Source organism: Myiozetetes cayanensis, unplaced genomic scaffold, assembly GCF_022539395.1.
Source record: "Myiozetetes cayanensis isolate MyiCay16 unplaced genomic scaffold, myiCay2020 scf32, whole genome shotgun sequence".
Classification (NCBI taxonomy): domain Eukaryota; kingdom Metazoa; phylum Chordata; class Aves; order Passeriformes; family Tyrannidae; genus Myiozetetes; species Myiozetetes cayanensis.
The window spans coordinates 1,128,458-1,193,962 of NW_026087544.1; the positions used below are offsets into that span (position 1 = coordinate 1,128,458).

A 65,505-nucleotide genomic window follows, 5' to 3' on the forward strand; every position below is an offset into this window, starting at 1 on the left:
TGACCAGAGTTTTGACATCTTTGGTTCCAGAACAGTTTCAGGAATTAACAAAGCATTAGCATATTCGGCATGACTAATCTGATCATTAGGAGGGGTTTGGGTTTTTTTTTAACCTTAAGGCTTATAATGGGAAACAGGACAGTAATAACCATCCCTGGAAAAACTACAGTTTGTTTTCATTAAGTTTGCCCAGTTTAACTACGTGGAACTACGTCAGATGGTATCTGAATTTTCACCACTGAAAATTAATAGTCCCACAGAAGTCAGAGCACAGGTCATGAACTTGGGCTAAGAGTTGCAAAAATTCAGTATATTCAGCATGTTGGAATTTCTACCACACTTAGGGGACATTGTGCCATTTCTTCTGGCTCATTAATCAGCTCTTTCTGGGCCCTGTGCTGATTAAATTATTAAATGCCCATGCTAAAAGCTCTGAGCACTCTGAAGTTAATTAGGTTTGCAGGTATGAATGATAATCACAGAGAATCACATTGAAACAACCAGTTCTGTCAGCAAATTGAGCCACAAAACAGCTGCTTTTTCCCTTTTGCTTCTGAAAACATCTGTTTAGGAGAAGTTATTTCTATTTTCTTTACTCTTCAGGACTCAAGGAATCAACAGAATCTTCTGTGAGCTGCTTCTTCACAAGGAACTCCTGGAAAATCTCCCTTCCCAAAACCATCCTTGGACCTTCTCTACCTGCCCTTTGTGTCCAGGACAATCATTTACAAATGGTATCGTATCATTTTTGGCCCTTATTCTCCAAATTCAGTCACCAGGATTTCTCAAATGAAGAGTATGCAGGGACAGGGCATTCACCTACCTTAAAATAACAGGATAAAGCAGTTGGAAGTACTCTCAGTGCCTGAGAGGGCTCCTGCCAGGCTTATTAATGAATTAATTAATTTATTTATCCCGAGGCTCCATCAGTTTCATCTAAGAGGCAGCAGATTTTAACCCTCCCAGCAGCTCTAAAGGATGAAGGCAAGTTAAGAACGTACCCATAACAGGAATGCGAGAATTCCTGGAGATTTTGCCACAGGGAAATGAGTTTCCTTTGGGGGTATTAAAGCTCTTGAACCAAATCAAAGGTAAAACTCTGCTGAAGGATTGTGCCTGTAAATAAAACCACGCAAAGCAGCACAACCCTTGCTGTGCACAGACTCCTCCAAAAATACAGTTTTATTGGGGTGAAATACAAGAAGACACTTTTATGTGGATATTAAAAAAAAAAAAAAATTAAAAATTAAAAGCTCTGTTCTGTAGCTGTTTGCAGTCACAGAGGCTCTGTCCTTGTGCTTGGCTGGAATTTCTCCTTTTCCTGCAATTTTCCACTGATGGACACTGATTCCTTGCCTGAAGCATTGCCCAGAGAACCACAGAGCCACGGCTCCAATCCCAGACACGCTCCAAACCACGGAGAACAACCAGAGACACACACAGCACTGGAAAACTCGGCTTTGAACCAGGGGAAGGAGATGCAGGAGGAAAAAGCCGTCCCGTGCCGCTTGTCGGAGGGACTGCTGATCCCGCTGGGCAGGCAGCAGGGAGGATGCATCCAGAGCAGCTCCAGGGAATGCTCTCACCTGATGCCAGCCACGGGCACCTGCTGCTGCTTGCGGATCTTGTTGAAGAGCTCCATGTACTGCACCATGGTGTCCCCGGGGCTGTACACGCTGTCGTGCTTGGCCCCGAACACCGACGGGATCCCGGGCGTGTGGCTCCCCATGAAGCTCTGCATGAACTCCATGAGCAGGTTCCAGCAGTCGTTGGCGATCACACAGGGGCAGTATTCCACCTGGGAACGCAGCCCACAGCCCTGGAGCTGGCGGAAGGGGCAGTGCCCTGCTCCCTGCCTGGCTGCGGGGCGTGCTTTCCATGAAAACATCCCAGAATGTTCATCACGTAACAAGGAGGGGTAACCCCATCCAACCCGGCCTTGCCCCAGGGACAGGGCCTCCCCACCCTCCCAGCCAAGAATTCCTTCCCAATCTCCCATCTCACCCTGCCTTCTGGCAGAGTGAAGCCATTCCTGCTTGTCCTGCCCCTCCAGGACCTTGTAAATAGCATCTCTCCATCTCCCCTGTCAGCTCCCTTCAGGCACTGGACGGCCACAATTCGGTCACCCCTAAACCTTCCTCCTCCGTCCTCCCACGTGGAATTTCCCTGCGTGTCCCTGTGCTGCCCACCCTTCCCAGAGGCCCCTCACCTCCACGGATATGCCCCTGGCGCTGGGCCCCATGGTGACGGTGCCCAGCTTCACCAGGAAGTCGCAGTACTGGTAGCGGGTGCCGCGGCTCTCGATCTTGTTGGCCTTGGCGTTCTGGAAGAAGCCCTTGAGCTTCACCATGAGGGTGTCAAAGTTGGCGTCGGCCACGAGGCAGGGCCCGTTCTCGAAGAGGGCGAAGCAGCTCAGGGGGTACTCGGAGTTGTGCATCACGTACAGCAGCTTCCCTGTCTGCCCTGGAACGACAGCGAGGGGATCTGGGCTGGGAAACCAGCACTCCTGCGCTTGCACCTGCCTGAAAGCAGCACCTGGCCCGCCCTGTGTGTCCCCCTTGGCGCTTTAATTCTGCATCCTCACACGGGCGTTATGTTATCCGGCCACTCAGGGAACAGATGGGGTTTCATTCCGAAGGTTTACAGCGAAAAATAAATTCTCTGCTGCCCCCCAAGTCCAGCCATCAGCCACACGCTGCTACTGTAGCCCCTAAAGCCTTGAACCACATCACCCAGAGAACAGATCACCCAGCGACAGCGCCTCTCAAACACCTCCAGGGAAGGCAGGGAGGGAGGAGGAAGGTAACGAGAAAGGAGGAAAAGGAAGGGAAGGAGAAAGGGAAGGGGGAAAGGGAAATGGGGGAAAAAGGCAAAAGGAGGAAGGAGGGGAAAAGAGTTGGAAAAATGGGGCAGAAAGGGGGGAAAAAAGAGGGGAACAGAAGGAGAGGAAGGAGAAGCAAAGAAGGGTAAGGCGGGGGTTCAGGAGCTGTGCGAAGCCCGGCGGAGCCCCCCGCCCGCCCCCGGGGCTGTGCCGGCGCTCACCCTGCGTGCCCATGGCCCCGGCAGTGTGGTAGGTCTCGCAGTCCACGCCGAACGTGCCCTGCTTGTCCGCGCCCAGCGCCTCCAGCCGCCGCGCCAGCAGCTCCACCGTCTGCTGCACGCTCTTGCCCTCGGCCACCGGCACCTGCGACACGCTGCGGGCACAGGGCTGGGGGTCACGGGCACTGCCCTCCCACCGCCGGGACCACCCGCCCTGCCGGGAGCCCCTCACCGGTGCCGGTCCCACCTCTCCCGGGAGTCCCCGCCGTGGCCCCGGGGCTGCCCCGTTCCCCCCGAGCCCCCCGCTCTCACCAGGTGACCCCCATGGTGCCGGAGCCGCCGGAACGGGCGGGGCGAGGAGGCAGCGGCCACCCCGGAACGGGCGGGGCGAGCCCCACGTGTCTGTTCCCTTTCCCTGCTCCCAGCCCGGTCCCGGTTTCCCGTCCCGGCCCCCCGCCATGCCCAAGGCCCGGCGGGCGCGGGGCTCCGGCCCTGCCCCGGCGCTGCCCTTGGCCGAGCAGATCCTGCAGGACGCGGCCCCGCGGGCCCGGGCGCGGGCGAAGCGGGAGGAGCAGGAGGATGGCGGGGACGAGTTCGTGGACGCGCGGCTGTCCCGGCGCATCCTGGAGCAGGCGCGGCGGCAGCAGGAGGAGCTGGAGGCCGAGCACGGCCCCGGGGCACCCGCAGCCCCCCGGCAGCGCAGCGCGGCCTTGGGTGAGACCCCCGAACCCCCGGGACCCCCTGGAACCCCCGAGGGTGCGCGGCCCCGGCTCAGCCCCCGGCGCTCCCCGCAGGGCCCGGCTCGGACTCGGAGGACGATGAGGAATGGCCCTCGCTGGAGAAGGCGGCGGCGGCGGCGGGACGGAGTGGGGAGTACGGCGGGGAGGTGGAGGTGGACCCCGAGGACGAGAAGGCCATCGAGATGTTCATGAACAAGAACCCGCCGCTGAGGTGAGGAACCGCCGGGGCAGGGGCTGCTTCCCTGCACGGCCCCCAGCTCACTCGTGCCCCATGCCAGCCACCAATTCACCCTGTCCCCTGTCAGGACCCCCCGGCCCCCTGCTCACCCTATCCCTGTCAGTCCCACACAGCCCCCGACTCACCCCCCGTCCCATGTGAGACCCCAACTCACCCTCATCCCATGTCAGACCCATATGGCCTCTGCATCGCCCCCTGCCAGCCCCCGACTCACCCCATCCCCTGTCAGCCCCTCCTGGCCCCACACTCACCCCATCTCATACTGGCCCCAGGCGCACGCTGGCTGACATCATCATGGAGAAGCTCACGGAGAAGAAGACCGAGGTGGAGACGGTGCTGTCGGAGCTCTCGGGCTGCCCCATGCCCCAGCTGGATCCCCGTGTCCTGGAGGTCTACAGGGGGGTCAGGGAGGTGAGGCCGGAGCAGCTGAACCCACAGCCACCCCCCTAAGGTGCTGAGGGAGGGGACAACTGCACAGCCCTGCTGTCAGTGCCCACAGCCATGGCCTGTATCCCTGTCTTTGAAGGTGCTGTCCAAATACAGGAGTGGGAAGCTCCCCAAGGCATTTAAAATCATTCCTGCCTTGTCCAACTGGGAGCAGATCCTCTACATCACCGAGCCAGAGGCGTGGACAGCTGCTGCCATGTACCAGGCCACCAGGTAAGGTCAGGGAGCCTCTGACTCATTCTGCTTTTCCTTTCCATAGCTGGAATCAGATTTACAGAACACCACCCTTTCCCTGTTTGGCCCCCTTTCCCCACCTCTCCCTCTGTGCTTTGGTGTTCCCAGGATATTTTCATCCAACCTGAAGGAGAGGATGGCCCAGAGGTTCTACAACCTGGTGCTGCTGCCGCGGGTCCGGGACGACATCGCCGAGTACAAGCGGCTCAATTTCCACCTGTACATGGCTCTGAAGAAGGCCCTGTTCAAGCCAGCAGCCTGGTTCAAGGGTAGGGGCTCCTGCAGGGGCTGATCTGGGGCTTGTCTGGGGACCTGGTGGGGGTTTGCCTGACTCTCCCCTCCGCAGGGATCCTCCTGCCCCTGTGTGAGTCGGGCACGTGCACGCTGCGGGAGGCCATCATCATCGGCAGCATCCTCACCAAGTGCTCCATCCCCGTCCTGCACTCCAGGTGAGGGGCTGGGGGAGTGGGTGGGGCAAAGCTTCTCCTTCAGGCACCCTGGGAAGCATCTTGGATCTATCCCTCAGCCTCTCCAGCCCCTCGGAGGTGGTGGGAGGTCACTCAGCTGTCTCCAGGGTTTAGAGTCGGGCTGCAGCCCGGCCCCCCGACCCTCTCCTTGGTTCCTGTGGCTCCTGCCTGGGCCCACCACCCACCTTGGTGCTCCCTCCTCCATCCCCGTGCCCCCAGCCCCACTGACCTCCTCTCCCTGTGCCCCCAGTGCAGCCATGCTCAAGCTGGCAGAGATGCAGTACAGCGGTGCCAACAGCATCTTCCTGCGCCTGCTCATCGACAAGAAGTACGCGCTGCCCTTCCGCGTGGTCGACGCCCTCGTGTTCCACTTCCTGGCCTTCCGCACGGACCAGCGGGTGCTGCCCGTGCTGTGGCACCAGAGCTTCCTGGCCTTCGCCCAGCGCTACAAGGAGGACCTGTCCTCGGAGCAGAAGGAGGCCCTGCTGGAGCTGCTCAAGTTCCACAGCCACCCACAGATCTCGCCCGAGATCCGCAGGGAGCTCATGAACTCCAGGACGCGGGACGTGGAGGGGCAGGAGCCCCTGGCCATGGAGTGAGCAGGGCCAGGGAGAAGCTGCGGCCTGACCTTCTCCCTGGGTGCTGCTGGGAGCCATCGTCCTGGATCCTGCTGCTCCGAGCGGTCACTGGGGACGGACTGTGCCCACAGGGCTGGACTGAGCTCCCTGTGCTGCTCCTCACAGGACAAGGCAGCCCCTGTCCCACCCAGGGTCCCGGTGCCACCGGCACTGAGAGAGTTTGGCTTGTTCCTGGACTGGAAAATAAAACCAGAGCCATGTTGGTCAGTCAGGGCTGGTTCTGCCCCTCTGCCACATCCCTGTGTGGTCCTGGACTGTCTGTCCCCACCTGACCCATCCCCTGTCCCTGTCCCCACCAGCCTCTGGAATGCTGGCCCCCTCCCTGCCCCAGGGATTTCCCCCCCACACTCCCAGGGTTTAGTTACCTCCTCTTGGCAAGGCTGTGAAGCCAAGGGGCCACTGTCCTCACCTGGCCATCGAGGCCTCACGCCCGACCTGCTCGTGGCACCTGCCCATGTGCCACCTTAGCTGGAAAACCCAGGGGAGACCTTCCCGCTGTGTCCCACGAGGCTGCACTTACCTGGGAACCTCTCAGTGGGGCTGGGGCTGCCCTGCCTGCCCTCTCCCCGTCTCCATCCTGGGAAACACAAGGCTGGAGCCCCTGAGGGATCCATCAAGGGACAGGGATCTGAGCTCTGCCCTGGCAATCACACAGGGAAACCCTCGAGCCTCTCAGTCTTCTTTAAAATACTTTATTGCAACATCACAGGGTTCTCTGGCTTTCCCAGCAGCGGGGTGAACACCAAACCAGTTTATTCTTAAATTAAAATTCATTTATATATAAAAAACATTTCCTTTTGCACAGCCAGGCTCTGTCCCAGCACTCCTGCTGGCAGGAGGCAGCAGCTCTGGGGCCCTTCTGGACAAGGCAGGCTCAGGGAGGAGCAGTAGCCCCCACCTTTTTCCACCTGATTTTTGTATCCAGTGGCATCCAAAAGGGAAGATTTCTACCTCCTTTTCCACATCTCCCATGGGAGGACAACAGCCATGGAGCCACATGTCCAGAGGTCCCCAGGCAGCAGCGTCTGCCTCCCATCCCTGCAGAGTCTCTGGCTTGCCCTGGTTAATACAATTCCACTCTGTAATGGTTCTCTCATAGAAAAGCAGCAGCATTTTTTTAAAAAACACTTTTTATAAAAAACTAACAGGATCCACAACAACAATACAAAAAACGCAGTAATTGCTTTTCCAACTCAAGTGCGCAGCAAGTGTTCCACCCTCCCAGGACACAGCTCGGATCCACGTGGATACACAAAACACAGCCCCCCCTCCTGAGTGTGATCCGAGATCCCTGCCCTGGGAAGGTGGAGATGCATCCCAGACTATAGCAGCACATTCAAAGGTATTCCTTAAATCCTAGTCTGATGCCTAAGCTACCAAAGGACCAACCAGCTTCCAAGTGAGAGTCTCCCATTGCCCAGGGAGACGGGGAAGGGGCGAAGGGGGAAGGCACTTTTTCGGGAGGAGAGGAGAGCAGCATCCAGGCCCCACAGCAAGGAATGCCACGTCTCCTCCCTCCCTATTTCCCAGCAGTTAATAAATTAAGCAGCTCTGTGGGCCAGCGAGATCCGAGGGGATGGCGCCCAAACCTGCCCCCTCCCAAGGCCAGGACCCTCCTGCTGTCCACACAGGGGGGGAGCACGTCCCCAAAAATCCCGAATCCAACAGCAATAACAAACAAGCCCCACAGTTCCCCTCCCAGCAGAAGCAGCCACACAACTCCCCCGGAGCTGCAGGAATCTGGCACGAAGCAATGGGGACTGAGGGGCAGCTGCTCCCTCCTGAAGGGAACCCTGCAGGTCCAGAGCCCCCCTGCCTGGGGGGAAATTGGGGAGTATCTCCCTCCTCCGGGACATGCAGGTCCCTCCCACGGCCCCACAGCCCCTGGCTGGGGGAGGAGTTGGGGGTTTGGTCCTGCAGGGCAGGTCGGGGCTCGCTGTCCATGATTTGTGGCCCACATGGGGCTGGAAGTCACCATCAGCACCCCCGAGAGCCAGGGAAACACCAACACAGAAACAACTCCAGCTTCTTTCAGAGTCCTGCTCCCCTCCCCAGCATTCTTGTGCCCTGACACCACAACACCGGTCGCTTCACCCCAAGCCACCTGCAGCGGCTGCCGAGCGGCTCCGAGCACAGATCCCGCTCCACATCCCAGCGGGCGGGAGGGATCCCTGGCAGGCAGTGGCGAGGTGGGAGGGATGCAGCGAGCTGGGGGTGCCCAGGGCGAGGGGCGGCTCTCGGGGCCGGGGGCTGGTCACAGGTTGACGTCGGTGACGTCCGTGGGGGTGCTGGTGGGCTGGCTGCCCCCGTACGCCGCCGCCTTGGCGCTGAGCTCCTGCTGCGACTGCGACGCCTGCTTCAGGCTCTCGGCTAGGGCTGCCTCGATCTGCTCCTGACAGGCCTTCAGGCAGTCCTGGGGAGAGGGAGACAGACAAGAGACTTCAGTTCTCTGCTCCTCGGAGGTGGGAGCCTTATGAATCACTCCGAGCCGGGAGCTGCATCTCTGACCCTCAGAGCATCCAAACACACAGGACAAAGGAGACAAAGGAGCTTTTCTCCACCGAGGGCAATCTGCAGCTTGTCTGTGCTTTGGGCCCCTCCCCAGGCAAAGCCCCACGTGCTGGTTGTCCTCTCCCCACCTCCCTGTTCGATCATATTCTCCAGGCAGAGACACTGTGCCCATCAGAGCTTCCAAAGCATCCACCCTCGTGCCCGGAAGCAGGGTGTGATTTGAGGATCATGGCAAGGGCAGAGCAGCTCTGCACAGGCTGGGATCGGCCTTTACAACCCAAACTTCCCAGACCCACAGTGGCCTGCAGCACACAGAGCCCATGGAGCCTCTCTGCCTCCCCAGGCCCTTCAGCCCAGCTCTCCCAGAGCTCGGGGTGGTCCTGCAGCAGAGCTGGGCACAGGAATCCTGCTGGTTAATCCATCATTAACAGCCCTGGCACTGCCTCGCTCTGGGGGTCTCTGAGGCAGGGAGCTCCCTGAGCCAAAAGCCACCCGTGTGTTCCCACACCACCACACCCCAGCCAAGCTGGGAGGACGCTCCTGTGGCCTCACAGCTTCTCACAAGGTTTCCTTCTCACAGGGTTTCCTGTGTCCCCCTGTGCAGCTCCCCAGGGACCCACCCCACTGCTGGGGGACACACCGGCCCCCCTCCCAGGAAGGCTCAGGGGGCTGCAAGCAGCACCTCCACTCGTCACAAACACAAACCCTGCCGTGTTTTTCCCCCCTACACGAGCTGTAACCAGAGGAGGAAACTCCCACTCGGATGCCGGAGCCCCCCGGATGCTCCGAGGCGTCAGCGCCGGGCACGGCCCAGCCCGGGGAGCTCGGGGGCAGTTCACACCTCAGGGATACTGTCACACCCCGAAATCTCTTACCAGGAATCCACCAGCGGTTCTTAGAAACCGACAGAGGATGTGGCGAGCGAAAATAGCAACGCCCAGCTCCCCTTCCCCGCTCCCCTTCCCCACTTCCCGTCAGCGCCGCCTCCTCGTGCCAGCGCTGCAGCCGAGCACCAGGGACAGGGCCACCATCCCTGGGCTCTGTCACCATGGCCAGTCCACCCCCAGGCTCTGTCACCACGGCCAGTCCACCCCCAGGCTCTCCATCCCCACTGCAAATCCAGCCCTGGGCTCTCCATCCCCACAGCCACCCAGCCCCGGGCTCTCCGTTGGCAATTTTGGCAGAGGTGCCCAAGCCAGCCTGGCCATGCACTGCCAGGCTCCTGCTGGCCATGGAGCCAGCCCTGCACCCCCAGCACTGCCCTGCTGGGCCTCGGCAGCTGCAGGAAGGGGGTCACCCTTCCAGCTGGAGCCAGAAGGGAAACTGAGTCACAGCCCGGGGACACCACAAGGCTCAGGGAGAAGCATCTGCGCCACAGGCACGGGAGGCCAAGGCCAGGAGCTCCATGGGGAGCCCTGCAATGCTGTGGACACATCCAGGATCCTCCAGGAGCTGCCATAATCCTGTGTGTTGGGGCACAGCAGATGCCCTGGGGAGGGAGGGTGGCAGAGCTGTGCTGGGCTCCATTTCGGCTCCCTCCCTGCTTCCCACCTGTTCCCCCCCAGCCCTGACCTGGACAGGTTGCAGCCCCTGCCCCGTGCCCGCAGCAGCAGCTTGTGAGCAGGTGGCTGCACTGATTCTCCTCCAAACAAAACAATTCCATCCGCACAAGCGGCTCGGGAGCCTCCCGCCCGCCCTCCTGCCCGGACAAAGGCTCGGGGCAGCCCCCAGCCCAGCCCAGCCCTGTCAGGGGACTGTAACCGAGCCCGCAGCGCCGGTGCCGGGCAGGAGGACAGATCAAAGGGGGCCCTGGCAGAGGGAAAGCTCCCCTTTGCTGCAGCAGGAGCGACCTGGGGAGCCCAACAGGATCCTCCTTCCCTTCTCCAAGGGCAGTGGAGGGGCTGGCAGATGCCCCCCTTCCCCCCCAGTCCTGGGCACCTGCAATCAGACACCGCAGAGGGGAGCAGATGCCGAGCCCGGAGTCTCCCTCTGCCCCTTCCCACCCTGTCAACCCGATCCTGCCAACACCTGCCCCTGCAGGGAACAGACGCTGCCCTTTGTGTGGCATTTCAAAGGCTCCCCAGCCCACCCTGCCATGCCCAGGCAGGAGCCACTGCGGCTGTGGGGCTGTTTTTGGGATGCTCCCTCTTCCCCTGGCTCTCCTCAAACCAGGGTCAGCACCATCATCAACAGCCCAATTGCAAAGCATCACAGAAGAGCTTGGGGTGGAAGGGTCCTCTGGAGTCCACCCAGTCCCACCCCCCTTCCAAGGCAGGGTCACCTGGAGCAGGTGACACAGGGACGTGTCCAGGTGGGTTTGGGATGTTTCCAGAGAGGGACACTCCCCACCTTCCCCGTCCCGGTGCTCTGCCACCCTCCATGGAAAAGCTCTTCCTCTCAGAAGGAGCAGCAGAAGAGGGAGGGTTCCCAGCAGCTCCAGCAGCTGTCCCCTGTGCCCACTCACCACGTCGGTGCCCGTGATCCCGGCCAGCAGCTCTGTCATGGCCTCGCCGCCGAAGCCGCTCACGGAGACGGTCAGCCCGTGGATGGCGGCTCCAATGCTGCCCGTGGCGATCATGGACGGGGGGTACATCACAAACGTGCAGTCTGCAGCAGCACAGGGACACAGGGGCAGAGAGAGGCCCTTAGCGAGGGTGCACGTGGTGTTTGGGATCGTGATTCCCCTGGAACACTCGAGAGGGGCTGACAGAGGGGGCTCTGCAGTTTAGGAGGGAGAAAGGGGGGCGAAGGAAAAGACAACAGGCAGAGCAACAGCTCCAGAAGCCCTGAGGTGAGGTGGCTCTAGAGACTGAGGGAGAGGCTGAGAAAGGCAGGGGAGAGCAGCCCGGGTGAGGCAGCACCCACCTGTGGCACACAGGGCGATGAAGGTCTGGGCGTGTTTCTTCACCAGCTCCACGTTGTCCACGGGCAGCGGGAGGCGGTGGAGGATGTGGGGCAGGAAATCGTTGGCTATCACTGAGACCAGGTCCCACTTCAGCTTCTCCAGGACCAGAAGCTCCCAGTGCTGCAGAGCGAGGACAGACAGGATGTTACGGAGCAGGGCGGGAGCACTCGAGAGCGACAGCTCAGCACAACCCCAGGGACAGGGAAGGGAAGAGGGACTGTCCCCACTGTGTCCCCAGTCTGTGGCACAATTCCAGCCCCGGACTGCTGCAGAGCTGGGAGCACAGCTCAGAAAGAGGAAGCAATAAATCTGGTTTCTCTTTTCCAGGGAGCAGTGGGATCAGCCACCGACACCCCTCTCTGTGCACGCTGCTGAACCATCCCACCGAGGGGAACCAGGGCAAGGAGCAGCAGGCACAGCATTCCCATATCCCTCCTCCACTCCCAAGAGGACAGGGTGATGTCCAGGCTCCCAGAACAGCTCAGCCCAGGGGATCCCTGTTACAGCAAAGGGAACAGAGCTCAGAGGACTGGAAATGCAGCAGTTGGGCAGAACCTCTCCTACTCTTCCCACCTCTTCTCCACCATGAGAGCCTTCAGTTCTGCTCAGCAGAGCAAGAGGCACTGAACAGCCACACCAACCCCCACCTCTGCCACCAGTGTACAGCCAAGGGCTCTTGGTGGTCCCCAGCGACTGCCAACGCCTCCATCCCAGCCAAGGGGCTCCCTCCAGGCACCCAGCAGGGACCTCTGTGGGACCTCCACGGGCCAGCAGAGCTGGCTGTGAGCTGGGGAGCAGATGGTGGGAAGGCTGGGTGCCCTGCAGGAGTTTGAGCTGGAGCTCTGGCTGCTCCAGGCACCTGCTGAGCCTCTCCTGGCTCTGCCAGCCCTGGGCATCAGCCCTGGCATGGACACACCGTGCAGGGCAGCCCCAGACCAGCCCTTGGCAGAGCCAGCACCCAGCCAAGGTGTCCACAGGGAACCTCAGCACAGAATTTGGGACCCCTGCACTCAATTCCCTGCCCTGCCATCAGTGCCAAGGTCTCACAGTGTGGCTGGAGCAGCAGCTGAGCCCAGCTCAGAGGCCACACACGTTCTGTCCTCCCTGGGCTGGGCAGCTTTGGTGTCACCTCTGGGTGTGACTGTGCCACTGACTCTCAGGAGAGGGAGCTGTGTCTTCCCAGGATCATTTTTCCCCTCCCATCCCAGCAGTAGCGCCACAGGCAGCCCACACCCCAAGACACAATGACCATCTCCAGCCCCAGAAGAAGTGAGATTTTTTTTTTTCTAAGGTCAGATCTTAATTTTCTCCTTTTTTTTTTTTGTAAACCCCCTCTCTCTCCTTACACAACAAACCAGCTTTGAGTTGCCTAAATGAGCAGCATTGCTCAACCTGCTCCAAAGCCCCTCCCTGAGGCCCAACGTGCTGGTTGCCACTTCACAGCCTGCACTTTTCCACCCAGGAAGCCATTCCTTGCCTCCACAGGCTCCCACCTCCCATATGGATGGCCAGCCTGCCAGGCCTGCTGGAGTTCTCAGCCAAATCCAGAGGATAAAAGCAAGAAGAAACCCTGCAAAGAGCTCCAGAGGATCACAGGTCACGGATTGCCTGGTTCGAGGTGGGACTGGGGCAAAGAGGAGAGATCAGGCTTGGGAAAAGAAGGAAACACAGGTATAGAATATCCTGAGTTGGAAGGGACCCACAAGGATCAAAGTAGGTGCTGGACACTGGTTAAATTGCAGCCACACAGGAAACAGCCCCCTCTGTGGAGTGGCAGAGCCTGTTCCTGCTGGGATGTTGTCCCAGGGAGAAGATCCAGATCCAGGTGCAGCTCAGCCACAAGGCCTCACCTGGGACAGGGACTGATCCGGGACAGCCTGTCCCTCTGCAAGGCACAACAGCAGCTCTTTTCCAGGCACAGGTTCATCACCATCATCTCAAACCCTGGCTGTTCCAAGAGGCTGATCCCAGGCCCCTCTGGCTCCAGGGATGGCAGATGAAGGTGCCCGGCGCCAAGGACTGTCACCAGCTCGCAGGATTTAGCTCGGGGAAGCCTCTCTCCTGCCAAACCACCCTGCTCCTCGCTCCTCTCCTGCTAACCCTAGGGACTCCCCGCCCTCAGATCCATGTCAGGATCTCTGAATCACTTTATCTGTGGAAGGAGCAGAACAAAAGCAGCGAGAGGCAGGACAGGCAGGTTCGCGGCAGCAGCGCCGCTGATGGAGCAAACATCCTCTTCCTGGCATTTTGTTCTGCACCTCAGTCAATCAGTCCCTGCCTGGGTAATGAAAGGGAGGAAGAAAGTGCAAAATGTCCCTTTGTTTCTCCAGCCTGCAGAGTTCACCCTCCTCGTGGAAGGGCTGAAAGCTGCCAGCACTGCCCGTGGAGCATCCCAGCACTGCCCGGGGAGCATCCCAGCACTGCCCATGGAGCATCCCAGCACTGCCCGGGGAGCATCCCAGCACTGCCCAGGGAGCATCCCAGCACTGCCCGGGGAGCATCCCAGCACTGCCCGTGGAGCATCCCAGCACTGCCCAGGGAGCATCCCAGCACTGCCCGGGGAGCATCCCAGCACTGCCCAGGGAGCATCCCAGCACTGCCCAGGGAGCATCCCAGCGCTGGGAATGCATCAGGTCCTCTTCTGCAAGACCCCCAGGGAAGAGCTCTCTGTGCCTGGCCAGCAGCTCAGGGGGTGGAAACCACACACCAGAGCTACCCCTCTGCAAGTCTGATCCCTCCTGGCTGCATCCCAGAACAGAGGAACAAGAAAGAAGGGCAGGACAGCAGAATTCCCGCTGCCTGCCCTGCTCTGAGCAGGTGAGCACAGTCCTGCAGTCAAACTGCACCCTCAGGCAGCCCCGAGCCACAGGCAGGGACTGTTTGACTCCATTCCCAGCCCTGCAAACTCCGTCTGGGATGTGCCAGTCCCAGCAGCTCCCCCTGCCATGCAGTGACAGCCACGCTGCACATCAAGCTCTGCCCTCACAACACCCACACACCCGCTGTGCCTGCAGGAGCCTGGAAATCCATCTGGGAGCAGAGCCCACCCCCCTGTGCAGCAGCCCTGGCTGCAGGAGGGAAGGGAGCTGTGCTGGGTTGTCCCTGCAGCTGAGAAGGGACCATCTGACACTGTCACAGACCCGGTGACACACTCGGTGCTCCCGAGGTGACTCACGGGGAGGGTGCACAGAGCAGCCTGTCACCCCCCCCCAGCAGCTCCAGAAATGAGCAGCCTCCAAAGGCCATTTGCAAATGGGAAACAGGGGCAAACATCTGCTTCCATGGGCACCTTCCAGCGTGGATGTCAAGGCAAAGGTACCAGCTCCAGAGGGACAAATGGTCACGTCTGTCCCACCTGTGCCACAAGCAGAAGGGAAAGCAGGGAAACATCAGAGTGTCTTCTGGAAAACCACTTCCCTCTCTAGCCAGCTCTAATTTTCACTCTTCATGGCACTCAGGGCCACTGCTGCTCCCTTCATCATCTACCTGGAGGCTCCATCCTCTGCAGGCTTTGCCAGGGAATTCCTGGTTGTTGGCAAAACTGACCTTTAGGTTGAGGCTTTCCAAGACAAGCCAATGTATCAGGAGCAAACCAGGCAGATGGAGGTGACTTACAACTGCTCTGCCCAAGCAGCTGAACACCCTCTTGCACAGGCCAGAAAAGTCTTCATTAAAAGAGAAAAAAAGGGGGGGGGGAAAAAAAAAAAAGAAAAAAAGGAAAGGTAGGTTAGATAACGCCCCTGACGGAAATCCAACTTCCTGCAAATGGACAAGTCCCTCGTTGCATCATTTCCTTCTCCCTAGAATAACCTCACCAGGAGTGTGTTTCAAGGGTGTCCTTTCTAAGCTGCTGAGCTGGGGCCAAGCATCCCAGCAGGAGAAGGGAATGTGAGCCAGCCCCCTGGGATCCGGGATGGCAGCGCTCCGTGGGAAGAGGCCAGGATGCACCACTGTCCAAACCCTGATGAAGAAGCTCCCCTTCCCCTCCCCACCCTGGCAGATTGTGAAAGAGCAGCACCATCCCCTGCTCGGCACAGAGGGGGAACAGCAGCCCCTGGGTGTCGTAATCCAGCACTGACTCCAGCGGGTCCCAGAGCCCAAACCCTCCCCAGGCCCTCAGATGTTCCCTCCCCTCCCTGCCTGCAGTGAGGACAGTGGGAGAGCAGAGTGGGATGTGCTCCAAACAGGGTTAAAATCCCTGGCAATCCAGCCTCGTGGTGGGCAGGGAAGTTGACCACCAGATGATGGACTGTGGAGCAGCTCCTGCCCAGAGATCTGCCAGTGCCTCAGGTCCCCTCTGGAAGGGCCAGGCTGGCTCCTGATGCTTCTGCTCAGCCCTCTGATGACCAGGAATAAACCCCTGCACTGCTGAGTGGGAAAGGGATCCTATCTGCCTGGAAAAGCTACCTGTGTCCAGCCCAAAAAAGGACTTTTGATCCTCAAAATGAAGCCATTTTCATCCACCTCAAGTCCAAATTGCTCCTGGAGCACAGAGATCCAAGAGATTTGTGCCAGTCATCCATCTGTGCCTCCTGAGAGCAACCCAGGATCCTGGGAGGGAGAAAAACACAGGGAAGGAGAACCCCAGGACTGAGACCTGAAGGATCAGCAGTGAAAAACGGGCATCAGACAGCGCTTTCCTCCTCCAGCTCCACCCCAGGAGGAGGGAGAAGGGAAGATGAACATTGTGGCACTGCCTGGCCACAGCTTCCTGCTGACAAACCTCAGGGGGAAGAAATAAGAAAGACTCTGAGCAAGGAGGAATTAACATTGGAGTCTGAGAGCAAAGGAAAGTCTCCAGGGATGCTGCACATGCTCTGCCCACTCCCCACCTGCACCTCTCCACCCTCCTCTGGGAGGAGCCAGCTGCAAACAGGGCTCAAAACTCAACTGGAAACAGCAAATCCTGCCCAAGAGTTCACCAAATAAATCAGAATGAAAGATGACTGGGACCCACAGGATGCAGGCACAAGGTGCCCACCCAGAACACGTCCCTGCAGCCCGAGGTCTGGGCTGCAGGAGTCACCAGGGCTGGCTGGGACTCCCTCCTGGTCTCAGGGACAGGACTGAGCATCCAGGGGAGCCACAAGTGCTGCTGTTTCCTCTGTGCATTCCCACCCCTCCCCACGATTAATCACCCACCCGTGAGTGCCAACTGAGACAATCACCACCCACAGGGTCATGGAGGTGAGGGGATTTTCCCCGGTCCTTTCACTGCCACTTGGAAAAAACCACGTTCATGCCAGAGCTCCCCAGTTACCAGAACTGCCCTCGGTTCACACCTGAAAGTTCTGTGGGTTCACTCCCCACCTTGGGGACAAATCACACTCAAATCACCCCACCCAGCCCCCCAAAAAACCAGAGATACCAGAAGAAGGTGATGAGTAACCCTGGGACGTTCTCAGGGGCAAACGGTCCCAGGGCTGGTTCTCACCCCAGGTTGTCCCCAGGGCCCTGAGCCCCCAGCAGGGAAGGCCCCAACAAAAGGGGCTCTCCAGTTTCCTCCTGCACTGGTGAAGTTGAACTCAGAGGTTTTGGATCCCTGATCTTTTATCAGACACCAAAACTCTTTGCCTTTCAAAGCCTCAGAGCTGAACTTCTGCCTGAGTGTGCAGGGTGACAGCCCAGGGTGACAGCCCAGGGTGACAGCCCAGGGCTGGAAACGAGCACTGCAGGCACAAGGAACTTCCTCTGTGACCTGGAGGGGACAATTCTGCTCCCCTGCAACAGGGAAGATGGAAAGGTCTCCACCAACAGGCACCAGACCCTGCAGGGCAAGGGGGAGAGAAGGCTGGAATGCAGGGGGAGGTGAGGGAAGGGACACAGGCAGGAGTGATGGCAGGCAGCAGGATGCAGCAGAGCTGGGGAGGAGGCAGAGGGTGGTTACCAGGAGCTGCTGAGGTGTGATGGAGTTGTCTGTGTAAATGCAGAGTTTCTCCACGGTCAGGGGCATGGTTTCTCTCAGTTTGGAGGCCAGCAGCATGCACACAGCCCCCAGGAGCTGCAGGTGGTTCTTCTGCACGGGCACCGACGACAGGAACCGATCCACGTAATTCATGGCCAGGGGGAAAACCTCTTCCTCACACTTCTGCTCCTCACACACCTGGCAAAACCCAGTGGCAGAGACACAAAGTAAAGGCAGGGCTCCCCAGCCCCTGCCTGCACAGCAGCTTCAAAGCCTCTGGTGTTTCACACTTGTCAGGGCTCTGGAGCCTCCGGGGTGAACCCTGATGACACCCCTGGGGTTGCACCAGCAAGGAGCTTCCCCAGGGCCTCAAGGCTTCATCTTCCTGGGGAAATTTAGGTGCGGCTAGAAGGAGTGCACAAATGAGACCGAACTGAATTGATTTGGCCCCGTTTCTGATCTCCCCTGCTGGAGATGCCTCCAGCCAGCTGGACAGCAAAGCTGCCACCTCCTGCCCTGTGGGGACTGCGGATCTCTGGAGAAAGGGAGCAGTTCCAGCAGATCTCCAGCTGGAGACTTAACAGAGCAGGATCCACTGCTGGCAATTCCACCTCGAGTGCTCCGGAGACACAAGAAGAGTCAGTGGCAGCACCCGAATCAATGCTGGGTCCCAAAGTCCTCCTCCCTCAGCCACAGAATCCAGCAGCTCCGAATTTCAGCCCTCTGCCCTTATCTCCCAACAGTATCAAAACACTTGTCATATTTAACTTCCTTCTTTCAACACGACCATAAAAATATTGCGGTTTCTCCCCGTTCTGCAGCAAACACCATCCTCCTCCCAGCCCCGGCGACACACCGACACGGGTGTGACAACTGCCACTTGTCACCCACTTGTCACCCCTTCAGGGCTTCACAGGGACAGGTCCCGAAGCACCCGATGCACCATTTATTTAATACCCTTCTCGGAAAGGGAATTGAATAAACAGAGTAACAGGGAAGGGAGGGGGGAAAAGCCCTTTAAAAAGCAAATGTTCATTATTTCTTTTTGACGGAGCTTCCCTGCAGCAGCCGCCGGGCTGGAGGACGGGGAAGCTCCATCCCGACCTCATCGGTCCTCTGCAAATCGTTCTTTACCGAGACTCTTCTCTGCGACCACCTCATGCAGAGCCCCGAGGGATCCTCCCCCCTGCCCCGAACTCCATCCTGCAGCGAGCCACGCTCCTTTTTCATTTGGGGAAGTAAATAGTAGCGTTATTATTTCCCCCTCTAACCAGGCTCTCGCAGCCCCGAGCCCAGCTCTGCCCGGAGCTTCTGGGGGTCTCTCCCCACCGGGGTGGGGTGAGCTGTGGCTGCGGGGGGAGGTGTGTCCCGCTCCTCCCGCACGGGCCGAACACGTTTCAGCCCAGCCGGCGCTCACGGAGCAAAGAGCCCGCAAAGGACCCTCCACGTGCAGCCCCCGCGCTCCCCACGGGCATCACCCCCTGCCCTGAGCACACACCTCCGGGCTGGCGCGTCCCCTGGCTTGTCCCCTGCACCCCTGTCCCCCCCAGCACACGCGGGCGAGGGGCCCTGCCCTGCGCTCCCCTCGCCGGGGCGGGAGCAGCGCCGGTGTCCGCGCAGGGGCACGGACCGTACCTCCAGCATCCAGACGGCCAACATCCTCCGCATGTAGGGCTGGATGTCCCGCTGCACGCACTGGAAGTAGGACACGCGGGGGCTGTACCGCTCCTCCAGGCTCAGCAGGTTCTGCAGCACCCGCCGGTCCCCCAGGAGCTGCGGGTCGCGCCCCGCGCGGGGCACGCGGGACGCCGGCTCCACGCACAGCAGCTCCATGGGCGGCGGGGAGGACGCGGGGACGGAGGGGCAGGAAGAGGGACAGACAAGGGGACGGAGGGGCAGGCGAAGGGAAGGAAGGACGGACGGGCGGACCGTCAGGGGGCTGGAGGGACAGGCAGGGGAACGGAGGGACGGACACGGGGACGGGCGCAGAGGGGGCTGGCGGGGCAGGGGCGGGCGGGCTGGGGCTGTGGGTGCGGGACAGCCGGACGGACGGACGGAGGGAGGGAAGGAGGGAGGGAGGGACGGACGGAGCGGCCGCGGCCGCGGGTCCCGAACTGGCCGCGCTCCCGGCACGGCCCCGCCGAGCCCCGGGCTCCGCGCGCGCCGGGGGGCGGGGCGAGCGCCCGTTTCGGCCAATCAGCGGCCGGGACGGCCGAGCCCCGCGAGTTGGGGGCGGGGCCGGCTCAGGGCCCAGCCAATCCGCACGGGGTCCATGCGGTGGCCACGCCTCGGGGGCGGGGCCCGGGGCGGGCCGGCGGGAGCGGAGCACGTGGGGGCGCGGGCGGCGCTGCCATGTTGGGGGGGGACACGGGGGGACACGGCATCCCCCAGTACCCCCCAGTCCGGGGCTCCCCCAGCCGCCGCGTGTTCCCCTCGCACCCCTCTGCTTCCAGCCAGGCTGCTTGTCATCCCCGCGACACGTTTCCAAGGCTGTGTTTTTTCAGTGCTTAAATCCAATAGCTATTTTTCTTTTTTTTTCTTTTTTTTTTTTTTTTGGGTATCTCAGCGAAGTTTTTCAAGGCTGTGGAAATAATCAGCTGTGCGCAGGCTTGGAGCCTGCTGCTTTCCAAAATTTCCCCTGGTGCGGCGGCTCCGTGGGAGAGATAACGACCGCGGGGGCTGCAGAGATAAGGCTTTGTCAGCCCTGGCTGGTTCTTCCGAATAATTAACAATTGTTTGGGAACACCTTTAAGAAGTTCATTGTCGGGCTGCCTACTCTAGGAATTTCAAAGGAATTCCAAAGTCTTTCAGTTAATTTTGCACGGTGACTTCCCCAGCACAGGGTTTACTCTGATAACCTGAGTCTGCTTCTCTGTGACCCACTGGAATTGCTTGCTGGTCTGGGAAGCTGCAGACTGGTCTGGGACAGGCCTGGTCTGGTCTGTGCACTGTAAAATGCACAACAATCCATCTGGAAGGGGGATGAATTGCCTTCAAACTTGCACATTAAAAGCTGCCCCCTGAGATGAGAGAGTTGGCTCAGAAGGTTCCATTTCTACGGAGTTCCCAACCCCCCTGGAGGCCCCAGAGCCCAGAGGGGTGTCCTGAGCATCCCCTCAGCCCACGGGCGGCCCTGAAACGATTCTAATCACAAATGGGAGAGGTGGGAAATACCTTCCAGACCACCCTCATCTCTGGGGAGATGAAATCAGCCCAGTCTGCCTGCCTTGCACTCCTGGAATCACAGGGCAGTGCTGGCAGGATGAGATCGGGGTGCAGGCGAGTGGACAGAGACAGCCCCAAATTCATCTCACAGCAATACCAGGAGTCTGCACTCCTGGGGAGGAAGCCACTCCTTCAGAACTCTGTTCTGAAGGGAAAACAGCAATGGAAGGTGTATCCAAAAGCCTGCATCCCAAAAGGATGCAGAGCCACACAAAGGGGACTCAGCTGGACACCTCCTAGCAGCCCTGCTGGAATATTCCTCTGTAAATACACTCATGAGTATTTTTAGGCCAAGGACTTATTTTAGCCTCTAAGTAAGACAAGACCCAAAGTCTTTGTTCTCCCTGCTTGGGATTTTTTTGGGTTGTTGAAAGTGAAAAGCGTCTTTCTGGTCAGAGGTTTGGAGGTTCGGAATCCTCCTCCTGACAGTGAACACAGAGGTCACTCACACTGGAGTCACAGGCTGGGATCCCCATTCCACCCCTGTGCAGGTGGCTTTAATTTACTGCGATTTCTGTGATACTTTTAGTGATGTCGAGGCGTTGATTTGTGTTGCTGAAGGCCTCGAGAAGCCCACAGTGATGCAGGACTCAAGAAGAGAAAGGGGCAGAGAATTACATCGATCCCACTGCCTTCAAATGAAAAAGGGGGGATTTTTGTAGGTGAGATCAGATTCCCTTTTCCCAACTAACTTTCTCTCACCTTACAAATAAATCTTCCCATGGTGTGGGCAAGAAATATTTGAGGAATCCATGGGAGAGAGCTGTGTGGATCAGTCAGCTGGTTTTAATCCAGGGTGACCCCCCCACTCTCTCTTGGTGAGCAGCGTCCCCCCTTCGAGCAGGGGAAGGGAAGGGCCTCACGTCCCACATTTTTAGCAAAAATAGCTGCTATTTTCTTTAGTCAGGCAGAGGGAAACCACAGCACTGGGTTCTTGGTCCCTCTGGTTTCTGGGCTTCGGAAATTGAAAGTTTGGGGCCCTTTCCCAGCCTTCCCGGGCTCCTCCCGGTCCCAGTGTCTGCCCGGCGGTTCCGAGGGGCAGGAACTGGGCTGGGTGGCTGCAGGGGGGACAGTGAACATTGCACAAGGCAGTGTTCCCTCCGGATGATGACTGGGCGAAAGCGCTGCCTCTGCCAGCCGCATTATCAGGCTGGAAGGGCAAATTACAGACTGCAGGCATCCTAAAAAGCCCGTCGTGTGGGTGTGCGGAGGGAAGAAGGGGAAAATTCCAGGAAAACCAAATTTTGGTCGCTGCTGTCCATAGATAGTCGACTTCCTGGCTTGGGCAAGAGCACAGCAAATATTATAAAAGGAAATTCCTTCAGAGTAAGAATTAAAAAACCTGCTGGCCTCCAGACTTCCAGGAGCTCGACCCAGCAATGTTGTTCCTGCTGAATCATAAAACTGGGATCATTTTTTTGGTAAATGATGATGAATTAGGAGGTTGCCAGGAGCTGGCACAGGTTGCCCAGAGAAGCTGTGGCTGCCCCAGCCCTGGAAGTGTCCAAGGCCAGGTTGGACAGGGCTTGGAGCACCCTGGGCTGGTGGAAGGTGTCCCTGCCCGTGGCAAGGGGTGGCACTGGATGATCTTTGGTCTTCCCAACCCAAACCATTCCATGAGGAAGGGCCAGGAGGAGCAGCTGAGGCCAGGACACCGCAGGGATTCAGCACGTTGGCCCATCCAGGAGTTTGTTCCAGTGCTCAGGAATCCCAACCCCCAGGCACAGGGAGCTGAGGCATCTTCCCCGCTCATCCAGCCATTCCCTGCTCCAGTGGGCTGGAAAGCCAAGGATTTCCTTGGCTCTCAAGCTGCTGACTCCTCACCAGATCTGGGTCTGCCTCCTTCTCATCCCTCAGTCATCCTTAACAAAAACACTTCCACTGAATCAAAGGGAAGTTTAGTTGAGCACAAGTGGAACATCTGGCCCTGGGGACGTGTTTCCCAACCTCCTTCCCTGAAAGGGAGGCTGTTGAGTCCAACTCATTAGCTCAGAGTGACATCATGGAATGCTGAACCCCAGCAATCCCAGATACATCCAGTACTGACACACATGAGGATCCTGCAGGATGAAGCTCGAGCAAAGAAGGGATTGGAATGATATTTGTAAACATGGACTGAGCAAGCGGCTCACTGCATCTTTTGGCCAGTCATTTAGGAGGAAACTCCTGATTTTTTTAAGTAATTGCTAATTAAAATTTAGAAAATGTGTAATTAAAGTGGCCATGGCTTTGGAGGGTCTCAGTTTTAGAGCAGCTGGACCAGATGTGAGTCCAGTGGAGCCCCATTTCACCTCAGCTGACAGTTCAGGCCAGAGGAGATTTCAGTGTCATTCCACCTGACTTTTTATGAAAAGCACTTGTTCAAGTTTGTCATTTTAGCAGCTGGTTTTTTTTGCCTTAGTTCCCTTTTCCTGATGAAATCTATAATTAAGTCGCATTTTCATTGACTCAAACTCATAACCAGAGCGAGCCCTCCCCAGGTGAATGTTTGGTTTTGCTCCCAAATCAGCATTTTAGAAACCAGCCCAATTCAGGTTCTTCTTCTGGGGAAGACAGAAAGAAAGAAAGAAAGAAAGACCATAGGAAAAAAAATGCGAAGCTGAAACCAATCAAGTTCATAAAGCAAACTGGGCCTGGAAAGCCCCCAGCTGGGATAAATTTAGGTCATTTCAGGGGATTATCTGTGGTCACCAATTATGCAAATTGCTAAAAAACACTGCCCTGAAATTTTACACACAAAATGCATCTTTTTACAACACCCTTCCCTTGTCCATCCTTCCTGCCCGTTCCTGCCCTGCCCTGATCTCGCTGCCTCTGCCTGGGCGGGGGATGAGATGCCTTTGGGTTTTTCTGAGAATTTGGGGTTGCAGGTTCTCTTCCATTTGATGTGGTGCCCGTCTGCCAACACAAAGGGCCGGGCAGGGAGGCACAGCCAGCTCGAGGCTCCCCAGCACAGCAGCAGAAAGGGAATTTCCCGTGGATAGACTGGAGAAAGCAGCAGGGAAGGGGTGAGGAAGGGGGTCTGGCCCAGCTGTGGGAGGTGCAGGGGAAGGGCAGTGTCAGTGAAGGGCAATCCCCACAGCACAGCCATTGTTCCAGTCACCTGGAGGACAAGTCTTGTGCAACCCCAGGCTCTGCTCCCACAACTCCTTTCCCTGATGGCACAAATTCTGTTCCTTGTGGCTGGGGCAGTCAGGTACTCTGTATATCCAGCGGATCCATGGAGCTCCAATTCCCCCAGGGGCTGCTATCCCTAATAAAATATGGATGCATTCCTCCCAGCCCTGCTGGTAGCTGTGTGTTATCTGCAGAAGCTGCTGCATTCATGTCACTAATTACTGACATTAACAACATGCAAATGAGATTCACCCTGTGAATACGTCAGTGGGCAAGCAGCATTCCCACTGTATTTAGGGAGACCTTTGGTGGAGAGATTCCAGCAGTCACCTGAAATATTCCCCATTTATTTCAGCACTATGCTACTGCTTTGACTGTACTCTGAGCCCACTGCTGCTCCTGCCTGCCCACTCTGCCCCCACACCATCCCAGCCCTGAAGATGCACCTTCTGAGACACCCCAAGTGGAAATCAGTACTGGTTGATATGGCTGAGTTAGAAAACAATGGTGTTGTGCCCTGTTGAACTGTTCCTACTCGAGAGCCTGGCTTGGGAGAGGCTTGAGAGGCTTCCCTGGGGGCCAAAACACTCCTGTCCTGGAGCTGGGAGCAGAAATAGCATCCTGCTCACCTGAGTACATGAGTCTGGGCAGAAAGGAGCCAGAAATGGGGCAGAAAGGAGCCAGAAAGGGACAGGCAGGAGTGATCTGCACTGCAGTGCCACCCCAGAGCCGGGCCCTGACCAGGACAGGGCTGTGGCAATTCAAACATGACCTTCCTTCCCGCTGTGAGCCGACAAACAAAGCCCCCTGCAATGAGCCCTGAGAGCTTTGCAGGTTATTTTTGCAGCTCCTCGGCACCATTGACAAGGTGAGCTGGCAGAGCATGTCCCCAGAACAAGTGCTGACATCTGGACAGTGAACAGCCTGCTGCAGGTGCTGGGGGCTGGGCCAGAGGGGTTTCAGGGGGAAAGGGCTTAAATCCAGCTGGATATGCTCTGCTCTGGATGGCTGCAGACACTGGGGTGGATCCATGTGTGGAGACCTCACAGCCCCTTCCAGGAACCTGAAGGGGCTACAGGGGAGCCAGAGAGGGGACTGTTCATCAGGAACTGGAGTGACAGGAAAGGGGGAATGGGTTCGAACTGACAGAGGGGAAATTTAGGTGAGATACAGTGGAAGAAGTTCTTCCCTGTGAGGGTGGGGAGCAGTGCCTGGGGCTGTGACCTCTCTGGGAAGGTCCTTGCCTGCTGAAAGCCTGGGAGGGAATCAGGAGCACGTGACAGGCGAACACTGAGGGACGTGGGGACAAGGACACGGGGTCGTCGTGGCCCGGTGGGTGCAGCGGCGGTTCCTTTGCTGTTCCTTTGCTGTTCCCTGACCTGGAATGGCCCTGCCTTTGTTCTGCAGGGGTGACTTTGGAGCAGAAATCTCTGAAGTCTCTCCTCTGGCTTTTCCTGCTGCGTTTTGGACCAGCCTGGTCCCCTGGCCAAGCTGAACCTGTTATGTGCCCCTCGGGAGAAGAAAAGGAGAGGGACAGAGGGACACCTTTACCCCCAGCACTCCTGGGAAGCAGCAGAGAACTGAACGGGAGGAGAGCTGCAAGCAGCAAGTGGAGGAAGCAGAGAACTGGGCAAAGAGAAGATGAACTACATTGCTCTGCTTGTTCTGTGACAAATGTGTGAGGTGACAGGAGCAGACGGCTGGGCAGACTCAGCCAAGGGGCTCCCATTTCCCAGGCTGAGCCCTGAGCACGCACATGATGGGAAGCAGAGTGACTTGTTTCTCCTCCCACCTGAGCTCCAGGGGCTTCTTGCATTCAGAAAAGGCAAATGTCAAATTGGCACGAGATTTTCACTTCTCAGCCCAGGCACAGACAGAGGCTGGGAAGATGCACGCTCAGGGAGCCGGGGAGAGGAAGGAAAGGGAGGATAAGCAGGGAAAACTAAGAGCTGGATCAAGGGGTGCACTTTCAAAGGCACTCAGCAAGTGTTTTTCTCCCGAGGCAGTGGAAGAGCCAGGGTCTGGATTTAGAAACCTGCCCCCTCCCTTCCATGCCTGTGGTGGAGATTGCCCAGAGATCAGCTCTGTTTGATTTAAAACTCAGTCCCGTGGCCACGGATGCAACACACAGCTCTGGGTGTCTGAGCAGGGGCTGCAAGAGACTCACCACCTCCTTCAAGCCACAGTGGGGAGACCCTGGGAGTCTCCCCCAGCCCCAGCACCCCCTGCCAAGGCCTGTGGTCCCCCTGGGAAATCCCTGGCTCAGGGGGAGCTGCTGAAGGGCATCAGAGCAGCTCTTGCCGTTGTGGCCGGAGCCCCTTTGCTGTGGTCACGCTCCAGGGCAGAAGAGCTCAGAGCACGTTTGCAGTCCCCACTTGGCTGCCTGGCTCAAGGTGCAGCTATGGGGTCACTGGGGGCTCAGTCAGCCCCCCCAGGCACACAGAGCTCCCTCAGAGCCCGGATCAGGCGATGTGTCCCTGCCCAAAGCACAGCCCGATGCGGAAGGGCTTAATTTCCCAACAAAAGCTGTGACCAGCAGCAGTGGAGCCAGGAGCAGATTCTGCTTTAAAAAAAAAAAAAAAAAAAACCAACCCACAAACCACCCTTTCTGCTGGCAGGAGCAGTGAAAGGAATGAGATCTGGGTCTGCTTAGCAAACTGCTGGGCCTGGGAGCGCTTGAAAGGTTTCCTGGAGACACCAGTGCAGCGCATGGCAATGCTCCCCATTCGCAGCAGCGCTCCCACCTCCATCTTCCCACTGCACCAACCTAAGCGTGACCCTCGGGGGCTGACAGCTGACAACCAGCCCTGGCTCCTGCCACTTCCTTCAGAGCCTGCAATGCCAACTTCTGGCAGGATTACAAGCCAGAAGGAGCTCGGATATCCTCTGGATACCGGGAGTGTCTGGGACTGTGAAATGCTCGGGGGGAGAGGGTGAACCCCAGCCTGCAGAGGCAACACCGGTAACAGCTCCTGCAAATTATCCCCCGTCTGTCTGTGCAGGTTCTTCTGCCTTCCTGACTCAGCTAATTCCAGCCTCTCAGAGAGGGCAGGCTGTTAAATCAGCCCCCCAGTTTCAGCAGCACAGCAATTTCTGTTTTCTGGTTTCTTGAACAAGTCTCTCAGAGAGAATAACGAGCCTTTTTCCACTCACCTGGGTAATATGTGTATGTGATTAATGCTTGCAGTGAAAAGTACATATTGGAAAGAGCCAGGAAATGTCAGGGATTAATTTCCCAACTCTTTTGTGCCTTGCTCAGTAGTCTGGGCAGACCAAGTAGCTGCTCTGTGCCTCAGTTTCCCTCCAGCCAGATGGGATAAAGGAGGTCCACAGGTCTGCACTGAATTTATCCAGACACTCCAGAGAACAGGTGTGAACATGGAGCTCAGCAAACGCATTTATTCTGCACCTACCTGGCACTGAACCTACCCAATTCATATTTAGGTGATTAATCACTAATGATGTTCCCTTATTAATGGTGGTAAAGGCCTTCAGGATGGTAGGGATGGTGGAAGATGCTACAAGATTATGTCTTCAAAAGAACTTTATAAACACAGAGGCAAAGGATTTAATTCTCCCTGAAAATGCCATCGAGCAATGGAATGACTGGATCAGACCCTCAGAAAGGCACCTGGTAATTAACTTGGTGTAAATTAATCAGCTTCAGACAGGATTTAGGGACTTTAATAGCTGAGTGCTGGCTTTTGTAGTGACAATTCCCAGCAGGACTTTGAAGTGGGCTGCCTGCTCCAAGGGGTGGCACAAGCTCCAGGATTTGGGAACCAACAGCTATTATTGCCTTACAAGGGGTATAAATCACCCCCTACCCCAAAATCAGGGCCTTTTGGGCCCCGACACACACAGGGAGAGGCTCAGGAGGTGCCGACCTTGCTGGATATACGGCAGAAACAAAGGAGAGAACCCAAGAGCCCAGGGAAGCAGGGACAGGCTGGGATCTGTGTCCTGGGTGAAGCCACTGAAGTCCCACAGCTGCCAAAGGGTCTGTCCCCTGTCCCTGCCCCGGCCTGAGGGGGTAAACTCTGCCAGGTGAGGGACAGGACCTGGCTGGATGCACAGGAAAAGCCGTGCCCAGGAGAGGTTTCGGCCCCCTTAGTCTCAGGCTCAGGTGGGCTCCATCCAGATCAAAGCCTTGCTCTTTCCGCCGCTCAAAGGATGTTGTGGTGGCAGAACCACTTCACTATAACTCTATTTAAATCAGTATCTATGTGAAATAAACTGGGCTGATGTAAAGCACGCCCATATTTGTGGAAGAGCATCTGCTGCTCTGACAAAGCTCCCCCGGCCCAGGAACCCCCCACGCTGCAGCACAGCCCAGACCTCCATCTCCTGAGCCCCAGAGGGTCAGCCCTGCTGGGAGCACACACTCTTGCTGTGTAAGCAAGAGTAGTAATAAAGAAATGCTCATTATGATGAGCAACACAGAAACTGAGACTCCTGCAATTAATTAAAAAGGAAATCAGAGCTGGGCCACGGGAGCCTAAACGTTGGGGGGGACTAGAAAACAAGCTGGGGAAAAAATATTAATATTCTCAAGGCCAGATGAAGATAACCATCAGAGCCTACACCCCAGCTGGCCCTGAGTCAGCCCAGGACATGGTACTGGGCTGGCAGGGTGTGGCTCCCAGCATCTTACTGGGGACCTGTCCCTCCACCCACCACAGCCCCGCTGGAAATGGCTCCAGACACAGAGAGGCCCCAGCAAAACAAGAGACTGCAGAGGATGTTTTTCTCCAAAGAGGCTGGGAAGGGCTTGATTCTTCTACCTGAGAATAACTGCATTACACTGTGCCCAGTTAACCTCTGATGTTGTTTACCTCGAGGCCAGGCTGGGCTGCCCGTCCTTTGGGGAGGAGCAGGGTTTGCCCGTGATGCCATGAAGGGGAATTCTGACTGAGGCTGCAGGACACAAACCCACCCCGTGGTGCCCTGTCTGCTGCTCCAGCCCAGGCTCACCACAGTGGGTCTCTCCACAGCACAGCCTGGACTGGAGCTGGGCAGCAAACATTCTTCCCATCCCACAAAAATCCTCCTGCTCTCCATCGGGACGAACCCAAGACGTTTCAGCACTTCTGGCCCTGTTTGCTAAAGAAACAAGCCAGCTGTGTGTGCCTGTCCTCCCTTTCCCATAAGTTCTTCATCCTTGGGCTGACTTCAGCCCAGCCTGGCTGACCAGGTGAAGGTCCCCCGGTGTGACAGTCCCACAAGTGTCACCCAAACAGAAGAGCCTCAGGTCACCCTTCCACTGAGAAACAGCTGCAGCCCCTCCAGACACCAGGGAAGCCAGCCAGGAGCCTCGTTTTTGTGGGAAGCCAGCTGTGCTGCTCAGGGAGCAGTGCCTGGGAAGCTGTGCCACGTCTGGTTGCCCCCAGATCTTTGCAGATGCACCTTGGTGCCTAATCCTGCATCCCAGCCCGGGTGCTATCGGGGCCCTGTGGCCTCACTGCCACCACACAGGTCAGAGATAAGCAAAAGGCCCTTTTGTGCTCCTGCCTCCCTGCCTGGGTTTCTTGGAATCCAGCTGCTCTCAAAAGAGAAATGAGACAAACAACTCTGTGGGGCTGGGCACTGATAGAGCTGCTGGGAGCCCCTGGCACTGCCTCCCCATGCCCAGGCAAGAGGGAGAGGCTGCCCTGAGGTATCATCAGGCTCAGGCCCCTGCACCCAGAGAAGATTAAGGGGGAAGGAAGAGCTGAGGGCACTTCCAGAGGCAGCTGTGCCACAAAACTGCAGGTTTTCAAAGGGACACACCATGGTTTGGTTCAGCCCCCTCCCTTCCCCCAGGAGCTCCATTCTGCCTGTTTGTGTGTCAGGGCTTTGCTGGGGCTGCTACAGCACATAAGGGACTGGAAATAACCTCCACTACTCTTATTTGCACTCTTTCTGTAGTGACTGCTCAGTCCCCTGCCAGGGCAGCTCCTCTGCCCCACAGTCCCCCACTCCTGAGTTGTTATGAAGTGGTGCCAAGTGTCTGCAGGAATTGTTTCAGGACAGAGATTGGGATCTGTCTGAGAGAGGGGAGACACATTCATCCAAGTGTCAGCTCTTGCTGTGAACACATCAACCAGAGGCTCACAAGGTGCCCTGGAAACTCCTGCTTGGGTCAGGAGCTGGCTCAGCTCTGGAGACCAGTGTGACATCCAGGGAAACAGCAGATTTCAGCCATAAACTAATTGAGATTACACATGACCCTAACTAGTAATAACCTATAAACCTGAGCCTGGTAGGACTCTCCCGCTAGATGGGGTTGGGAAACGCCGCAAGACAAAGCAAATCCCTAAGTTTTGTAGTTATAACCACCAAAATCCTGGGTGATTCCTTCCCTGATGCAAACAGGGAGCCCTCAGCCCCCACACACCCAAGGGCAGGATGGTTACCCTGTGGCTGGTGGTGGCAGGGCTCCTTTCCTGGCTGCCAAGAGCTGAGGCAGCAGGGTGGAAAAGGTTTAGAGACAGGGCTGGTGTTTGCCATCAGTCACCCCCTGCAGCCCCCACTGAGGTTGGGTCCCCACGTGTGACACAAAGCCCATTCAAACAAACCTATTTTAACCTCACAAACACGTTAAAAGCATTCACAAGTGTTTATTTACTTCCTGCAGAGTAAAAGTTAAGGAGAAAATAGATGCTCAGCAACGATCTCTGCTCACCTGCAGGGGCTGATGGTTGGATGCACAGCTGAGAACTGCAGGGCAGCCCTGAAGACAGAGCAGTTTCCCCTCCCTGTGCCTTGGCAGCCTCACACCTGCAGCCCTGGCCCAGCCAGGCCCTTGCAGGCACAGGAGGTGCTGAAAATGTGTCTGGGTGCTTTGAGCTAAACCTGCAAACCACTGCCTGAGAGCAGAGATGCTGCTGGTGGTCCTGAGCCGCCTCCGAGCTCTGCTCACGCCCTGGGCTGAACCCTGAGCTCTGCAAGCTTTCACAGGGCTTCAACAGCTGCATCAGAGTTGAAAACCAACGGCAAGTGAGGCAGAAAAATGTGGCACAGGGCCTTTGAGGAGAGGCAGTGCAGGAGTGTTACACAACAGATCCGGGCAGCAGCTTCCCCAGGCTGTCACTGCCAGAATCACGGAAGATTTTCCCCAGCCTGGTGCTGTCCCTGCTGCTCTCACAGCCCATCAGCTGTCTGCATGTCACTGTGAGGCCAGAGCTGAGCATCCCCTCTCCTGATGGCACTCAGGATTTGGAGCATCCCAAATATTGGGGTTTCATCACCCCCTGCACTGGCCAAGCCACACAACACGGGGACAAGTGCCCTACACACCTGTACCCCAGCAGGCTGGAGAGGTGGCCTGGCTCCCTCCTGTGCAGGAGGACAGAAAACTGCTGAGGTAAAGATAAAAAAACATCAGCTCCCCAGATGAAGAATTTGGGGAAATCTCCGAAAATCTGAGACTTTCTGGGGTATTTCCAATGGAGAGGCTGAGCTGGGCTCTGCCTGTCCATGCAATTAAATACATAAGCCAAAAAGAAGGGCAAACCTCCCACTTTATTTATTTATTTCCTGGCTCAGGCTGGAAACTCACACAGGGCTGGTTTGGAAGGTACTTTCCATAAGCCTGGAGTCCATCTGTGCTTGCCTGGGCCCAGCTCCCCCATAAAACATGTGCACATGGAAACCTGAGCTGGCCTGAAAAGCACCAGCCCCTGAATACCTGAGTTCAGAACAGGCTTTTTCCAAGTGAAAAGCCCTCGGAAGACAAACCCCCAGCTGCTGTGGAAAGGAATAACACAGACTGCACAGAGCTGCTGGGTTGGAGCTTGCAGACTCACATCCCCCAGCTCCACTGCCAGCCTTGTGCCAGCAAAATTCCTCCCAGAAACAGAAGTGCAGGGTGGATGTGTCTGCACGGGGATGGTGCCCTCAAACCCTCTTGGTGGTCACACAGGGGGGGTTTGGCTACAAACCCAGGACAGGGCTGGTTTGGGCCTTGCCTGATTTTGGAGTTGAGGCACCAGGGCAGGTCTGAGCCCCTGGGCATTCCAGGCAGGGGCACAAAGGGTTGTTCTGCTGCTTTGCCAAGGAATTTGGCCCAGCCCAAGGACACCCTGCACTCAGGTGGGATGAGACCAGCAGGGTTGCAGTGAGTGACCTGCACAGGCAGCAGGGCTGGCCTGGGGTCTGATGCAAAGAGTAAAGCAAGACCCTTCATATATTTGAGCTCTGGGGTTGTTCCCTGCCCTAAACCTCCCGTTTGCCCAAGCTGAGGTCCCTGCCCTGCAGGGCCAGGGGCAGGAGCCAAGGCAGCCTCCTGCAGCAGCCTCCCTGCACCCGCTCCAACTTCTGCTCTCACATAGGAAGTTGATAAAAACCTCACTTGGTTGCAAAAAAGAAAATCAGATTTCAAAACCGCTGTTCAAAGGGCTCCAGAGCCTCGCAGAGGTCCTGGCATTAACCCTTTGCAGAAGGTCCCTTCCAGCTGCACCTGGGCCAGGGGCTGACACCAGATCCCTTGGGCTCACCTTGCTCAGCTCTTTGGGGATGTTTTTGTTCCCTGAGCTGTTGCTCATGTTCTCTTGTAATGTGGCTTTTGCCTTGGGACCTATCACATGTCAAATCTCATCAATAACCAGGTTGGGAGGAGGAGGGGATGGAGGAAAGGCGGGGGGTTGGAAAAGCTGCTGCTGCAGGTTGGGAAATCCCAATTTTGCCATCGAAGACAGGTAGGAAAAATGTCCCAAAATGGGGCATTTTTCAGCCTTTCTTTGGCCATTTCCTTCAAGACCTGACACTGGGGTAGAGCAGAGGGAAATGCAGCAGCCACAGCTCCAGCTCAGCCGTCCCCACACGAGCTGCTCCTGCTGCCCCAGCAGGCAGTGAGGGACCAGCCTGCTTGCAGGGGAACAGATTCCACCTTTTTTTTGGGATCTGGGATCCCGGCTTTGTCCCACCCCTCAGCACCCTCCTGCAGACACCCCTTTGGAAGGCACGCAAAGGAGCTGCCCAAACCCTCCCTGCCAGGCCTGGCCCCTTTGCCACGTCCCTGCCATGGCAGGAACAGGGTCCCAACCATCTGACCCTCCTTCACCAGGCGGGATCCGGGCACTTCACCTCCCCGGGGGCTGTGGCTTTCCTGGGGGGGCAGGTGCCCTGAGCTCCCCCGAGCTCCCTGAGCTCCCCAGCCCTCTCCCCTCCCCTCCCTGGGTCTGTGATTAAATCGAGCCTGTTCAACCGCCACAGCCAGATGTGGGGCTTCACTCGGTGCAGACAGAGGCAGACAAAGCGAGGTGGTGACAGTTGTGTGCACGTGAAGCGTGGCCCGTGCCCCCCGTGTGCCCCCGAGCCACAGGAGCTTCGCCTGGCCCGTGGGAACTCGGTTTATCAGCCCTTCAGAGCCTTAAGTTTTTACCCTAGAACAGACCCTGCTGGTGGTGAGGCTGAGGAAGTGCCTGCTCTGCCAGACAGACACAACCCTCCCTGTGCAGTGTGGGCAGAGCCCGGCCCTCCTTGCCCGAGGAGCCTTTCCCAGCACAGCCCTGCTCTTCCCCATCTCCACGGGCCAACATCAGCCTTGTCCCCTCCATCTCCTTCCCTCCAGCCAAACTGGACAGTTCCACAGCTGCAGAAAACTCGCTCACATCAGTTCCTGGGGTGACCCCGGGATCCTCGTGGCTCGGTGGAATTCCTCACACTAAACCCAAATGACACAGAGGGAAGCTTTGCCCAGGGGTGTGATGCAGCACCAACAGGTTGTAGCCACAAACATTGTCTTCACTCTTTTTTTTCTCTCTTCCAAACTGCCTTTCCTGGGAGAGAGGAATCAGGGATTTCCCAGCCCGCCATCACCAGGTGGGACCCTCAGAGGGACCAAGAGAATTGCACAAGAGGGGCAGCGAGTGGAGCCAGGGCAGAAACTCTGCCAGGGAAAGTTAAGGGAGGTTTTGGAGAAACCTTCAGACAGAGAGAGGAAGAGGCAGAGCCGGGAGGGAGGAGGGGGTGATCTCTGTCCCTGTGCCCGGGGCAGGGAGGTGAACACACAGGACCTATCGTGGCCTCCCAGCTGGGGCAGCTCCCCGGGGCTGTGGGGACATCCCTGGGGACCTTTATCAGGGGCTGCTCCTCCTTTCTCTCTGCCTTGCTCCAAACTCTCGATTTCCAAAAAGGGCGGGAGATGACACGGAATCAGCAGCACATCCTGAACAGCTGCTGCCACCCCCTATCTCTGCCTCACCCCTGGTGTCTCACGGCTGCTCCTGCAGCCCCCAGAGACCAAACTGCCCTGCCAGGCTGCTGTGGAGGGGTGTCAGAACCCTCCTGAGGGCTGCAGAGCTCGGGGGGGATTCAGTTCTGGGTTCCCACTGGCTCTGGCTGGTTCAGGACCTCCACACACCCACTGCCTTGGGGTTGGGAAGAGCCAGCTGGAGAAGTTTTCCCAGCTCAGGCTTATTCCACAACATGAGCAGGAGTCTCCCTTTCCTCTCGAGGAGGGGAGAGGGTAGGGAGGGTGTTTCCAACACCCAAGGCTTCTCATGGAGCAGCCTGGCTGCACCTCCCACCTGGACAATGGGATTGCTCCAGGGGCACAGGTAGAGGGAGGAGGATGCACAGACCCAGCCAGGTCTCTCCATCCATTTGCACAAAGATCCTGAAGCATCTCATTCCAGTCTGAATGCACCTCCACACCAGCAAAGGAATCCTTTTTTGAAGGGCCTATGATTTTTAGCAACAGGGTTCCTCCTGAAGTCAAGGAAGTCCTTGAAAGAAAACTAATGTTATTCAAGTGATTTAACAAACCTCACTCTCCCAACAGCCTATTTCAGGATTTTTTTTCCCAAGAAGCCTCCCCTTTCCCTGAAGATCCTTTTTTTTTTTTTTTTTTTGAGCACAGATGAATCAACCTCAGGCTTTGTTCTTAGGAAGAATCTTTTATCAGCTTCTTGCCCTGATAGGGACAATTTTCATTTCATCTGAAAATGGGGACAAGGAGCTGATTTGATCAAACAAGAATCGGTCCAAACCCGAGCTCTAAACTCAGCTTGAGCTGTTGAGAAGGTCCAATGAGTTCACACAAATCCCTGCATTTCATCCAGTGCTATTGCTTCTGTACTTCCAGGATCCCACTGGGAAGAAAAAAGTGACTTTCATCAGGCTCTGGGCTCAGATTTGTGGATACAGGCATTTGCTCAAAGTGCTAAGAAACACCAGTAGATTAAAATGACGGATTTAATGGGCAAGAAAAGGTGACAACTGTCCCCCTCAACCCTGTTATTGTCACCCCCTCCTGTAACTCCAAGCATTTGCCCAACTCTGCAACTCTTCCAGTCAAACCACTGCTGGTTCTTCAGCTGTTTCCCCCCATCCCATTGCAAAGATGGGTAAGAACACCCCCAGCAAGGGAAGGGCACTGTTGGGCACAAAGCCCACGAGCAGAGCCAGAGCCAGGCCCTCCAAGGCTCTGCTCCGTTCCCAGCAGCAAAGGAAGTTTGCACCACATCCCCCATCCGTGTGGGAAGCCCCTCCAAACCCCCCAAGTCCAACCTGGGAGGATTCACCAGCCATGTCCATGGCTGAGGCTCCTCAACCCCCCCCAAACATTCCCCTCGTCCCTCCGAGATGGGAAGTGCTCGAGCAGGAGCCCAGGCCTGGCTGGGATCAGCACACACCGCCATGGCTCAGGAGAGTTCTCCAGACCTTCATGTCCTTCTGCTCTGAAGCAGAGCCAGGTCAGCCCATGATCCGCTGCAGGAATGACTGGGCTGGCCCTGGATGCTCCACGGGGAATGTGGGAGCTGCCCACAGCCCATCCCACCACCCCAGCCCCAGGGTTGTGCATGGAGGAGCAGGATTCCTCCCCCACTCCTGCCCTGAGCAGGCACCACCCTGGGTGTGGTTTCCTGCAGTGACAGTGGGGATTGTCACAGCCAGCAGAGAAGCCCCGGTGTGGTGAGTGCCCTGTGTGAGGCTCCTGCTCTGGGGGGATGATGTGATCCCCTGGGACCACCAGCACCTCCCTCTGCACAATCCCATGGGAACACACAGCACAGAGCTCTCTGGGGGCACAGGGGCTTCACCTGGCAAGGTGTGAGCCAGAAGTGTGTGCAGCAGCAGGCACTGCCCTGGCTTCACTGCCATCTGCATTCCGAGGGTGCCCTCTGTGTGCGCAGCACTTCCTCTGACAGCCCCAACCTCTGAGCCTCTGGAAACGACATTTAAATACAGGCAGGCACCTGAGGTGGGGAACGGGCTCATGGCCCATGGCAAAATATACCCAGTGTGGCCACAGGGGTCAGCAAACAGGGATAATTTGGGTTTGCTGCGACCACACGTTGTGTTTGACCTGCTCAGTCAATGAGTGAGAAGAGGAGAGAACGTGAGGACCACTTGTGTTTTCTGTAGGAATCTGCACTGGGGAGCATCCCCTAAACCTGGAGGGCTCCTCTGCCTCTTCTCTCAGCAAAACAACACCTCAGAATTCCCTCTGAAAACAAAGTTCACATGAAACCAGTTGCACAAAAGCAGCTTTAATCCACCTCCTCGTCACCTTTGGACCCCAGAGCTCGGGCAGAGGGACAGAAGGGAGCAGAACATCCCCTGAGTCACTGGGGAGGCAGGAGGAGCTGAGCAAGATCTGCAGCAGAGGCTCTGGCCAGCCTGGAGTGGGGGTGAAATGCCTGGAGGATTAGATATGGCACTGACTCATGAGCTGGGGCAGTGGAAGGAACAGTTTGCACATCGGCCGAATGTTGAAATAAAAGGCCCAGCAAACGCCGATCATCCCAGGGATGGGTGATGGGAGCAGGAAAGATGCTCTGACATCCCAGCCCGGCCAGACAGAGCTCCTGGGACCTCCTTGCTCCTACAGGCTCATCCTCACGGAGCAAGCCTTGCTGAAGGAGACACGGAGTGGGGGAGCTGAGCCAGGGACCCTCTGGGGTCCCACTCCAGCACAGACACTGCCAGGACCAGCTGGGGAGGATCCAGCTGGGACTGTCTGTCAGGGGCTGGGAGCACCTGTCCAGTTATCTGCAGATCAACAGCACTCTCCAAACACAGTCAGCTTTCCTGGCATTTTGGGAGCACGCTGCACCCCCCAGGAGCCCGATTCCCTTCCCCTGCGAGGGATGCAGCTGATTTCTGCTCTCACAGTGCTGCTCTGCACTCCCAGCACCTGCATCTTGTTATGTCTCTGTGAGATCAAAGAGCCTCCACCACAGACACCTTCTCCCCTGTGGTCATTTAGAGGTTTGGCTGAACCTCTCCAAGCTTTACTCTGAAAATTCCACCCTGGAACACTTAACTCACACCCCGAGAGGTGTTTTGCATTCTGGGAGCTCTCCTCCCCTCCCTGTGCCCTGTTGCATCTTCTGGAAATTGAGTCTAAATTCCAGATGGGACCTCTCAGAACTATCCAGAGAGTTGATCCACATCCCCACACCTCGCTGGGAAATCCTTTCTGGACCAGCCTCCTGTACAACAAACAACAAACCTCCAAACCTCCAAACAAGAGAAGAAGAAATCTTTTACTTAGACAGCCTTGACCAACTCCCCAGGTACATTGCAAACAACACCACCTCTGCTACTCTGGACTAACAAACAAATAGTATTCCCCAAATATAAAAACTTTCTCAAAACTGTAAGCAAAATAATAAAAACCAACAGCCCCAACGTGGTTATAACCTCTCCGTGGCTGAGTTTTCATTCCTGCAAGGCACAAGCCAATGTCCTTAGGGGGGATAAAACCCCAAAACATTCTCAGAGGAGCAGTTTATTCCCTCCCTTTGCCTGTCAAGTGCAATTATTATTATTAAACTGCACCACAACCCCCCCCCCAGGTTTGGTCAGTCGAGGAATTAGGGGGGCTCAGGGGAGTTTTCAGGAACAAGTGGGGTTTTTGGTGGCACCCTCGCAGCTGAGGGGGGCGAGGATCTCCATGAATTCGCTGGGGGTGATTTTGGCTTCCGAATCAGGTGGCTCAGAACGCAGAACATCGCGGTCACGACGTGCCCTCTGGTGGCAGCAGGGCTGGGATAGACCCTGCACCTGCCTCCTTGGGGGACCAGCTGCTCCGACCAGGGCACATCTCGGGAGGCCACAGGCACAGCGGGACATGAGAATAAACCTCTTCAAGCTTTACTCTGACAAATTCCCGACACAGGCTGCAAAATTCCCCCCCTGCGCTGAGCTCAGTGATTCCCACCTCATCACCCACCTCTCTCCAGGCTGAGATTTCAGAACATCACGGTCACACCCCCAGCCTTCTGTGGGCTCTTCTGCTGTGCTGAGCATCTCCCCTGCTCAAAAATAACAGGTGCCCCATCCCTGGAGTGTCCAAGGCTGGACGGGGCTTGGAGCAACCTGGGCTGGTGGAAGGTGTCTCTGCCCATGGCAGGGGGTGGCACTGGATGGGCTTCAAGGTCTCTTCCCGCCCAAACCAGTCTGGAATTTTGTGTTCCTACCCCTGAACTCAGCTCTCCATCCCCTCAGCCCACGCTGGGCAGCCCCTGCACCCCCAGCCCTGGCACACAAACCCCTCCCTGCTGAGGGGACAGGGTGGCACCACAGCCTGGCACAACACACCCCAGCCAGACCCCCAGAGCCCCCCACAGCCACTGCAGGGAACTCTGAACATCCCTGGCACAATCCTGCCCCACCAGCCCTGCCCACAGCTCTGTCATCCCCGAACCCAGAAGGCAGGAGATCCCCCCCCAGCACACTGGCAGCCCCCAAAACCCCTTGGCCTCCTACCTTTGGTGCTCCAGAGGTTTGCTTTGCTCCAGCAGGTGTGTTTGCCTGGAGCCATCCAACCTCCCCCTTCCTCTGCCTCCTCCTTTCCCCATCTTTGCAGGGATTCTGGTGCTCCTGCAGGTGAGGGCCTGTGGGAGCTGTGCTGCCACCCAGCCCCAGTGCACCCAGGACCTTTAATTCCCAGCGTGGCAGCTGTTGTTTACATCACTTTTCCCCCCCCTCTCCCTCTCATGGGCAGCAATTGGTTCTCACAGTGCTCTTGCTCTCCCACACATGTGCTAGAACAGGAAGAGAGGGGTGGGAGCTGCAGGGGGGGGGTTTCCTGTGCTTTGTGAGACACTTTGGGGAGAGCAGAGCTTTGATCTCAGCCGTGTGAGTGCACGGGGTGGTCACACCGGGGAGCAGCTCGGAACACACAGTGCTTACAACAGGAAACCCTCTCTGCTCCCGTGGTTACAGGGCTCCTGGAAACCCTCACTGCTCCCTTGGTTACAGGGCTCCTGGGGCTTCCAGAGGGGGTTCAGTACATCATTTCCAAGCGGGAACGTGGTGCCAGGCCGGGAGGTTTGTGTTCCCTGCAGAGGCACGGGCTGGGCTTGCTGCAGCACGTGGAGTATGACAGGACTGGCTCAGGTCAGGATGTTCTTTGATGGAAGAACTTGTGTGCTTTCAAGCCCAACCAGCAGGAAGGGAGAGCTGCTCAGGGGCACGGGCAGCAGTTCCATCCCTGGCTCCAGGACATCCCGGAATTAACAAGCCTTAGGGATGCAGGAAATCAGGATGTCGAGGAGTGTCTGTGCAGACATTACTGGCTTGGCAAAACACTCGAGGCTCGTGTGCCCTGGAGCTGAACTGTCTGTGTTATAAACACCACCTGGACATTATAACACCTTCATTCTAAACCCCACCTGGACACACCTCTGTGTCACCTGCTCCAGGTGACCCTGCCTTGGCAGGGGGGTTGGACTGGATGGAGGGATCCAGGTGTGCAGGGATCCAGGTGTGTGTGTGTGTGATCCAGGTGTGTGTGATCCAGCTGTGCGTGGATCCAGCTGTTGCCCCACGTGCCCCCTCCTCTCCCGAACTACAACTCCCATAGTGCCCCGCGCACCCGCCCGGCCCCCGCCGGCTCCTGGCGCACGCGCACAGCTCCACATGGCTCCAAGATGGCCGACGCGGCGTCCAGCGGCTCCGGCACGGTGAGGGCGGCCGGTCCCGGGGCGCGGGGCCGCGGTGGCGGGGCCGGCGGCGGGGCCGGGCGGGGCGGCAGTGCCCGGTGCCCCCGGGGCGCGGGGCAGGGCCAGGACCGGCCAAGGGGAGCGGGGGCGGCGGCCCGAGGGAGGGAGGCGCTGATTGGCTGAAGGGCCCGGAGGGGGGCGGGGTTTGATTGCCGCGTGCGGCGGGTTCTTAAAGGGGCCGCGGCCAAAAGTCCGGGGGGGTTACATGTATGTGTGTGTGCATGTGTGTACATGTGTGTGTACATATGTGTGTGCATCTGTGTACACTGTACATATGTGTGTACATGTGTGTACGTGTGTGTGTGCATATGTGTGTGTACATATGTGTGTGCATGTGTGTACGTGTGTGTACATATGTGTGTGCATGTGTGTGTGCATGTGTGTGTACATGTGTGTGTACATGTGTGTGTGCATGTGTGTACGTGTGTGTACATATGTGTGTGCATGTGTGTACGTGTGTACATGTGTGTACATATGTGTGTGCAGGTGTGTACATGTATGTACAGGTGTGTACATGTGTGTACATGTGTGTGCGTTCCTGCCCTTGAGCCCCTCAGCCCCGCCGAGTCCCCACTCCCTGGGGCTCCCAGGGCAGTACCTGCTCCCAGACCCTTCCCAGCACCTGTTCCCTGCCCCTTCCCATTACTTGCTCTTGACCCTTCCCATTACTGTTCCTAAATCCTTTCCATTACCTACTTCTGGGTCTGTCCCAATACCTGCTCCCAGACCCTTCCCATTCCCATTCCCTGCCCCTGCTCCCTGTCCCTTCCCATTCCCTACTCCTGCCCCTTCCCAGCCCCTGCTCTTTCCCGTTCCCATTCCCCATCCCTGCCCGTTCCCTGTCCCTGGGCCGTGCCCTGAGGCCGTCCCCGCTGTGCAGCGCCCTGGCAGCAAGCAGGCGGGCACCCCGGCCGACAATTACCACCTGGCGCGGCGGCGGACGCTGCAGGTCGTGGTGAGCTCCCTGCTGACCGAGGCGGGCTTCGAGAGCGCCGAGAAGGCGGCGGTGGAGACGCTCACCGAGATGATCCAGAGCTGTGAGTGCCCCGCTCGTTCTCTCGCTGCCCTTTGCTCCTTCGCTGGTTGCTGGGGTTTTTTTTCCCTCGTTTTTGTTCTCTGGTGGTAAAGGGTGTTGCAGGAAGGCTGGGTTGGTGGCTGGAGTGCGGCCCTGGAGTCAGCTCTGTGGCACTTTGGGTTTGCTCCAGCTCCTGAAGTGAGGACTCATCAGATGCTCACAGCAGCTCCACATGCTGAGATGCTGCCAGAATGAACAGAGAAACACCAACATTCCAGCCATTAGTTCATGAAATGCCCCTGCTCCTCCCTCTCTGGGGACCTGCTGATTTTTATGAAGTCAAGAAATAATCAGCTTCTGGGTTTGTTTTTTTTTTCATGCCTGTGATGCAGATTTACCTTTTGCATTTGTGGAAAACATCTGACTCTTTAATCTTTAGTGTCTCCATTTTAAATACCCAGTCTGCAGGACGCTCCATTCCGGGAGCTGTTTCTCATTCCTTGCCACATTTGTTAAAAATTCCCATCCCTGAAGCTGGGCTTGGGCTGATACAAGTGTGGGCACTGTAGGAATTAAAAATGTGGTGGTTTTGTTCCCTCAGATATCTCAGAAATTGGAAGGAGTGCCAAGTCCTACTGCGAGCACACAGCCAGGACCCAGCCCACGCTCTCGGATATCGTGGTTACTCTGGTGGAAATGGGTGAGTGGTTGGCTGTTCCTGCTCATTCCAGCTTTGCTTGTCATTTTTGACCAGGTTAAACTCCTGGTGTGACTCCTATTTCCCCTCTCTGTTCCAGGGTTCAATGTTGAGACCCTTCCTGCGTACGCCAAGCGCTCCCAGAGGATGGTCATCACTGCCCGTACGTGGGAAATCCTCTCTGCTGGCTTCCAGAGGGCCCCTGCTTTCTGAGGGATGATGCAGAGCTCATTCCCACATTCCAGAGCTCCTGGAGGTGCAGTTTGGTAGTTGACACTGTGAGAGGTGAAGGAGGAGTCACTTCACACCAGTGCCCTCACTGCACACCAGAGTCCTGGGGATGGTTTTGTTCTCCTTGTGTGGGAGGGAGGGGCCAAGTGATCCCAGTTCCCCTCTGGAATACCAAACACAGCCTCCTGGGGCAGGGTTGGGTTTTTTTCTTGGGCAGGGCCTGGGGATGTGGGTCCCAGCTCAGCCTGCAGCACTTTTTGCCTGGCCCTGGGCAGGAGGAAGCCCCCTGATTTCTGTGCTTTTTAACTCCTGTAGCTCCTGTGACAAACCAGCCCGTGACTCCCAAAGCCCTGACAGCTGGACAGAACAAGCCTCACCCATCCCACATCCCTGGCCATTTCCCAGAGTTCCCAGATCCCCACACTTACATCAAGACCCCGGTGAGTGAAACCAGGATTTTTGTGCCGTTTGGGGGCTGTTTGGAGTCCAGAACAGCAGGGATGATGTGTTTTTACTGCAGTGCTGGTGCTGTCCCTCCAAAGCATTGCTTCTTCTGCTTTGTACGTCCCTTGGCTCGGGGACATCCCTTGCTGTCCAGGAATCAGCCAGGATCCCTGGATTTCTGGCTGATGGACGCCTGGAGCTCTCCAGGAGCCTGTCAGTGGTGAAGGTCAGAGCGTGCCTGCAGCTCCTCCCTCGGTGCCGTGCTCTGACCGGGAGCTGTTCCCTTCCTGCCCCACAGACGTACCGGGAGCCCGTGTCCGACTACCAGGTCCTGAGGGAAAAGGCGGCTTCCCAGCGGCGGGACGTGGAGAGGGCTCTCACACGGTTCATGGCCAAGACAGGGGAGACCCAGAGCCTCTTCAAGGACGACGTCAGCACGTTCCCACGTGAGTTTTCCGGGGCTCTCTGTGCCCTGAATGAGTGTCCCTGAGCAAATCCCCCCCGCCTTGGGGTTCTTGCTGCTGCAGGAGGTGAGCTCTGGATAATCACACTGTGTTATTCCCTGAGGGAAATGAGGAATTTTGTATTTAAAAGGGGGATGAAAACCAAAAGAAGGCTTCTACCCTCACTATGGCTCACTGTCTTCTGCTCGTGGAGAAGGCTGAGAAGGGCTAAATTCAAAGCTCATCCACTGTAACCTTTGAACAAGTAATTTCTTCCTTCTGACATTTTAGTGGTAGTGGAGGCTTTCCTGTTTCTCTGACTGCAAAGCAGTGATGAGAATTCCCACCTCCTCAAGGCTCACTGACAGCACAGGTGTCAGTGTTAACTTAAAGGGGAACCAAGGGATGCTTCAGCCTGTGAGAGAATGGAACTTTTGTGGAGGTCAGGAAGGATTTTTTTGTCTTGGAATAATGTTGGAAACATCAAGGGGCCTCAGAAAATAGGAAATTAGAGACTGCCATCTTATAGGGGCAGCATATTTCGTTCCTGATCCCTGGGAGCAGCAGGAGGAGGTGGTGTGTGTTTAAAGCCAGAACCAGTGGAAGTGTTTATTCTCTTTTGTGCTTCCTAATTTTTGAGGGGGGGTGGTGGTTTTCTCCCAGCTCGCTGACTGTGTCCTTTGCCCTGACTCCAGTGATTGCTGCCAGGCCTTTCACTGTCCCCTACCTGACAGCTCTTCTGCCCTCTGAGCTGGAGATGCAGCAGATGGAAGAGACGGATTCGTCGGAGCAGGACGAGCAGACGGACACCGAGAACCTCCCGCTGCACATGAGCACGGTACAACCCCCCTGGGGCAGCCCTTGGGCCCCTCTGCCCTGAGCTTCTGAAACCTGGTTCTTCCCCAAGGGATCTTCTTGTGCTAGAGATCAGGAAGCCTCACCCTCAGTGCAGCTCCTTGTGTGCTGCTGTTGATTGTCTCTTCTGCCCACAGGTTATGTGGTTTGAACTTAGAATTGTGGAATGGTTTGGGGTGAAAGGGACCTCAAATATCACCTAGTTCCACCCTCCTGCCATGGGCAGGGACACCTTCCACTAGCCCAGGTTGCTCCAAGCCCTGTCCAGCCTGGCCTTGGACACTTCCAGGGATGGGGCAGCCACAGCTTCTCTGGGTAGAAAGATTTCTAAGCCTTGTTTTGTGTAACTCTGGTGGTTTGGGTTTGTGTTTTTTCTTTTGTACAGGATGATTCGGGACCTGAGAAGGAAAACGCCTCAGTGTTACAGCAGAACACCTCCCTGGCAGGCAGCAGGAATGGGGAGGAGAATGTGATAGACAATCCCTACCTCCGACCAGTGAAAAAGCCCAAAATCCGCAGGAAGAAGTGAGGTGGGGCTGGAGTTCCTGTGGCTGCTCAGAGAAGGAGGGTTCAGGAGAGGCAGTCCAACTGAGTGGCCCAGGAATGGTCCCTCTGCAGAGTGAACTCCACTCTCATCCTGGTTTCCAGGATTCCCCTTTGCTCTCCTGCTGACTTGGAATGGCTGATGGTCAGTTATGGTCAAAGCACTGAAGGGCTCACAGGTGGGATTTGTCCGGGGGGGACTTTACTTTCTTTCCACTGTGGGCAGGATTTTGCTCTCTGAAGAGCTGGGGGACACCAGGGTTGGAGCTGGGGCACACCAGGGTTTTCCTGCTCCCCAGCAGGCTCTGCAGAACACAAAGGCATCACTGGTGCGTGGCTGCCTGGCAGGCAGGGAGGGAAACTTCTGCCCTCAACCCTGCCAGGCTTTAATTCTAAGGAATGTGTGTTAACAGAGACAGAAGAATCCCAGGGAGGTTTCTTTCTTGGCATTCTTGGCAGGTAAAAACAAACAGACTTTTCTTTTATAAACTCAAGGTGTCTGATGTGTCAGCAAGGAGTGAAGTGTAAATATAAGAGCTAAGTTGGCGTTTTATTCTCACTTTGCTGACTGCAGCTGCACTTGGGACTTAAAAGCTCTCAATGTGGTGTTTACCCTGCCCTGCTTTGAGATCACTTTCCAGCAGAATGACTGGCAACGTTTCACAGCTGCTTCGGGCTGCTTTTCAGTTCTTTTGTTCCTTTCAACCCAGCACAAGCCCTTGGAGAGTTCACGCCTTCCCCAGTTGTTTTGGAACTTGGAATGTGGAATAAAGCTGCATTGATTGCAGGCTGCGAGGCTGTGCTAGTGATCACATTTCTTTCATTTTATCCACTCTCAAATATGTGCTTCTATCAACAGAAGTTCCTCTTTTCCCCCCTTTTATTTCCCCAGAGCAGAAGACTTTATTTCAGCAGTGAAAACGGCTGATGAGGGGAGTGTTGTAATTATGAGCTGGTTCTGGAGGACTTTGCTTTAATTTTCCTTCAACATTTTCTTAGGGAAAATACTGGACATTTTTTTGGACTAAAGACTCCTGTGGTTTGGTCCAGTCTCTCAAAGATCCCAAGGTGTTCATGTTCACCTCTGTGCAGTTAAAGGTTCCTCCCAGGCCTCCCTCTTCCCCCATCACCCAGGGAGGAGGAAGAGAAGAGGGAATAACTATTTCAGTGAGAATGGAGATGTTCCTGCCGGACAGTCTGAAATTAGATCTCTCAGAGGTCCTCTGCGTGTGCCATTGTCACTTCTGCTGGTGCCTTGGTTGTACAGAATGACAGATGTACAGAGATACTGTGTATTTATGTACATATCAAAGGTTCTATCTTTTTTTACCTGGATTAAGCTTTTCTCGCAATGAGAAAATCCCTCGCTGGGGAGGGAAAAAATGTAGAATGAAAATTGTAATTTTTATGTTCATAATAAAAGAAAATTTATCTCCTAAGACCAAAACTGGCTGAGTCCTTCAAGTTTTAAGAGTGGAAAAGGACCTGAATGGAGCCTGAGTGTGTTTTCTGTTGGGGGGGTGTGAGAGCAGGAGGTCTTGTCCTTTCCTCTGCATCTCTTCTCTCTTAAGGAACATTTGATAGCTGAGAAGGTTGGGAATTTTGTCAGAAATGGCAACAAAGGGCCCTTTGAAATCCCAGCAGTCTGGCAAAAACTTTAGTAGAGGGTTTCTCCAGCCACAGGTGGAACATGGTGAAAAATCTCAGGTGCTGCTGACTTTGTTAATCTTCTCACACCTCTTTTTCTCCTGATCAGAAAAGCCAGACAGAGGGAGGTGAAATACAATGTCTGCCATGAATACAAGGGTAAGGCCTTAAACAGCCATAAACCCCAGGTTTTAGGACAGTAAAAATTCCAGGGGGTCATACCCCCTTCATCCAAAATCTTGCACCCAAAGGGGCAGCTGTGAACCAACAGCTACATCCCCGTTTGGGCAGGTGGGTCCTGTGGTTGGCAGGGAGGGAGGGAGGGAACCAACGTGCCCCAAAAAGCCTGTGAGCAGCTGTTGTGGTACATCTGTGAGAGCTCTCGAAGCCTGAAAGTGGGAAACTGGAAGAATGTATTTTGGGTTTGCAGCTGAAACTGGACTGCAGGTGAAATTTGCTCCAGAAACGGGTAAATGAAGCCAGGAAATCAGAAAGGCTGTAGTTACACCCAGAGTGAGTGCTGCCTGCTCTTAGTTCTCCCTGGCACCACACCAAGGCTGTGATCACACCCAGATGAGATGACCAGCAGGCAGAAATCCCTCTGCTTGAAACGATTTTACTCAGCTTTTAAAATCCTTGGAACACTTTAGTGGTTCATTGAGCCTGGGGTGTCTCCAGGGGAGGGGGGGCACAGCCCAGCCCCTCAGCCAAAGTGCAGCTTCAGGTAGGCCAGTCGCCCCTGGTGCTTCTTGGATTCTTTGTCTATGGTCATCTGAAAGACAACCATTCAAACTTCGGAAAAAGGAAGGTGTGAGACGGCGTCAGGAACCTCAACCCGTGTTTTAAATGAGTGTTTCCCCTCAGCAGAGCTCCACGGGGCAGTCGAGGCTCTGCTTCGCTTCACCTCGTGGGCGGAAACTTCCGGAGGAAATTTCTTTAATAGAAGGGTTTTTTGAAGGGCTGTGGCTGGTTTTGCAAACAGGTGTTTTCTCACGGGAGATCACTCCGTGTCTTGTGCCCCAGACAGGTAAGGAAAGCATAACAAAAGTAGTGCAGATGCAAAGTTGCCAGGAAATTTCCTTTCTCAGAAGCCTTGACCCAGGAATTACATCCCCTCATCCCTGTCCTTACCTCCTGCACCTCCCTTTTTACCATCTTCTTTGGTGGCTTGGGCACTGAAGACCAGTCTGGAGACCCAAACCTCATCGGCCAAGTGACTTTTTTGTTCAGTGGCTGCTCCACGTTGTAAGTTCCAGGTCTAAAGAAAACAGGCACGAAGTGTCTCAATTCTGGAGCTGGTGTATGATCTTTATAAAACAGAATTTACCTCAGTGACCTGTTGATGGTCGTCTAAAATACAACTATTTGTTAATAGCAATGATGGTGCCATAGAAAAGGGAGATGTGGGATGGTGTTGAGAACTTCAGCCTGTGCTCTAAGTGAGTTTTTTGCTTTCAGCAGAGCAACAGGGGGGAGATCCATGGGAGAAATGCATGTTGTGGTGTTCTAGTCATGGTGCTAAGCCAAAGACTAAAGCAGGGGAGCTTTTTGAAGCTAAAAAGGCTTCACTGAGAACTCGGTTTCTTATCTCCCATCCATGTGAAAACTGTAAGAAAATGAGTTATGTTACCCAGGGAACAGTTCTCTGTCTGGAGGCCTGGATGGAAATCGTGGTGTGCTGGAGGAAAAGGGGGCATGGGCAGGCTGGCACTTCCTCTTTTCCATCCAGAAGGGCTCGTACGCTGCGGGGCCAGGGGTCACCGTCTGCAGGGGGGAGAACGTTTTGAGGGAACAGCTGGCTGTGCAAACCATTCCCACGTGCCCAGGGCAGCCAGCTGGGTCCTACAGACCTGCTCTTCAACACTTTGGCTGCCCTGAGAGCGTTAAAAGCTCAGAACTCCCCGCTCCTCACCCGACTGGTGGGCATGAAGCGCGGGCCTGTCCTCGCTCCCATCACGTAACCCTTGCTGCTCATGGGCCTGGTGCTCAGAGAGGATTTCAGGATGGGTGTCTGCAATCCGAAAGCAGAAGTGTCTGGCTGACATTTCAAAGACACCACTTGCAGGGCAGAAGTACACGAGCAGCAGATGTTGTTCCTATTGATGTTATTCCTACTGATTCTATTCCTGTTGATGCTATTCTTATTAACTCCCCTGTTTTCTCACTGCTGTGGAGCTTTAAGGACTGGCATGTTGGGAAGGGAGGGGAATTTTTTTCCAGGTTTATGTGGAGACATCCTGCAGGGGGTCTGCAGGGCAGGTGTGGGGCTGGCCATGGCCCTAGGGCTCCTGTCCTGTGTGTGCTGCAAAGGACCACAGCACTCAAACAACTCACCTCCTGGCCCAGGTAACAGCCTGGCCCAACCAGAGGGTTTCCCCCGACAGCCATCACCTCAATCCCCAGCCTGTCTGGGGCGAAGTAGTAGGGGAACATCCTCCTTTCCTGAGTTGTCCCAAATGAGACATGCTTCTGCACAGCTGAGGGACCTGCAGAGGGAAGTGCCACCAGTGGGATAAAAAAAAGGAAAAAAGATAAAATAGAGGTGACCCCCTGCTGCTTTTTTACCTGAAGTGTCTGCTGCTCTCTGCCTGAGGCCAACCACCCCCTCACCTCCCAGATGGGAGCTTCCCCTGACCCTGGGTATGTGGGGGGGATCTGCCCTTTGGATGCTGTTCCCTCCTGCCACAAAGGCCTGTTTTCCCCAGGCAGGAGGGAGTGATGAGCAGCCCAGTCGGGGGAGGTTGCTGGGGAAGCTGATGCCAGTGGGGAGGGAGCTGTGAGAGAAGAAAAGCCTCGAGCCCAGAGCCCCCCCGGGTGCCCCCACCTGGCACAGCTCTCACCCCTTGGCTCCTGCCCACCTGCCATCCTGCCCTGCCTGTGCTGCAGTTGCTGTAGACACAGCAGGGGCTGCTGGAGGTGACTGCAGCACGTGGAGGGGAAAGCTGAGGGTGTGTAACTGCCCTGTGGAATGTGCTCGGGGCTGGGGGAAGCAGCCTGGGGGGGTTGTGATGTCACGACCCTTCTGCTTCCCCCCGTGAGCTCCTCTCTGCTTCCCCGTGGCTGTCGGGGTAGGGCAGCAAGAAAGCCCCGGAAAATGCCATATGGGAATTAAGTCCAGCCTGTGGATTCAAGCCCTTCCCTGAGCACAAGTTTGAGTACCATGGGAGAATCAGGAAGCATCACAATATCAAGAATGGAACGAATTAGAACAGGGAGGATTGTGGCGTTTGCAGAAAACTTTATTTAATCGTCACTGTGTACAGTCGGATCAGAGGGGTCTGCTGGCTGGAACAGGGTTAGGAGCTTCATGGCCAGTTGCAGCAGGAGCAGAGGGGGTCGAAGACGAGCCCCTGTTGGCAGCTCTGCACGAAGGTCTGGCCGTTCAAGCAGTTGTAGAAGTTCCTGTTGTTCTCTGGGTCCGCGTAGATGCCGTTGGCTTTGCCGGCGCAGAAGCCGCTCCCGCCAGAGCCGCCGCTCCCGCCAGAGCCGCCGCTCCCGCTGCCACTTGTGGTAGTGGGAGCCTCAGTGATTGGAGGCAGGGGCTCAGCGGGAGGCACACAGTCTGCAAGCAAAGCAGGAAAGGGCTTATTTTTGTGTTGACAGAGTCCCAGCCCTCCCCTCCCTTCACGGGGAGCTCTCCTCAAGGAGCTGCTCATGCACTCAAAGCACTCACCGCCGTTCTGCAGACCAAGGCCCTTCTTCAGGGTGGAGATCAGGGGGTATTTGCCTTCATTGCAGAAAGTGCCAGTGAAGTCATCCATGTCAAGGGCCCAGACCATGGCGCCTCCAAAGTTGTTCTTCTTCAGCCAGTCAACCTGTTTGGGGCCGTGGAGAAATCCCGATCAGCCCCGGGAGCTGCTCCCGCAGGAGCCTCCTGCCCCCTTCCCAGCACAGCCCCAGGGCCCACCAGACCTTGATGCTGAAGCTCTTCATGTTGTCATAGCCAACCCACTCGCTCTCCTTGTAGGCATAGGGCACGTCCTGGGGTTCATCCCAAGCCTGAGTGGCTCCAGAGCTCAAGAGAGAGCAGATCTAGGGAGAAGCAGCAAGAGGTGGAATGTTAATCTCAAAAAGGGAAAAGTCCAGGCTCTGCCATTGTCTTGACTTTATTCTCTAGTTTTGTGTCATTTGTCTGGTCCCTGAGAACAAGTAACTTTTTCTTAGCAATTCTAGGGACAGTTTTTTTTGTCTAAGGCAGCCATTCAGAAAGCTCCATGGGTGCCTTCCTGAGCCGTTCCCTCAAATGATTTGAACAAGGAATGTGATTAGACACAATTACCTCATAGTAAGCCAGTGTTCCAGCCTCCCTGGTGTAAGGTCCAGCTGGTCCAGGGCCGGATGCTGGAGCCCCAACAGAGGTGTCAGATGGGTTCTGCAGGGTGAAGCTTTTTCCATAGGTTGGGAAGCCAACAAGGAGCTTCTCAGCTGGGGCACCGTTGTCCTTCCAGTAATTCATAGCATATTCCTGCAAGAAAACATTCCTGTTGAAGTCTTTGCCCAGGTTTGCAGGCAGGATGATGAATTCCTCAATATCTCCTCCTTGGTGCAAGCACAGAGCGGGGAGCTGGGCTTGTGTCTCACAAACACACTTACGACATTGAAGTACTTGTAGTCACCGGTGTCAGCTGGGCCTGCGTACAGGGGGCTGTTCTCACCAGTGTTCCTCTCCCAGGAGCCATGGAAGTCGTAGGTCATGACGTGGATGTAGTCCAGGTACCTGTGGAGAGCATTGTCCGTGTCCTGAGCCGCTCAGGCACCAGAGCTGACGGTTCCTCCAGCGCTGGCCGCTCCCCCCCTGTCACAGCCCGGCCACGGCCCCACTTCTGCACATCTTTGGAGCTCTGACTGCAGCACTTGCAGGAAACCAAACCAGTCCCCCAAGTGATCCCAGGCTTTGCTACTCACTTCCCAATCTCAGCAATCTCGTAGCCAGCCTGGATGGTGGAAAGTCCTGCAGCCACAGCCGCAGTGACCAAGAGACGGGGCTGGTTGGTCTGTTTGGCTTCCTGCTCAAAGGCTGCCAGCAGTTCCTGAGGGATGCCAAGGAACAGCTCTCAGACTTTCCATCTGCCCAGGGCTCTGGCCAAGGCTGTGCTGAGCAGACCAAAACCCACCTTAACCAGGACGGTGAAGAGCCCCTTGTCCTGGGCTGGGCTGCCCCTGGAGCCAGGGTATTCCCAGTCCAGGTCCAGCCCATCAAACTGGTACTGGCGCAGGAATTTGATGACAGACTTGATGAAGGTCTGGCGGTTGTCAGCAGAGGAAACCATTGTAGTGAACCTGGGCAAGCAGAGCAGGAGAGAGTTGGGCTTTGTTTGGAGTATCTTCCTCCTCTCCTTCCCTTTCCAGGGTGCTTTTGTGGGCAGGACATGGTTTGAACTTACTTCTGTGTGCCAAAATTCCATCCTCCAATAGCCAGGAGTGTCTTCAGATCTTTGTTCCTGCAAAGGAAGGGACAGGTACCAGAGTTATTTGAAGTCCACAGTACCCTGAGCACTGTCACCATGCTCAGAGGAGCGGGGCTGTTCCCCTGCCCATCACTCTCTGCCTTCTCTCCTGGTATCCCTTCCCCAGGGTGCTGCAGAGAGCAGAAGGAGAACAACAGGGCAGGACCTGGGAGGGAAAACAAGCCCTGCCCTCTGCTCCCAGGACGTACTGGTTCTTCAGGCCGTTGAAGGATTTGTAGAGGGTCTCGTCGTTCCATTCGTAAGTGGTGATCTCGTTGTTGTTCATCCCGGCGAAGGCGTAGATCAGGTGGTTGCACAGGCAAGGGTCAACATTTTCGGGTGTGTATTTGCCCAGGCCAGGCCTGTACTGGGCCCAGTTGGTGAAGTAACATGTCAGCACGTAGGCAGTGCCTGTGGGGAGACAGAGGAGCTGGGGGGCTGCTCCAGAGACACCAGTGGCTTCAGGCAGGGCATCAGGAGCAGAGCTGCTGGCAAGGCTGGGCAGAGTTTCCTTGGGCTGTGCTGTGCTGTGCTGGGCTGGGCTGGGTTGGGCTGCCCCGAGGGGCAGGAGGGGGCAGGAGGGATGTCTGCAGAAGGGCCAGGCTGGTGGAAAGCTCTTTGTGTTGGCTGTGCTGCCTGTTTGCCCCGTCTGGGAGTGCTGGGGCTGGGAAGGGTTGGCAGGAGTTGTTTTAGGGAAGGAAGCACCTACTGAGGTGGGCGTTGAGCAGCAGGGCCAGACCTGGGAGGGCAAAGAAAGAACAAACCTGTCAGTGTTTGCATCCAGAAATACAAAGCTCCTGGGCAGGACTGGGTTGAACCCAGAATGACCTTACCCTGCCATCCCCACGTTCTGTAACAAACACACCACACTCTGTGCATTCCCAGGCTGAGGCACTGGGTAACATTTGTCAAATGATTTCAGGTAAAAGCACAGAAAAGAAACCAAACAAGTGATCAGGCAGAGGTTGGAGTTTTAGATTTTTGTTCCAAAGCCCATTTCATTTTCCAACTGCAAGGAACTCTATTCATGTTCAAAGCAGCAGTACTAACAAACAGAACTCTCCCTCCTTAAAGGAGGTTGTGAAATCTCTATTGAAAAGAAAGAGCAGCATTTTTATACCCCAACCCCTGTGCAGGCACAAGTGTGACAGTGGCAGAGCCCCCAACACTTGTCAGAAAGGCAGAGAGCCCCAGGTTGCAGCGGCACTTACCGGTGAGCAGAGTGAGCTTGGCCATCTTGGACCAGAACTGATGTGCTGCAGAAAGTCTCCTGCTTTTATACCCTTCTCCCCTCTGCTGCCAATCTTGGGTCAACACGGATGGGTAAACATTACAATACTTGGCACAGATCAGGATCATTGGAAATGATACCAGGACAATGGGCCTGAACACTCCAGCTGGAGACTTCACTGGTGTCGGGTTGTGCCATGTCCTGGTGTTGCAAGAGGTGGTGAAGAAGCAGATTAGATTTCTGTTATTGTTTGGAGGTTTGTTCCCAGCGACAGGTTTGTGTCAGCGCTGGGACTGCGCAGTGACCGATGGCTGAAGTGTTTGCCCTTGGGCTGTCCTTGAGTCCTCCCACGGCCGCTGGCACTGCCAACACAAAGGTACTGCACAAGTTCTTTGTCTCCTTGTGCATTTGCTGGAGCCCAAGATCAGAGCTCTTACTGTGCATGAGGAGACAGGTGGTCTCTCTCCTTTTGTACACTCAGGACTTGTGCAAATGGTGAAGACACAGCGGGCACGTGGCCAGTGGCTCTGCTCCCAGGTGTTCCTTAATTCCTGTTCAGGTGACATGAAGGTGCCTTTCCCAGTAGGTCACCCAGGCTTGGCTGAATGGGAGCCTGGAAAACAGCCTCAGAGTTGCCCACATCACATGTTGGATGACCTGCAGATTAGAGTGTGTTGGCCTGACCCTTTGGGTTTCGTGCAGGCACTGGGTGTCGTACGACCGATAACGAGACAACCATCTCCAAGTGGGATTTTTCCAGAGTTTTTCTTGGTTGATAAAGTAACACAGTATAAACTCAGTTGGGATAGGTTTGGAAAATCCCACTCTCAGCAACCTCTGGAGCCTTTTCAGGTCTGTTTTGGTGTGGAAGGGAAAGCTCAAGGACACTAGCTGGCATGTGGTGGTAATAAATGGCAGTTGGTCAAGCCCTGGAGTTTCCCTCCAGGACTTTTCCTGCCTTCTTTCTGGAGAAAGAAAGGTGTTTTTCCATGGGCTCCTTGGGAATGGTAGTAGGTAATTAAGGACAGAAGAATTGGTTCTTGCTAAAAGGATTCAAGTTAAAAGAGTCGAGTCTGCAGACAGGGACCCTCCACGCTGTTCCAGCAGCTGAAGTGTTGGCTTGCAGAGATCCACCACTCTGGATTGTTTCTGCTGAGTTTCCCTCTGTGCACAAAATAAAATTGTCATTCTGCTGATTCTGTGGCTGTGCTGGAATAAGTCTGTCTGTCCTTCATCTGCCTGGGCTCGTTTCTGATGGGTCATGGAACGGAGATCCTGATATTCATGTTGTTCCTTTCAGGATGGTTCCTTAAGCTTTTCATCTTTTTTGGCCCAGAGGTTTGGCAGGTTCAGACCTGGCACTGGTAGAGCCTTGCACCCACCTCCTTCAGATCTGCCTGAACAGCTGACCGGCTAAAAACTCCCCAAAAAAGCCCCAGCTCTCTAAAAATTCTAAAACTCTCTAAAAACTGCTGTTTTCCCAAACACCTCGGCCACCCCAGCCCTGCTTACCTCTCTGTACCTGAGCCATTGCTTCAGAGAGGTTGTTTTGTTCCCCTTGCCCTTGCTGTGGAGGTCACTGTGGAAATCTCCACGGGGAGAAATGGAAAAGTTAATGCAATGGCACCTTGTGTTTTGGAAAGCCCTGTCCTACCCCTTATCTGGGTGCAGGGGAACAGATCCTGGGCTGCTGGCACAGGGAGGCTGGAGCTGACACGGGGGGTTGTGTGATGGCAGCGCTCCAGGAGCTGAGATTCCTGCTCTCAGAGCAGGTGGACATGAGGTAGATGGGTCCTTGGCTTGGGAGAGTCAAGATCCAGCTTTGCATTTCCAAGTGGAGGTGTCACTGAGCTCACTTGGCTGCACTCTGGATTTGGATGTGAGTGTGCCAACAAAAGCCCAGGGAGAGCTGGGCCTGGTTTGGGCTGCCCATCTGATATTCCTAGTCGTTCAAGATCTTCCCTGTCCCTTCCTTCTGGTTTTTTTCCTTCTCACTACCTGCCCAGCTGGCACAGCAAGAAACCCCTGGAAAGTGCCTGTTTATAGCTCTTAAAATACACACTGTGGGTTCAGGCTCTTCCCTTCCCTGGACATAAGTGTGAATGTCACCAGAGAATGTTGGAGCATCAAAACAGTAACGTGAGAAAAGTTGAAACAGAGAGGATTGTTTCTTTTGCAGAAAGCTTTATTTAATCATTCTTATGCTGTGCAATTAGATCAGAGGGGTCTGTTGGCTGGGACAGGATTGGGATCTTCATGGCCAGTCCCCTGAACTGTTACTTCCATGTTTAGGAGCTACAGGGACTTGAGGACTGGGCTGTTCACAGGTCTTGCAGGCTGAAAAGAAAGCAGGGAGCAGTTTGCCTTTGGGAAGGGACTCTGTTTGTCACGGCCCCTCGTGCCTGCCCTCCCTCCATGGCCCAGGGCGCTGCAGGCACAGCCGCTCTGGGGAGCTGCTGGAACGACCCCAAGGCCGTGTCCCTGCCTGGACTCACCGCTGCTCACAGACCAAGGCCCTTCTTAAGGGTGGAGATCAGGAGGTATTTGCCTTCGTGGCAGAAATTGCCAGTGAAGTCATCCAGGTCGATGGTCCAAACCATGGCCCCTCCAAAATTGTTCTGCTTCAGCCAGTCAACCTGTTTGGGGATGGTGAGAAATCCCGATCAGCTCCATGGCCGTGGGAGGACTCAAGGACAGCCCAAGGGCAAACACTTCAGCCATCGGTCACTGCGCAGTCCCAGCGCTGACACAAACCTGTCGCTGGGAACAAACCTCCAAACAATAACAGAAATCTAATCTGCTTCTTCACCACCTCTTGCAACACCAGGACATGGCACGACCCGACACCAGTGAAGTCTCCAGCTGGAGTGTTCAGGCCCATTGTCCTGGTATCATTTCCAATGATCCTGATCTGTGCCAAGTATTGTAATGTTTACCCATCCGTGTTGACCCAAGATTGGCAGCAGAGGGGAGAAGGGTATAAAAGCAGGAGACTTTCTGCAGCACATCAGTTCTGGTCCAAGATGGCCAAGCTCACTCTGCTCACCGGTAAGTGCCGCTCCAACCTGGGGCTCTCTGCCTTTCTGACAAGTGTTGGGGGCTCTGCCACTGTCACACTTGTGCCTGCACAGGGCTTGGGGTATAAAAATGCTGCTCTTTCTTTTCAATAGAGATTTCACAACCTCCTTTAAGGAGGGAGGGTTCTGTTTGTTAAGTGCTGCTGCTGGGGATCTGTTCTGCTTTCAACATGAGCTTTGTATTTCTGGATGCAAACACTGACAGGTTTGTTCTTTCTTTGCCCTCCCAGGTCTGGCCCTGCTGCTCAACGCCCACCTCAGTAGGTGCTTCCTTCCCTAAAACAACTCCTGCCAACCCTTCCCAGCCCCAGCACTCCCAGACAGGGCAAACAGGCGGCACAGCCAACACAAAGAGCTTTCCACCAGCCTGGCCCTTCTGCAGACATCCCTCCTGCCCCCTCCTGCCCCTGCCCAGCCTTGCCAGCAGCTCTGCTCCTGATGCCCTGCCTGAAGCCACTGGTGCCTCTGGAGCAGCCCCCCAGCTCCTCTGTCTCCCCACAGGCACTGCCTACGTGCTGACATGTTACTTCACCAACTGGGCCCAGTACAGGCCTGGGGAGGGGAAATACACCCCTGACAACATCGACCCCAACCTGTGCAGCCACCTGATCTACGCCTTTGCCGGGATGAACAACAACGAGATCACCACTTACGAATGGAACGACGAGACCCTCTACAAATCCTTCAACGGCCTGAAGAACCAGTACGTCCTGGGAGCAGAGGGCAAGGCAGGGCAGGGCAGGGGACAGCCCCGCTCCTCTGAGCACGGGGACAGTGGCTCAGGGTGCTGGGGAATTGCTGTTCACATTTCCCACCAAAAGAACACTGCCTGCAACAGCCACAGCTCCACACAAGCCTTGCAGTAACACAGGTTGCTGTCCCTTCCTTTGCAGGAACAGAAACCTGAAGACCCTGCTGGCCATTGGAGGATGGAATTTCGGCACACAGAAGTAAGTTCAAACTACCTCTTTCCAAGAATGTTGCCCTGGAAAGGGAGGGAGAATGGAAGGAGGCCCCAATCTAACACCAAGTCTCTCCTGCTCTGCTTGCCCAGGTTCACTACAATGGTTTCCACCCCCCAGAACCGCCAGACCTTCATCACCTCTGTTGTCAGATTCCTGCGCCAGTATGGATTCGATGGGCTGGACCTGGACTGGGAATACCCCGGCTCCAGGGGCAGCCCAGCCCAGGACAAGGGGCTCTTCACCGTCCTGGTTAAGGTGGGTTTGCTCAAGGCCTCTGCCTGGCACAGCTCTGGCCTGAGCCTGGGCAGAGGCAAAGCCTGAGCCCAGAGCCCCCGGGTTAGAGCTGTTCCTTGGCATCCCTCAGGAACTGCTGGCAGCCTTTGAGCAGGAAGCCAGGCAGACCAACAAGCCCCGTCTCTTGGTCACCGCGGCTGTGGCTGCAGGACTTTCCACCATCCAGGCCGGCTACGAGATTGCTGAGCTGGGGAAGTGAGTAGCAAAGCCTGGGATCACTGTGGGACTGCACTGGTGTCCTGCAAGCGCTGCAGTCAAAGCTGCAAAGAGCCCCCAAGGGACCCAGATGTGCAGAAGTGGGGCCGTGGCCGGGCTGTGACAGGGGGGGTCCAGCCAGCGCTGGAGGAACTGTCAGCTCTGCTGCCTGAGCGGCTCAGGACACGGACAATGCTCTCCACAGGTACCTGGACTACATCCACGTGATGACCTACGACTTCCACAGCCCCTGGGATGGCTCCACTGGCGAGAACAGCCCCCTGTTCAGCAGCGGCACTCTCAGTGTGGTGAGTACATTTGGGGAGCCTCTGTCACTGAGCTGCTCCTGCTGCCCACAAAGCCCGGCACTGACTGGAAGTGTGGGGGGTTTTCCAGGAATATGCCATGAACTACTGGAAGAACAACGGTGCCCCAGCTCAGAAGCTGCTGGTTGGCTTCCCAACCTACGGCAAGACCTTCACCCTGCAGAACCCCTCCAACAACGGCATTGGGGCCCCAAGCTCGGGCCCTGGGCCAGCAGGACCTTACACCGGGGAGGCCGGGCTTTTGGCTTACTATGAGGTACGTGTGGCCCTCAGCCCCGGACAGCCAGAGCAGCAAAACAATCCTCTGCCTTGCCAGCAAAGAGCTCTGAGCCCAGAAAACCTTGCTCGTGCCCTTTCTGGCAGGTCACCTGCTGACTTGGGCTGCTCTGCCCTTCTTTCCTAGATCTGCACATTCCTGAACACCGGAGCCACCCAGGCTTGGGATGCCCCTGAGGACGTGCCCTATGCCTACAAGGGCAACGAGTGGATTGGCTACGACGACGTGAAGAGCTTCAACATCAAGGTCTGGTGGGCCCTGGGGCTGTGCTGGGAAGGGGGCAGGAGGCTCCTGTGGGAGCAGCTCCCGGGGCTGATCGGGATTTCTCGCCGGCCCCAAACAGGTTGACTGGCTGAAGCAGAACAACTTTGGAGGGGCCATGGTTTGGACCATCGACCTGGATGACTTCACTGGCAATTTCTGCCACGAAGGCAAATACCCCCTGATCTCCACCCTTAAGAAGGGCCTTGGTCTGTGAGCAGCGGTGAGTCCGGGCAGGGACACGGCCCTGGGGTCGTTCCAGCAGCTCCCCAGAGCGGCTGTGCCTGCAGCGCCCTGGGCCATGGAGGGAGGGCAGGCACGAGGGGCCGTGACAAACAGAGTCCCTTCCCAAAGGCAAACTGCTCCCTGCTTTCTTTTCAGCCTGCAAGACCTGTGAACAGCCCAGTCCTCAAGTCCCTGTAGCTCCTAAACATGGAAGCAACAATTCAGGGGACTGGCCATGAAGATCCCAATCCTGTTCCAGCCAAAAGACCCCTCTGATCTAATTGCACAGCATAAGAATGATTAAATAAAGCTTTCTGCAAAAGCAACAATTCTCCGTGTTTTATCTCGTCCCATCCTGACTATTTTCATGCTCTCGGCTTCCCAGCAATCCTGGTGGCTTTGCCTGGGAACAGCAGCAATTAAAAGTGCCAACAGCAGGTGTCGATGTTGCCCGCTCTTCCCAGCACTTTGGCCCGAGCAATTTTCTAGGAGTCGTCTGCTAACATTTCTAGAGGAAATGCGATTGCAGGCAAGAAATGTCAGTTCTTGTTCCTCCTTGGTTAATCTCAAATAGAGATCTGAGATTAAGGGGAATGTTTTAGCACTTTCATGTAGAAATGGAGCACTTTGTCCTTGCAAGAGAAAAATGACCAGGACAAAGGCAATTTGTTTCTCCAGGGCTGGAAAACCTACGTGAGATATACAATCATAGAATCACAGACTGGTTGGGGCTGAAAGGCACCCTAAAGGTCATTATGGGCAGGGACACCCTCCACTAGTCCAGGTTGTTCCACCTTCTTCACCTAAGGCCCCCATCCTGTCACTCCAGGCCGTTGTCTCCAAAATCTCTCTTCAAGACATGACTGGCTCAGTGTGAAAGAGGAACTATTGACCACATCTGTCCAGAAACCTGCCTAACATTACAACATGTCAGGATGCCTATTAAGACATCAGTCATTTTATGTGCCTGCTCAGGAATCACACCCCCTAGAGCAGAGCACCCCAGTGCCTTGGCACAGTACTGATAAATCCATTCTTTTTGGCCATCTCAAGTGTTTAAGTCACCTGCTTACGTATCTAGCCAAGAATTCAAGCTCAGTTTCTGTCTCTTCTGCCTTTCCTTACCAGCACAGTAAGTATTTACTGCAGGAAAATGGGCTTGAGGGGTCAATTTAAAGACAGAAACTAATTGGAGCTGAGCTGGACATGCAGGGGAAGGAATAGGCCATGCAAGCCAAAACTTGATTAGGGATGCATGGAGCATCATTTAATCATGGAGCCTGTTTAAAGAGACCTGTCTGGGCCTCCTGTGGTGATATTGCCAGTCTCTCAATGGCTTAACAGCTTTTAATAACCGAGCTGTACTTGGGGACTACTGACCTTCTTGGATAAACTGTCCCCCGTCCAGGAGTGTGACAGAACAAAGGAAATACAACCACAGCGTCAGCAGCCAGATATGTGCAGACCTGGCCCACATCCAGCCTGGTCTGTGTGCACTTGCTGAAGCTGCTGCCACTACAATCCAATGCCTGTAAATGGAGTCAGGAAAAGGCTCTCTCCCACCTCCCAGTCATGTAACCCCCACACGTGTCCTTGCCTGGGCAGCTCAGGGAGCTGATGGAGCTGATGGTGTAACAGGAGCTGTGCAGGGAGGTGGCTGGAACAGCAGCAGGGCTGGCATCTGCTCAGCTGCCTCATGGAAGGCTTTCAGAGGGATTAGGGAGCTGGTCTGGTCCAAATTTCTCTCTGTTCCTCCAGAACAGATCGTTTGGTGTAGCTGCAGGGCACAGGTTGCAGCTGCCGTGAGATCCATCCTGCGGGAAGCCCTGGCTGAAGATCCAGCACCGTTACCTGCCGTGGAACACAGAACCATGGAATCATTTAGGCTGGAAAAGACCTCCAAGGCCATCGAGTCCACACTGTGCCAGGTCCCCACCTTGTCCCCCAGCCCAGAGCACTGAGTGCCACAGCCAGTCCTTCCCTGGACACGTCCAGGGCTGGGGACTCCACCACCAACACGTTCTATCCAGGAGCACGGCATGGGCAGCAAATCTCTGGCATCTGTTTTTGTTCAGATCCATGGCAAGAAAGCCTTAAAGCTCCTCAGATTCCCTCCTCCTAAACACAATAGGTCTTGACCAGGAGGCTCCACGCAGACACTGCTCAGGGCAGCCAGGAGAGACTCGTCCCTCTCTCTGATTCTCATGACACCAGGCCATTTGTTGAAAGGTCTCTATTTTTAAGCTGTTTTCTCCAGTCCCACCTCCTTGTTCCAACGGCTGGATCTGCTCTGCTTCACACCATCTTCCTCTGGCATTTGATTTCCCTTCTCTCCACAGCTCATTGAGTGGAACTAAAGAAGTGCTGATTTTCAGATACCAACCATTCCCCGCTCCCCGGGGAGATTCTTGCCTGCTGCATGCACATTCCCAGAAATACCATCTCTGACTCACTCTGATTACGAAATGCTGCAGCCATTTCCCACCCCTCTACTTCTAGAGTGTAGTTAGTTCACCTTTTGTCCCCGGGGATATTTTACAGGGACTTAGAAGAGTTTTTTCATGAGGATTTGATGCAGTGCTGCAATCACCCATTGTATATCCTTCCCTCACAGCACATCTTTCATCTTTCCCCTTTCTTTCTTGGCACCAAACTGCTATAATTAGGCTCTGTAAACAAATCTCGAGCTTCTCTGATGTTGTGAAACACTCAAACTCGATTTCTGACCGTCCTGTTCCCCAAATAGACCTTGACTCTGCTCTCCAGGCATCTTCCTGCCGTTCCCTGGTGCTCGGGGTGGAGGCAGCGTGTCCCCCAGCTCCCTGTGGTGGTGAATTCCGGGGATCAGGGTGCTCTGCCTGCCTGGGAATGGGCTGCAGATCCCCCCAGCTAGTGCTGTATCCAAGTGTTAGTCCCTGCATTATTTCCAGGTGGGAGCAGGCCTTGGAAAGGCTCCTGTGTTCCCTGTGAGGCATACCCACAAATCCCTCTCCTGCACAGGGGTGTCTGTGCCCCAGCAGGGGCGGGTGCAGGGGGGCACAAGGGGCTGCACAGAGGTTGGATGTGCCTGGCTGGACTGCACAGGGGTGTTATTTTAGCTAAGGAAACACCACATGGATAACTGGAGCTTTGCTTCATCCGCTCTGGATGTTTCGTTACTTTTATGGACCTTTTGCTCCGTGAAATTTTTTCATAGTCTGATCTTTTAAAAATTGGATTTATTAAAGCATTTAATCTTGAAAAATCCACTTAGGATTGGTAACACATATTACAGCCTGAACTAATATAATCTATTATTTAGAAAAATATCAGCCCTGAGCACACAGATCTCAAACTCCCTGCAGTCAGGGGTCCAAGTGGCAGGTTCAGTCATGGAACATGACCTGTTTTCCCTGTCCAGCTCACCCCGACAATCCCCATTATCTGTCAGGAAAGAACCAGATGCCCTGGATTGGGAGCTGAGACAAGCTGTGAGTGCTGGGGGCTAATCCATCACTGCACTGTGGCTGCCACTGGGCTGGACACTGATGTTGGGACACTGTCCTGCACTTCAGCCAGTGCTCAGGAGGTCTGGTCCTCACCAGGACCTCAGAGCAGGGAACAGGAACTTCCTTCCAGCCCTGTCCTTTTCCCTCTGAACCCTTCAGAGGATACTCTGCCCCCACAGCACCATCCCAGCTCATCTAATTACTTACTAAGCTCTTTTTCTGGTTAGCCAACATCTGCCCATTTCCAATTAATCCGTGTTCACAAGCTCAATAACCTGAGCCATCTGGGGAGGTAAGAGAGATAAGCTTCCCATTAAACATTTACAGGACACAACAGGAGTACTGAGGCAACTGTTGCTGAGACAACCCAGGCAGGGAGGGGGAGCAGCTGATCCTGTGCCTCCAACGGCCACCGTGCCAGGGAACCAGGAAAACAAAATTCAGGGGTCTAAAAATGGATGTGGACCCTCACACCCCCTCCCCAGGGCACGAGCTCCTCTCGCTTACACCCCCAAACACCCCTGCTTCATTAGAATAAAGGTTTTTAAAATAATTCAGTAGCATTTTGGGCCTTGGGAGTTCGAGCAACCAAATAGCCTTTAAATAAAACATTCAGTCCCGAAGCAGCAGCTCCAGGTGCCCTTCAGCCTACAGGGCTTAAAATAGCCCAGGAGTCAGGCTGACCCCCCCAGTTCAGCTTTCCTGAACAGGGTGAAACGTGGCCTTAATTCAAGCAGAGACATTATCTCTGTGCCCACACTTCAGCAGCCACTGGCCTTGTTTTGAAAGAACAGTTTTGTTTCCAAATCTTGCCGGATGGGTTTTTTTATCTCCCCGGGTGCCTCTGCCCTTTTTCCCATCCAAGGTTTCTGGGGCAGCAAGGGAACAAGATCCTTTGCCAGTATCTCCCATTCCCTCAGGTCAGTGCAGCAGATGGGCAAAGCCTTAAAACCTTTATGGAAACGAAGGAGCCTCAGGAATGAATCCAGAAATGGAGAATATTTGAGTGGGTCTCAAGATCCAGGGAGAGGGTTGGCTGATCCTGGCTTTCAAGAGTGTAGAGTTTATGGGGCCACAAAATTCCACGCTTTGAATCCTGTGTCCAGCTCTGGGCCCCTCGCTTCAAGAAAGACATTGGGGTGATGGAGCACATCCAGAGATGGGAATGGAGCTGGGGAAGGCACAGCAGCACCTTTGACAGAGCCTTTCCTTCCAAGAGCTCCTGGATACAGGAGGTTCCTGTCCTGGGACAGGGGGTTGGAACAATCTGATGATCTTTCAGGTGCCTTCCACCCCAAACCGGTGTGTGATTTCATGTGTCACTCCGAGCAGATTCAGCAAATAATTCTGAATCTTGCAGACATGGGAGAAAACCCGTTCAGGCTGAGAACTGCGGTGAACTTGAAAGCAATAAAAGTGAAATTCATCAAAGGAACTACCCATTAGTGCTGGCTCAGGGCTGTGCTGCAGGGAGGGAACACCGGGAGTCAGCGTGTGAACCCAGTTTGGATCTGGCCGGGCTGATGTGGGAGCGGGGAAGATGCAGGGGGGGCATCGCCCTGGGTTTAATCCTGTATTCCTGGCTGTCACTGCAGGGACTCTCCTGGGGCTGACCTGGGGCTGAGAGAGCCCTGAGAGGCTGCCAGGGCTTGGGGGGAGAGAGGGAAGCGGAAGTAAAAGTGTTTGTGTTTTAATTTCTTGTAACAGCTGTAATTCCTCCTCATGGGGCAGACCCAGGAATGGGGGTGTGAAGGGGCCCCACTTTAGTTTGCTGCCCCCTTATTTTGCCCACAGGGAAGTGAACACCCCCCTGTCCCATCCGTAGCTGGGGCATGGGACATGACCTGCTTTCCCCATCCATCTCACCCCCACAATCCCCATTATCTCTTAGGAAAGGTGCCCTGGATTGGGATGCCCTGCTCAGAGCTGCCCTCCATGCCTCCCTGCCCTTCCTCCCTCCCTTCCAGGCTGGATGCATTCCCTCTTCCAGGCATCCTGGCACCCTGAACGTGATTCTCACCAGAGAGCCCTTTGTTCCCACGCCCCTCTCCATAAAAACTGTGAGAGCAGCCTGTGCCCACCCCACCAGCAGCACCCCGGAGCTCCCAGGGCTCCAGTGCCTCGCTCACGGAGGGATATCCATCTTTGGAAGTGGCTCTGCTCCCCAGCCCCGCTCCCCCTGCCCTCGTGGGAGGCTTTTGCTGTGCTCTGTGGCTGCTCCTACGTCACTTGTTTTGCAGAAGCTCTCGCCAGCTTCCTGCTGAGGAGCTGGGCCTGCTGACGTGCGGGGAACAGCCACGTCAGGCAGGGCCGGGAAGGGAAACGCGGCCCTTTTTTGGGTGCAGACGAGAGCAAAGTCCACTGGAGAGCTCAGGGGAGGGCTGAGATTTGGGAACAGCTGGGCTCTGTCAGTAACTCAGCACTAAGAGCTTAAACAATCCCCAGGATAAACACACTCCAGGACTGGCAGACCTCACTCCTTTTTTTTTTTTTTTTTCTTTTTTTTTTCTCATCTCAGCACAATATTTTCCTTTCTCTTTAAAAACGTTGTTTCACTGCTAAAAATTAATTTGAGTGGAATGCTTTTTCAGAGTTATATTTGGATTTGCTTCTCCAATGGCGCTCCCCCATCCCAAGCTCTCTAATGCAGCTGTGTCGCTTTTGGAAGTGGAAAGGGTCGTTTGCCTCCCACAAAACTTGGGAGTTTCTTGTCCTGAGGCAGAGCCTAAACTGGGGCACTTTTGGGGGATCCAGCAGGCTGTGTGTGTGGAGAAAAAGAGCTGGAGTAGCAAAGCAGAACCATTTCATACCCCAGCTGCAGTCTGGGCCTTTGAAATGCCTGGAAAAGGGGGAATAAAAAAAGAAAAGGGGGAGGGATCAAATCAGAGCACGCTGACAGTGGCGTGTTATTCAGAGCAGGTTACACACATGCTCAGGTATTTGGAAATCTGAACAGTTTGCAACAAGTCTTTAAGACAGGTTGAAGTCAAATCCCCACCTGACTGCTCCCCAGCTCCTGGGAAAACCCCAAGCCAGACGCAGAATCCCTGGCAAAGCACCTTTCCCCGGCACACATGTCCTACCTGCCTGGCAGGGCTGTGCTCTCCCTGCCTCCCCTGCAGCTCTGACGTGGCTGCAAAGTTCCTCCTTTCATGTGGGCGGCTGTGAGATAAGACACACGCTCTGCTCTGTGCCTACGTGGCATCGCTCAAAAATAAAGAAAGAAGAGGGGGGAAAAAAAAATCAGGCTGCCACGGTTACAGGGCTGGGAGGAGGAGGAGGAGAGAGTCACCTGGGAACAGATCCCACCCTGGTAGAAACAGCCCCAGCTGAAGGGCAGTCACAGCAGTGGGAGAAGCTGCTTGGCTGGGAAGTCCCTGGATCCCCCGGATCCCAACCCCGGGGCCTCCCCGGATCCAGGAGTGCGTTGCCATAAGTGGGGATCACACCCAGGGCTTTCATCTTATCTGGGAACCTGCTGGGCAGGGTCAGAGAGCAGGAGGCAGAGTGGGTCCATGGGGAAGGCTGCTGCTTTTCTCACGTTGGCCGTGGTGTGGTCAGAACCTTTTCTGTCCCACGTGTGATGCCTTTCTTTGCATAGTTAAAGCTGCACGAAGTGTCATTAGGCAGCCCCGTGTAATTAAGACAATTATGTAAGGTAAGCACCCCACAGAGTAATTGTGGCCAATTTTTAGCATACCCAGGAGCAGTTATAGAGTCCAAGGTGGCCCTTCAGATGATTTACCTGCTTACATGTCTCTGAAGCACTCAGATGCCTCTAAAGGCCGCATTAGACACACAGCTTAGGTGTGTCTCAGGTGACACCTTTGAAGTGGACACTGTTGTTCTGCTCCTGCTGGGAAAAAGCTGACTGGAGAAGAACTCTTTTTTTCCCTTCCTTCTTGCAAAAAAAAAGAAAAAAAAAAAGAGAGGAGTTTTATATCTTGTTTCAGTTCTGTAGGAGATGCAACCTGAGACTCTGGGTGGGAGTGATCCAGGTCCAGATGGGACACACCAGAAGGAGGGATTGACATGGAGAGCTGTCACCCCACAGGACACCATGGGTGGCTCTAGGCAGAGGCTCTCTTGCTGCCTTCCTCCCTTGCTGTTTGGGCAGAAATTCCAGCCAAGGTCTGAGAAACCTTCCCAACAAAATGGTCCTGATGTGACAAAACCTCCTCGAAGTGTTTGGTTTACAGTGGAAGGATCTGTCGGTTCTCCTGCAGGTTCCTCCTTCAGTTCCTGCTCTTTTGAGACAAAAGGCAGCTCTCTGCTTTCTTCCACCCTTTTCCAGGTTCCTCAAAGCCATCTTTGTCCCTCCCCTGCCTGAAGACTGACCTGTGCTCACAGCTGGTCATATCCTCATCTGCATCCCAGCTCTAAATCTGGAGTCACCCTGTCCTCATCCAGAGAAACAAGAACCCAGCTCTGGCTAAAATG

General features: G+C 55.6%; 7 protein-coding genes and 1 long non-coding RNA gene across 11 annotated transcripts; 3 read left to right on the top strand and 5 right to left on the bottom strand.

Moving 5' to 3' along the window:
- Positions 1-1,149: 1,149 nt before the first annotated feature.
- On the bottom strand, positions 1,150-3,389 carry MED20 (mediator complex subunit 20). The gene is made up of 4 exons (XM_050326780.1): positions 3,352-3,389; positions 3,043-3,194; positions 2,210-2,463; positions 1,150-1,798 (listed from the first exon to the last, which is right to left on the bottom strand). Exons 1-4 carry the CDS (start codon positions 3,363-3,365, stop codon positions 1,583-1,585), a joined length of 636 nt encoding a protein of 211 aa, XP_050182737.1. The 5' UTR covers positions 3,366-3,389; the 3' UTR covers positions 1,150-1,582.
- Positions 3,390-3,467: 78 nt separating this feature from the next.
- BYSL (bystin like) lies at positions 3,468-6,039 on the top strand. The gene is made up of 7 exons (XM_050326876.1): positions 3,468-3,753; positions 3,834-3,990; positions 4,290-4,428; positions 4,544-4,677; positions 4,807-4,967; positions 5,045-5,147; positions 5,416-6,039. Exons 1-7 carry the CDS (start codon positions 3,498-3,500, stop codon positions 5,762-5,764), a joined length of 1,299 nt encoding a protein of 432 aa, XP_050182833.1. The 5' UTR covers positions 3,468-3,497; the 3' UTR covers positions 5,765-6,039.
- Positions 6,040-6,481: 442 nt separating this feature from the next.
- On the bottom strand, positions 6,482-38,343 carry CCND3 (cyclin D3). 2 transcript variants are annotated; one of them, XM_050326878.1, is made up of 5 exons: positions 38,167-38,343; positions 17,107-17,322; positions 11,180-11,339; positions 10,779-10,921; positions 6,482-8,216 (listed from the first exon to the last, which is right to left on the bottom strand). In XM_050326878.1, exons 2-5 carry the CDS (start codon positions 17,275-17,277, stop codon positions 8,058-8,060), a joined length of 633 nt encoding a protein of 210 aa, XP_050182835.1. In that variant the 5' UTR covers positions 17,278-17,322; positions 38,167-38,343; the 3' UTR covers positions 6,482-8,057. The 2 variants fall into 2 exon arrangements, with proteins under 2 accessions (XP_050182835.1, XP_050182834.1); XM_050326877.1 differs by lacking the exon at positions 38,167-38,343 and adding an exon at positions 18,760-19,119.
- A 971-nt stretch (positions 38,344-39,314) lies between these two features.
- TAF8 (TATA-box binding protein associated factor 8) lies at positions 39,315-44,419 on the top strand. Of its 3 annotated transcripts, XM_050327096.1 has the most exons (8): positions 39,315-39,365; positions 40,285-40,441; positions 41,021-41,119; positions 41,217-41,279; positions 41,663-41,787; positions 42,090-42,237; positions 42,930-43,072; positions 43,475-44,419. In XM_050327096.1, exons 1-8 carry the CDS (start codon positions 39,333-39,335, stop codon positions 43,616-43,618), a joined length of 912 nt encoding a protein of 303 aa, XP_050183053.1. In that variant the 5' UTR covers positions 39,315-39,332; the 3' UTR covers positions 43,619-44,419. The 3 variants fall into 3 exon arrangements, with proteins under 3 accessions (XP_050183053.1, XP_050183051.1, XP_050183052.1); XM_050327094.1 differs by lacking the exon at positions 39,315-39,365 and having other exon boundaries at positions 39,749-40,441; XM_050327095.1 differs by lacking the exons at positions 39,315-39,365; positions 40,285-40,441 and adding an exon at positions 40,514-40,780.
- Positions 44,420-45,982: 1,563 nt separating this feature from the next.
- On the bottom strand, positions 45,983-48,144 carry PIFO (primary cilia formation). The gene is made up of 6 exons (XM_050326672.1): positions 48,120-48,144; positions 47,614-47,756; positions 47,192-47,290; positions 46,910-47,043; positions 46,411-46,537; positions 45,983-46,051 (listed from the first exon to the last, which is right to left on the bottom strand). The coding sequence occupies exons 1-6, from the start codon at positions 48,142-48,144 to the stop codon at positions 45,983-45,985; spliced, it is 597 nt and encodes a 198-aa protein (XP_050182629.1).
- Positions 48,145-48,517: 373 nt separating this feature from the next.
- Positions 48,518-51,977, bottom strand: LOC126646000 (acidic mammalian chitinase-like). Its single transcript, XM_050326973.1, has 11 exons — positions 51,938-51,977; positions 51,436-51,465; positions 50,936-51,137; positions 50,664-50,720; positions 50,394-50,559; positions 50,185-50,309; positions 49,873-49,996; positions 49,559-49,744; positions 49,192-49,311; positions 48,953-49,094; positions 48,518-48,841 (listed from the first exon to the last, which is right to left on the bottom strand). The coding sequence occupies exons 1-11, from the start codon at positions 51,960-51,962 to the stop codon at positions 48,585-48,587; spliced, it is 1,434 nt and encodes a 477-aa protein (XP_050182930.1). The 5' UTR covers positions 51,963-51,977; the 3' UTR covers positions 48,518-48,584.
- Positions 51,978-54,121: 2,144 nt separating this feature from the next.
- LOC126646002 (uncharacterized) lies at positions 54,122-54,590 on the bottom strand. The gene is made up of 2 exons (XR_007630206.1): positions 54,453-54,590; positions 54,122-54,294 (listed from the first exon to the last, which is right to left on the bottom strand). It is a non-coding gene; the product is annotated as an uncharacterized LOC126646002 (long non-coding RNA).
- A 390-nt stretch (positions 54,591-54,980) lies between these two features.
- Positions 54,981-57,893, top strand: LOC126645857 (acidic mammalian chitinase-like). Its single transcript, XM_050326673.1, has 11 exons — positions 54,981-55,005; positions 55,265-55,298; positions 55,450-55,737; positions 55,928-55,984; positions 56,089-56,254; positions 56,364-56,488; positions 56,694-56,796; positions 56,885-57,070; positions 57,218-57,337; positions 57,435-57,575; positions 57,734-57,893. The coding sequence occupies exons 1-10, from the start codon at positions 54,981-54,983 to the stop codon at positions 57,567-57,569; spliced, it is 1,239 nt and encodes a 412-aa protein (XP_050182630.1). The 3' UTR covers positions 57,570-57,575; positions 57,734-57,893.
- The last annotated feature ends 7,612 nt before the right edge of the window (positions 57,894-65,505 follow it).

Excerpts from the sequence above, each read along its gene's own strand:
- PIFO (XM_050326672.1), bottom strand. The coding sequence starts at position 48,144 with ATGGCAGGTGGGCAGGAGCCAAGGG. Across the intron at positions 46,538-46,909 it reads GACAGAGAACTGTTCCCTGG|ACCTGGAACTTACAACGTGG; the intron begins GTAACATAACTC and ends TGTTTTCTTTAG. Across the intron at positions 46,052-46,410 it reads TAAAAAGGGAGGTGCAGGAG|ATGACCATAGACAAAGAATC; the intron begins GTAAGGACAGGG and ends GTTGTCTTTCAG.
- LOC126645857 (XM_050326673.1), top strand. The coding sequence starts at position 54,981 with ATGGCCAAGCTCACTCTGCTCACCG. Across the intron at positions 55,985-56,088 it reads TGGAATTTCGGCACACAGAA|GTTCACTACAATGGTTTCCA; the intron begins GTAAGTTCAAAC and ends CTGCTTGCCCAG. Across the intron at positions 56,255-56,363 it reads TCTTCACCGTCCTGGTTAAG|GAACTGCTGGCAGCCTTTGA; the intron begins GTGGGTTTGCTC and ends GGCATCCCTCAG.
- LOC126646000 (XM_050326973.1), bottom strand. The coding sequence starts at position 51,962 with ATGGCCAAGCTCACTCTGCTCACCG. Across the intron at positions 51,466-51,937 it reads CAAGCTCACTCTGCTCACCG|GTCTGGCCCTGCTGCTCAAC; the intron begins GTAAGTGCCGCT and ends TTGCCCTCCCAG. Across the intron at positions 50,721-50,935 it reads TTCAACGGCCTGAAGAACCA|GAACAAAGATCTGAAGACAC; the intron begins GTACGTCCTGGG and ends CTTCCTTTGCAG.
- TAF8 (XM_050327094.1), top strand. The coding sequence starts at position 39,769 with ATGTGTGTGTGCATGTGTGTGTACATGTGTGTGTACATGTGTGTGTGC. Across the intron at positions 40,442-41,020 it reads CACCGAGATGATCCAGAGCT|ATATCTCAGAAATTGGAAGG; the intron begins GTGAGTGCCCCG and ends TTGTTCCCTCAG. Across the intron at positions 42,238-42,929 it reads CGACGTCAGCACGTTCCCAC|TGATTGCTGCCAGGCCTTTC; the intron begins GTGAGTTTTCCG and ends CCCTGACTCCAG.
- CCND3 (XM_050326877.1), bottom strand. The coding sequence starts at position 18,957 with ATGGAGCTGCTGTGCGTGGAGCCGGCGTCCCGCGTGCCCCGCGCGGGG. Across the intron at positions 17,323-18,759 it reads TGGCCGTCTGGATGCTGGAG|GTGTGTGAGGAGCAGAAGTG; the intron begins GTACGGTCCGTG and ends GGGTTTTGCCAG. Across the intron at positions 8,217-10,778 it reads GGATCACGGGCACCGACGTG|GACTGCCTGAAGGCCTGTCA; the intron begins GTGAGTGGGCAC and ends CCCTCTCCCCAG.
- BYSL (XM_050326876.1), top strand. The coding sequence starts at position 3,498 with ATGCCCAAGGCCCGGCGGGCGCGGGGCTCCGGCCCTGCCCCGGCGCTG. Across the intron at positions 3,754-3,833 it reads GCAGCGCAGCGCGGCCTTGG|GGCCCGGCTCGGACTCGGAG; the intron begins GTGAGACCCCCG and ends CGCTCCCCGCAG. Across the intron at positions 4,968-5,044 it reads GCCAGCAGCCTGGTTCAAGG|GGATCCTCCTGCCCCTGTGT; the intron begins GTAGGGGCTCCT and ends TCCCCTCCGCAG.
- MED20 (XM_050326780.1), bottom strand. Across the intron at positions 2,464-3,042 it reads CGGGGCCATGGGCACGCAGG|GGCAGACAGGGAAGCTGCTG; the intron begins GTGAGCGCCGGC and ends CTGTCGTTCCAG. Across the intron at positions 1,799-2,209 it reads CCAGGGGCATATCCGTGGAG|GTGGAATACTGCCCCTGTGT; the intron begins GTGAGGGGCCTC and ends CTGCGTTCCCAG.